The sequence below is a fragment of the Gadus macrocephalus genome, chromosome 12 (genome assembly GCF_031168955.1).
Source record: "Gadus macrocephalus chromosome 12, ASM3116895v1".
Lineage (NCBI taxonomy): Eukaryota > Metazoa > Chordata > Actinopteri > Gadiformes > Gadidae > Gadus > Gadus macrocephalus.
In genome coordinates this window covers 16,951,374-17,023,462 of record NC_082393.1, presented here as the reverse complement: position 1 = coordinate 17,023,462, position 72,089 = coordinate 16,951,374, and the positions used below count along the sequence as shown (strand labels likewise).

Sequence of the window (72,089 nt, the reverse complement as noted above, 5' to 3'; positions counted from 1 at the left end):
CCGACTTGGGTTCCAGAGAGACTGTTGATCTGATCTTAAATACATTGCACTTTCAATTTTACTTACTAAAAAGCCTTAACTTTCAATTTAATTTTCTCTTAAATACATTGCACTTTCTATTTTACTAATTTCTTGCATATGTTTTCTTTTACTTATCTATTATTTTATTTTATTGTATGACAATGTTTATATGTGAAGCACTTTGAGTCTGCCTTGTGTATGAAAAGTGCTATATAAATAAAGTTGCCTTGCCTTGCCTTGCCTATACCCCTTTTCCCCACTTAGCCCACCCCCCATTTCATGCCTCAATTCCTGTCCTCCCAACACAGAGGCACAAAAGGCAATTAGGAACAACACGTGCATTGCAAGGCAGACCTGCATGTTGAAACTGCCGTGATTCTCTAATGCCTTCCTTAAATATGCAAATTATATATGTAAATAAGACACCACTGACTGGGTGATGTGTCTCAAGAAATTGCCCAAGGCAAACCCTTTGTTCTTTCATCATTTTGCCTTTTCTCACAGAGAAATGTCTTTGTATTTGTGAATAAATGACTAAACACTCAAAAGTCTTTGTTATTGTTCAGTTTCATCGTTTATATAAATGCATATTTCAGTGATGTTATTGTTTTTATGTAGAATGACTTTGGGAATACCTTACCAAATGAAAAAGTGTGATTAATAATCGATATTATAGCAGCTGATCGGCTTTGTTTTGAGATTTTAGTTTTTTTATAACTAGATTGTTTCACTCAGAATGCATCATCCTATCCATTCAATTACATCCACATGTATCTCAGTACTAGCTTAATAGTTTGTTTAAAAGAGTATGATATTTAAGTAAGACCTAGATAACCTCGATTTTGCCAAATCAAGGTAGCTAGTTGGGGTGTTTCCTGTGCCCCTCCGTATAGGGACAGTCCCATGCCGCTAAATGACCTATAGGCTACTGCCCAACTATTTAGGAAGCATCCTCGAGGAACAGCCAATGGTTATTAGCGATGCGCCCAGGGAGAGAGAAAGGGGAAGTTTGACATGTTGATAGATACAAATAATAAGATATGTATGGCTCAGCAAAAAACATTTTAAAATATCCAGACTTTTACATACGTTTGTATAAAAAAATGTAGGTATTAACGCAAAGCTAACTGAGCAGCCTGTCAAATAAAGGGTTTGAATATTTATGGTAAAATTTAATTCTCCAATTGTTACACAAGTAAAATGCATGATGGACCTGAAAGGAGACACAATTGGGTGGAATATCCAATCATACTCACACAATGGCTGTGTCTCCTTGCGAGGAGGCACCCTTTAACCTTGATACCTGGTGAGAAAGCTTTCTTGATAGTAGTAACTTGGGGAAAGTGCTTCATGAAGTAATTCAGCCTAACAACGGAGCATAACAAGAGCAAGTCATTGTCATTGGTCACAGTGTTTAGGCCGCTGCCTTACCCTGCAGATGCTCTGCTCTGTCTCCCCCTCTTGGTGCCTTATTGTCTGTGCAATGGGCGAGCAGTGTTGGGGGTAACGAGTTACAAAGTAACGGATTACAGTAACAATATTACTTTTTGGGGTAACAAAGTAAAGTAACGCATTACACTAAAAATATCGGTAACTACACTGCTTTACTAGACTATAGGAGCGCGCCTTCCGGCGTTACTCAAGCCGTGTTTGACTGCGTGTAAAGGTCTGGGGTCTCATTTATAAAACTGTGCGTGGGATCGTTACTAAAAATGTGCGTACGCCCAGAAGCCAAGTTTTGCGTGCGCCAAAAAATATTCGGATTTATAAAACACTGCGTACGCACACCTGTACGCAATCTTTGCTTTATAAATCACATACTGACTACAATTGTGCCCAGCTGAATCAGCTTCACGTTCCGCCCTCTACACGCCCCTTTTTAACCATAAACGGTCAATGCAAATTACCTCATGAATGCGATCTGCATATAAAACAGACTCAGATGCCGGTATTATGTCTTGTTGGAAACATTGGCAGGACAGAGAAAAGCCAAAAAAAGAAACTTCACGGAGGTTGAGGTGGAGACACTTGTGGGTGAGGTGGAGGCCCGAAAATAAATTTTGTTCGGCGGTCACGGGATCGGGATCACCAACATTAAAAAACAGAATGAGTGGCAACATGTTGCTGCGGCAGTGAACGCTGTCAGTGGTACGGAGCGCACAGTACCAGAATTGAAAAAGAAGTGGTCCGACAAAAAGGAACATTTTTATTTCCTCACGCACAGCACATGTTTATAATTAATTGCTCAAATGTTACTGGTCGTATAGTGAAGATCATTATTACAGGTGGGTGCAAAGCAGAGGCTGTCCTCACACCGCCAGAGCGTGACTGCAACTGGAGGGGGACCCAGTACTCCTGACCTAACACAAATTGACACGAAAGTTGCATCCATAATTGGCACCGCAAGCGTGAGTGGCATCGTGTCCGAAAGGGAAGGAGACACTGACAACACAGAAGAACAAGGTAAAGCTGATTTCTGTTTTTTATTGATTTATTATTGATCATGTAGGCCTAGTGCAAGCTATTTTGCTTGTGCGTCCTCCAGAGTCAGCGGTCGGTGGGGAGGAGGACGATGATGCCGGCGAGGGGCCCTTGGCCGCAGGTCATCCGGCTGCCCCTACCCCCAGCACCAAGCGTCAGTCCGCTGGTCGGATCCTCACAGACGCAGTTCTGCAGCTACAGAGGGAAACGATAGATGCAGTCAACAACTTGACTGAGGAGATGAGGCAGATTCGAAATGTTATCACCGAAATTGCCACAATATTAAAAGATACTGTGAAAAAATTAACCTTGAGTCGTCTTCATTTCATAAACGCCGCATGACATCCGCACGTACTCTTGCACCCTGTTGAAATCCGACTTGCCTCGGAGGGGGCTGGGCCTCCGGGTCAAGCTCGGGGGGAGGGAGGTCGGGGGGGAGAGGGATGCCGTTCCTCTGGGACAAATTGTGCAGCACACCACAAGCCCTTATAATGCGGCACACTTTGGCAGGCTGGTATAAAAGCCTCCCCCCGACGCATCCAGAGCGCGCCACCGGCACTTCAGGAGGCCGATGGCGCGCTCCACCACTGAACGAGCACGGCCATGGACCTTGTAGGGGCCAAAATGCATATTTGGTCTGTTCGTTTATTGTTTATTTTGAACACTGTTTTGGATCATGTCACTTCCGTTTGATTGACACATGGGTGTGGCTTAATCTATATACCTGGGCAGTCAGATCAGCGGAGCCAGGGGAGAAAGGGGGTTAGTGGCGCACCTGATTATATTTTCTGTTTACCGTCGTCGTCGTCGTCATCGTCAAACAACCATGTTTTCATTCATCAATTGTCATTCGGTCTGCAGCAATAAAATTCTCAAACTATATTCATCACCGGACTTGGATTCATTGTACGACGCGTAACTGCCTGGAGCCCACTTAAGCCTCAACCAAAAAAAACGGACGCTATAGACCTCATTATATCGTTGTTCCTCGGCGCTTTGCGCGTTCAAAACTGGGGTGAGGAGCCAGCGTCTCAGGGGGTATCCACTGTCCCCTGCAATGCAGAAAATCATTAGTTATGTCAAGAACCACAATGTTACATTCCTCTTTAAAAAAAAACTCACCTAGAAGCCAGCCATCCCGCCCCGCGCCTGCCTGTAGTCTGTTCCCTACACTACTGTGCGTCAGAATAAAGGAATCATGTGTTGCACCAGGCCAACGTGCCACTATGTTTGTCAAGTTCATATGGGCATCACATATAACTTGAACATTAATAGTGTGCACGTGCTTGTGGTTGACGTAAGCGAACTCATGTTCAGATGGAGCCCTTATAGCAATATGAGTGCAGTCAATTGCGCCGATTACATTTGGGAAATCGGACATTGCTGCAAATTGCCTTTTAATCTCGGCCTGTTCTTCCACTGTGTAGGGAAACCTTATGTATCGACTGCCCATATGTATGATGCCATTCAAAACGCTGAGCATTAGGGCACTGAGGGATGGCTGTGATATACCGGATCTACAGGGTGGAAAACAAACAAAATTAGCACAATTATGCTTAAATGTGAAAGCAGGTTGTAAAATGCAGCTATATGAAACACTTACCTGTCTGCCAATTCCCGTTTGAAACAGCCGGTTGCCAGGAACCCCAAAGTGGTGAGGACCTGCGTCTGCACCGGGATTGCGTGGTTCCTACGTGTTGCCCTTTCCAATGCTGGACCCAGTTCAGCACATAGATCCAAGAGCATAGCTCTAGGGAATCTAAAACGGCTCATTAGCCAGTCATCATCATGGGCCAACAAATCGTTATGGTCCCTGAAGACCCTCTCCCTCCGAATCATGCCATTTGCATGGTCCTCCAGCAGTGCCAGCAGTGCCATGGTGCAGCATTACGCACTGGGCTCACCGCTGTATCATGTATAGGGTTACGGTAATAAAACTGACCGAGAACAGCTTGGTTAATCAGTTTGTAATTACCCACGTAAAATGTTCTTGAATATAACCCCTTTTGAATGCCTGATTTGTCATGAAAAGCATCAAGAGGAACGGACTATAATATAACGATTGTGATGAGGGTGTGGCTTGATTTTCCACACTTGGGATTTAATTGACATTTGATTTTGATTATGTGTTTACAGTGTCACATAAAAATATTATGATATTGACACATGTTGGACAGATGCTTTATTCCATGCAGTCGCGCCGTCCTCTCCTCCTCCTGCGATCCGGGAGTGGACAGTATGGAGTGACGGGATTAAATAGGCCTATAGAGAATTTTAATTTTAATTATTCAAAAATTATTCTGATTAGGCCCTACTATGATTTAACACATGATACGGATTGAACTTCAACTTATGAAGGGGGATGATAAAACATAATCGTTCTACTCCCTCTACATTTCTTCAGTCTGACTTCAGTTCACCACCACACCATCTGTGTCGCCAAATCTCCTTCTCCTCCAAACCATGCGTACGCATGGGTCAGAGTTTGCTTAGGGCTGCGCACATTCTCCCGCCAAGTTAGTTTTTCATAGATCACAACCTTGGCGTGAAAAGTCACGTACGCAACTTTCAGCCCCGTTTTGTGCATACGCAACGGTTATAAATGAGACCCCTGATCTGTTGTGGTGCGCGCATGAGTGCTGCCTGTGTGTCTGCAGCGCCTGCTTGCCTTGGGAGTCGGCACGTTGCCATAGCGTTCGATTTGATTAACGTAGCTGCTTGTGCGAAGGAGTGTTGGAGTGCAGAAGCAGGTGACACAGAAATACATTACCAGGCTGGTTGCAGGGTTCATTGTAGAATACTTGCTTCCCCTGTCAACTATTAAATCGGCAGGTTTAGAAAAATACTAGATAAAATACCCGCGACTCGCAAGCCAAAATCCAACAGGAAAAAATTTGACCATCTCCCGAACAGGTGTTATTCCGACATGGATTGAAGCTCAAAATAATTTTCGAGTCCTCCCTGGACTCGAAAATCGCCTCCTATCTGTCCACCACCGCAGACATTTGGTCCTTCAACAACAAAGGGTACTCAGGATTTAGGAATGACGGTGCACTGGATAGACTGCATTACTTTTAAACTTGAGAAGGCTGCTCTTGCATGCAAGAGGGTGAGAGGAAGACACACTCATGATGTCATAGCTTGCGAAATTGATCAGGTTCATTCATTCTTTGGACCATATGAAGTAACAGCAAGCGTCACCGCCGCTTAAGTGCATTTCTGTTTTAATTGTATGGGATAAAGTGACCTTTTTATATTTTTCATTGACCACTTTCCCAAAGCCTGTGTTTGAAACTTGCGTGTTGCTATTGATTAACCTCACCATAGCCTACTTTATCCTGTTGTTTGTGGATTTTTGCAGTGAGGCATTTCTTTGTGCAGACAGGAATATTGTCCTTTCATATGGTTTTATATGCCATTTTGTATACATTTATAAAATAATAATAATAATAATTGATCCTTTATTTATAGCCCTCTTTTAAGTACTCAAAGACGCTTTACAAATAAGAAAGGAATACATACAGACAGTACAGACAATCAAATAAATAAATAAATAAACAACACCACAACAATAGGCAACACATTAAGAGAGCGGGAGAGAGTGGAAGATGGCGGAGGATGATTTGTCAAATGTTGTAGGTGGTCCTGAAGAGATAGGTTTTAAGTTGACTTTTGAAGGAACCGAGTGTATCAGAGTTTCGGATGGCCAGAGGGAGGGAGTTCCAGAGGGTAGGGGCGGCGATGGTGTGATGGAAAATCTACATGTTGTATTGTTTTGGTCTATATGAATTTAAGTTTTGTTGCTATTCTGATAGTGTCTGCCTTCTGCTCTCCTTTTGGGTCATTTAAAGTGTGAACATTCGAGAGTCGTGTGATGCATTTTATTGCCTGCCTGTTCCTATCTTCTTGTGTGTCATCCCCCAAGCAAACCTTTGAAGTATGGGCCTGTTCCGACACTCTGGCTAGCGTAAACAAAGTCAGAGAGTTACATGGCACGGCCGCCGACCCCACCTTAGCCTCGGGGGGGGGAGCTTCAACTGTAAAGATAACAATCTGGTGAACAAAGACTTTTAGTATTGGGGGACCACCCCCTTCAGGACCCAAACGAAGTGAATAAAAACTCATTGATTGGAAGACTCAGTGGACTTGTCTGAGCGTACCTTCAGAGAATGAAGTAACACGCAAAGAGGAGCTCCCATCTGAGGCCTCAGATTATTGTAATGCATGCCTGTTATGTTGTTTGTTGATGCATGTTGTGATGTATCTTTGTTCGTACTTTTATTACAAATATATCTAACCACTAATTGTCAACAGTATTGTGTGATTTTTGCATCTAAATATCTCATCTGCTTAGACGCAATATCTGATACAGAAATTGCCAAACAGTATTGTGTGCTTTTTGCATCTAAATATCTCATCTGCTTAGACGCAATATCTGATACAGAAATTGCCACGACAATGGCGAAGGCTCTTTCTGTCTGTCAAAATAAACACTAATATAGTGATGATAGGGCTATGATGTTTGTCCATGTATCTACAGTAAATTAAGAAACAGGGAGTAAAGTAACAAGTAGTGAAGTTACTTTTTAAATGCAGTAACTAGTGACGTAATCTCATTACGATTTACAGAAGTAACTAGTAATAAGTAACTAATTACTTTTTTTGAGTAACTACCTTTGTGGGCGAGGCATTCCCTCGTTTTCCCCAGCTCTGCACGTGTCGGACATGCACACCTGCCATCCATCTCCGGTCAACATCCTGCCCTACTTAAACCCTGGTTCTTAACCCACTCATCTCCAGATCGTTGTTTCACCCACCAGTCTCGGCATTAGTGAATTTTGTATTTCTAAATACATTTTGTTTTCCACCTTTCCTTGTGTTTATAATCACTGTGTTCTCCTTGGCCAACGGTCACCAACTCCGTAACTGCCTGCCATCCACCCTGTGTGCTCATCTACCTGCCTACCTGCCAGTAGCAGTGCCTTCCTGTCATCCATCCTTGCTTGTCCACCTCCTGTTTAATCCCTACTGCTCACATCCTCCCTATAATAAACTTCTGGTTTAATTCAACCTCTGTTGACTGCGTCTGCGCTTGCCCCCCCCCGTTAAGTTGGTCCCCGGAGCTCCTTGCGCTCCAGTCGTTTATACAAAATGTCCCGTCCAGAGAGAGAGAGCATTGAGTCATGCATCCGGGACTCATACCCTACGCCCCTGTATTGACTACCATGGCCTAAATAACATCACTGTTGAGAACAAGTACCCTTTCCCTTTGATAAAATTCGGATTTCAAACACCTCCAAGGAGCTACCACCTTCTGCAAGCTGAACCTCCGGAATGCCTACATTCTGGTTGGAATAAGGGAGGGAGACGAATGGAAAACAGTTTTCAACACACCACTTGGTAATTTCAAGTACCTGCATGGGCGTCAGTTTGGTTTAAAATGTGCTGGGGACAGAGACGCATTCGGAAGTGCATTTTTAGAAGTGCTGGGTACAATGAGGATGCACTATTTTTTCTCTCTTTAGTACCAGTAATGAAAGGTTCTGAAAGACGGCATAACCATGTAGCTAATTACTAAGGAATAAAATGTATACAAAATCTGTCTGGCACGTTTTATGAAGAAAACGTTTTCAAAAACCATCGGACATATGACCCACTATGTTCTGCTCCATGTATCCAATGTTGACAACGTGACATGATATGGCTAAGCTAACAACATAAACAAGAGGAGCTAGGAAAGGAATTTAACTGCGTGTTTAAGTTCAGAAGGGCCAAAGGTGTGGCTACACACAGCACGACAAAAGTCGTCAAGATTGAAAAAGAAAAAAATATTTGTTGCACAGCTGAACGCTGTATCACATCAGGAGCTGGCTGTTTTCAATTCACAACACGCATTCCATCAAAACTTGCCTACATCAGGCATTCTGACCAAAACTCATGAACTCCCCCCGACAATTATTCCAGAATTCAAGCAAAGCAAGAATGACCAAAAGTCACTTTGTGTCAACAAGAGACTGACTCCACCGACTATCAATTGCAAGTTAAAACAGCCGACCACTTGAGTGCAAAAAACACAAAAGACCTCGCCACAGCACCAGCAAATCTTAAGCAATAAATATCGCGTCTTACCTTTATTTATGTGGCAGTGGTCTGCAGATGCATCCCGTGGTGTAGCCTACCACATCCATTTAGTTCAACAGGTTATCGTTCTGATACTGTCCATGGTCTGCTCTGGTGCTTTTTACCTATGTATTCAGGCTAAAATGACTTGATTGTCTGATGCCTCATCATCCCAGCCAAAGAGTATTGGTATTATTAGTAATGGCTACTTGCCAAATCGAAAAAATAACTTCACACAGTGTCTTTTTCCAATGTATTTGTTATCATTCGTAGCATTGATCAGCAGAAAAATAATTTGCCAAAGTCGTTGACGTCGCTTAGCAACCGAATACGAATGTAGTCTACAGCATTGAGAAGAGCCGTGTAATAAGTGAGGGATGTATAGAATGCCGTCATTATCGGGAAAATAAGCCCCGACAGGGCGAACAGGAAAACGACGCGCAGCGAGGGTAATTAATTTAATTGCTTTTATTTGTTGAGCACTCTTCATTCTAAGCAGAATCTCAGAGTGCTAAAGGACAAAAGGACAGTTTAAGAAAATGTATACATTTTTTAAAAAGTAGGAAATGCCTTTATGAATAAAAAGGTTTTTAGGCCAGTCTTAAAACAGTCTAGTGTCTGTGTTGCCCTTAAGTGGTCCGGGAGGCTGTTCCACAGTCGAGGGGCTGCAGCGGCGAAGGCCCGGTCGCCCATGGTGCGTAGCCTGGTGTTTGGGATCTGCAGGGACAGACTGTTATTTGATCTGAGGGGGCGGGTTGATGTTTGGGGAGTGATGAGTTCTTGCAGGTAAGGGGGGGCATGACCGTTTATGCATTGGTGGGTGAGTAGGAGGACTTTGTAGTCAACGCGGGATGAGACAGGGAGCCAGTGCAGTGAGTGTAAAATGGGGGTTATGTGGTTGTATTTCCTGACTCTCATCAGGATCCTGGCAGCGCTGTTCTGGATGTACTGCAGCTTTTGGATGTTCCTGCCAGTGATCCCAGTGAACAGTGAATTGCAGTAGTCCAGTCTTGAGGAGATGAAGGCGTGGACGAGCTTCTCAGCATCTGGCAGGGTTAAAATGGGGCGGAGCTTGGCGATGTTTTTGAGATGGTAGAAGGAGATTTTGCACAGATGCTTTATATGATCGTTGAAGGTGAGGTGAGGGTCAAACCTAACTCCTAGATTTGTGACTGTGGTGGAGAGGGGTATGACCTGACTGTCGAAGGTGAGATGAGTTATGGAGGATGACTGAACCTGGTGTGGAGTGCCAACAAGAAGGGCCTCGGTTTTGCTGCTGTTTAGCTGGAGAAAGTTGTTTCTCAGCCATGCCAAATAGTCCGCCAAAGACGTTGACGTCGCTTAGTTACCGGACTACTTGAGGATTGATACCAAAGACGTCATTATAGGCAAAAAGTCCTTTGTTTTCCTTGACAGAGACCCGTGTAATAATCCATAATAATTCAATTAGATTATTTTATTTTTTTGGGATTTTTAAAGTGGTGGGTACAAAATGATTCTTGACGAAATCTGGTGGGGACGCGTCCCCGGCGTAATCGACGCCGATGACTTATAACTTTTGGACTTACCAATGCCCCAGCTGTTTTCCATGCTCTCAGGAATGATATTCTCTGCAACTTCTCCTCCTGGACAACAAACTGTACGTCAAGGTGGAGAAATGTGATATGCTCTGTCTCATTCCTGGGATACATCATTGATAGCGGGCAGGTGAAAACTGATCCAGGGAAGCAAGTGCAGAGTGGTCTATACCTACGACTGTTAAACAGCTCAAGTCCTTCCTTGGCTTCTCAAACTTCTACTGTCGGTTCATCAGGGAATACAGCGGAGTAGCAGCGTCCCTTACTAACCTCACCTCTCCTGCAACTCTGTTTGCCTGGACCACTGAGGCAGACGCATCCTTCAGGGAGCTTAAGAGACATTTCACTTCAGCCCTGTCCTCATCAACCCAGAACCTTCAAGTCAGATGTTGGGGAGGTGGACACTTCAGATTCTGGAGTTTGTGTGGTTCTGTCCCAGCACTCCCCGCTCCATCCCTCGCTTAGCGGAAATATGACTTTTGCTTTTCACAATTGAGGCTTAAAATCATGCCTTCATGGTCGTCTGTACTGTGTTCTCATGTAAAGCAGGTTATTCTCTGTAGTTCGAAAGTTACAGGAATTCAGAAGTACTGTAGTTTACAATACCCCCTAAACGCATGGCGGGCGCAAGCACGGCAGACAGCCGATGACACGGCAGCACAGTGAAAGATACGAGACACACACACAACTGCGATAGTTTATTGATAAAGAAAATGATAATAAGATAAGATACCTAAATAATAAAGATAAGATACCTAATAGAAAAAACTGTATTAGAGACACTTGTTAGAGAGAGAAAACTGCTAGTGGTTAGGGAGAAGTGTAACCCTGTCAATATAATGGCTACTAAAGCATTAATTGGAGGGCTATTGAAGGCATATACTTGGTTAAAATGCTGTATTGATTAACTATTTAGTTTGAAGTGTGTGAAAAAGGTTACGTTTGTTTTCGATTGAGGTTCAATATAAGTTACTTTTATTTTGAAGTGTGAACTCTTAGTTGTTTGCAGGAGGAGTTGGTCGTGTGAGAGTTAGTGGTGGATTTAATGATTCGTTTACGTGAACCAGTTTGCGTCAGTCAGTTCGTCAAGAGGAGTCGTTTGCGAATCGTTCGTTTAGTCAGTCCAGTTTCCGTTTCTGGTAGCGGTGAATCGCATAATGGAATGCACCCATTGCATGGTTCTCAGCTGAGTCAGTCAGACTCAGTGCTACTGGAAACTCGACTGAACTGGTTCAGTCGAGTTTCCGGTGAATAGAATCGTGGAATGTGTTTCACACAGTGAGTGAACGAACTGACAGCGAGTCGTGGGTCTGGGAGGAGTCGAGTCTGAGTCACGAACGAGATGAACGAGAGAGAAGAACCAGTTCGGTTCGTTCGTTTTAACGATTCGTTCATTCGAACGAATCAGTTTGCGACTGAACCACCTCTAGTGAGAGTGCCGTGAGTTGCGCACGTAGGGAGATGAGACGGAGAGGAACGCAACGCATGCGTTCATGCTCCGAGCCAGAACAACCCAGGTAAAAAAAAAAAACTATTAAAAATATACTTTTTGAAAGCATACTAAGTACATTTTGTACTTTTTTGGTCAAATCTAAGTGCAGTTAAGTGTATTCAATTATGTATTAAGTTCAACTTAACACCAATTTGACTACACTTCAAGTGTAAATTGTATGCTAAAATGGAACAACTTTTTTCAAACTTCAAATGCACTAAAGTATACTAATGAAAACCAAGAATCATGAGTGATTAAGCACGCTTACAGTACAATTACATTATATTACCATTCTAATGGAAATACACTTAAAAAGGCATTGAAGCTCAACTTCAATTTTTTTTTAAGTACATTTTGTACGTACTGTTATCATACTTATTATTACTATAAACTATGGCAATTTAGTATGCTTCTTCAATATTTCAAGTGATCTACAAATACACTTCCTTACTATTTTTAGTACTATTAAAAGTGTCCCACTATGATAATAATAGTGTATTTATAGTGAAGTTCAATAACAATCTAAACATCATAGACACATACTATAAGTGCAATGTTATTATAAACAATTGTGTTTGAAGTATATTTCATTTGTACTTTTATCCCAATTTTGTTATACTTAAGCATAAATGTTGCTATTATACTACAAGTGTATTATAATTCAATATATTTCAAGTGCATTATATCAACAGATTACAAATTGCATTTCAGAAAAGTAACTTTATTACCCTTCAAAAAAAATAGGACATATAACATGTATGACATATAATGATAATAACAATAACACAAAAACAGGAACATAATAACGCATCAACATTCTGTGCCATAGATCTGAAGATTAACTAGAACTGACACAGAGGGGAAAACAACACAAACACACTTACAAGAAAGATGATACACTCATGCAACATCTAACTCTGATTATGAGATGAGGCCTTGTAGCTCTCATTGTTGCACTTGCTCCGTAGAAGGGCCCGGATCTCGGCCACCTCTGTGTTGGGGAATCGCTCCCTCACTGCATCTGTGAAAACAGGAAAGAGACATGGGCATGAATTAAGTAAGGGATAATGCCCGACGAGGTGTCCATTATCAGGAATTAATGGACGACGTGGAGGCGTGAACCACAAAACATACATTTGTTCCCCAGGTTACGCCTGAGGGTCCGACTAATACCCAGAACCACCATTACACGCCCATTGGGTTCTCATGCAACGGAAACGTTGTTCACTCCTCCAGTAATTAGGACGGACCATAGCTACGACTTTAGAACGGGAGGTAGCGGCAGGGCCGGATTAACCAATGGGTTTTATGGGCACGTGCCCAGGGCCCCGCCCAGCCAGAGGGCCCAAGACTCGCCCGATTTTTTTTTAATTTTTTTTTGGGCGGGCCCCTTTAAGTTGCGAATGAGTCAATATCAGCGCACGCCGGTTGCCTCGGTTTCAATTAGAAACGTTTACCAAGTATCCCCTGTTTGAGTGTAGCGGAATGTACTGTACAGGCTGTGACAGGCCAAGAGCAATATCAGGTAGCAACATTCAATGTCATAATTGACAAACTGGTTAGCTGCCTGGGGCACAGAATGGACGCATATCGGGATGTTTTGGACAAATTTAAGGTGCTCTTTATGGAAACTGACAATTTGACCAGTATCCGTGAACAGGCAGAAGTGCTCTGCATGTCATACCCATCTGATTTAGATGTCGACTTGGCCAATGAAATAATCCAGTTCAGAAGCTTCATACAAAACGAACAGGATAAGTCTCCTCAAAAGCTTTTGAAGATGATCTTAAAACATGGTCTGCAATCAACTTTCCCAAGCGTTTTTATAGCTCTCCGTATTTTTTTTGACCCTGCCTGTGACAAATTGTGAAGGGCAACGATCATTTTCACATCTGGCCAGAATTAAAAATGAGCTTAGAACGACACAGACGCAACAGCGCCTCAGCGCGCTGTCACTCATGGCCATCGAGACGGAGCTACTCAGGAGCCTGGAATTCGATGAAGTTATCACTGACTTTGCTAATAGGAGAGCCCGTAAGAAGTTTTTCTAACAGGTGCGTCTGGGAGGGAGACATAAACATATATATATTATTTCTCATTTAATGTTACATATTTGTATTCAGACTTACTTCTGTTTACCAACTTCTACGTGTAATGTATTGCCATTCATTATATAGACATACCCTGGCGGAGAGGAGTACTAGTTTAAGGATCAAGATGAAAGAGAGGACAGAAGTGGGGAAATCAGAAAGACAGACAACCAGACCGTGATAGGGGATCCTGAGTGAAGAAAGGAGACCAAGGGATGATGCCAGTCACATTAAAAAACTCTATGTTCATATGTTCATTCAGCTATTCATAAGTTGATAGGGCTAGGCTAGTATAAACTGAATAAACAAATCGAATAAACAAATAATTAAACTATTTCATTTTGATGGTGATGGTTTTAGCATATCATTTAGCTTTGTTAAATGTTTCTTTGTCTTGTTTTAGCATATAATGCTTTGTTGATAATATGCAATAGAAACATTTCTGTTCTGTTGTGACATAGGCTACAATAGGCCTAATCATTAATAATAAAAAAACACCTGCCACAGCACTGGGTTTTTTTTCGGGGGGGGGGGGGGGGGGGGGGGTGGGGCATCCAACATTTGTGCCCAGGGTCCTGTGACTGCTTAATCCGGGCCTGGGTAGCGGGAGGTATTATAGTCCGCTGAGCTTTGTTTTGTTTCCCGTTGCTATGGTTACTAATATTTTAGAGACGATACGCCAGCTAGCGCATTAATTGAGAACGGTAAACAGACAATTTGACGGAACTACTTGTCCAGGTGTCCGTATATCAGGAGTTAATGCACACCCTGCATCCAATCAGAATCGAGTATTCCCGCAGACCGTGGTATAAAACAAGATAGACAATGTATAACACTGAAATACAATCATTGATGATAATGGATTTGTCAATTAATCATGACAATGGATGTGTATTCATAATTATGACATTACTGTACCTATAATTGCGCTGATTTTTTCTGGCTCAAGATGCTCCTTCAGCTCGCCTTTTTTTCCCTTTCCCTGTGAGGGTTGCCTTGGCCAAAGTTTCCCTTCCAAAAACCAATGTGGCCAGTTCCTGTGTGAAGAGGGACATCCTCCTCCCACTCAGCCTCTGATAGAGACGTTTTGGGACTACCACTGATGAGTTGCCCAATGACATCTGTGAAAACACACAAACAGATTAAGACAAAAGGTACATTACATACACTCAAGGGCGTAACCATGGTTTAGACATTGGGGGGGTCCAATTTTTTATTATTATTTGTTAAGTGCATTGCCTACAATTCTATATTTATATATGAAAATGTGGACATTTAGAACATAGTTTCGAGGACTACATTGACCATTTGAATTCACATCTAAAGGAATAGTGTAATAATCTAATGTCTGCCCCGCCCCCCCCCCCCCCCACACACACACACACACACACATACACACACACTTTGTTTTGGTTAGTTGCTTACTGACCTTAAACACACCTACCAATTACAATTATGCTCTTCCAGTAGTACTGTAGCAAAAAGGATAGCTTCCAATGGAAAAATACCACATACCCATGACCACATGTCCATGCGCGCAGATGGGGGGGGGGACGGGGGGGACATGTCCCCCTCAGATTCATAGTGACCCCCCCACTCTGTCCCTACATAAGGCGACAAATATCGCCGGTAAAACGGAGGATTGATGTTCCGTTAGTTAGACTACATAAGGGGACAAACACCGCCGGTAAAACAGAGGATTAACGTTCCGTTAGTTCGACTAATTTACATGCAGCGCGCATTGAGAGCCTGGCGTTTGTGTGCTACGACTAATGGTGCGTTCCAGTTGTACACGAATGTCAGAATTTCCGTGCTCCAAGTCAGACTTGTAATCAGAACCCCCCGTGAAGTTGGATCTCCAACTCAGAAAGTCGGATTAATCTCACCAGCCAGACATAGAATTCATGCTATCTGCTACTCACGTAAAAAGTAGTTACATGTTTTGTTTTTACGTTTGTGAGGCTGGGACGCGCTGGGAGCACTCAACTTTGGGGTTACGTTGTTCCGAGCTCCAAGTTCCGACTTTCAGTGTAAATTGAACACACCATAAGGCACGACTCTCACTCCCCAGGGTCCTAAAGAGGAACTGGTTGCTCAGCCGCGCCTGTACCTGTTGCGGTGATCATTATGACAGAGCGGGTGCAATGAAGAAACAAAATGAAGCAGCAAAAAACAATCAGAGCGTTTTAAAAAAAAAAAGTAAGTAGGCTATCCTATCCTACGCCTGTTGCCTGTTGACTTTCCCAGATGTGGCAGCTAATCGTTTTGTATTGTTGAGTAGCTAGTGACATTAATAAACGGCATTTACTCTTACCTGAAGTAGGCTAAATGTAAAATAAAAGTATTTTTATGCCGTGGGTGAATAGCTTTAATGTTTTTTTCATTTTTATGTATAATCTTAGAAAATTCCTAAAGACATTTTGAGTGTGCCTGGCTCTGGCCCATACCTTGTCATTCTCTTTAGCTAGCTACCTACCTACACTCTAGTGATAATGTCACACACTCTAGCTGTGAACATTCTACCAATACACACCCATACATTTTTATGGCCTGATTTTTGGAGATTTATCTGCAAACTGTTTGGCTTAGAAAAGTCATAGCACTAATCTCCCGACCGAGCCGCCGTTTTGGTACCTTTTTGTGTGTGTGCGACCAAAACTGGGAGGAGTAGTCGACCGAATAACGTAGAGAAGAATACAATATTATAATAACTATGGTGGATAGTAGTAGTGTGCTTTTCCAGGCACACTAATAAGCAACTGTTAAGTGAAATTATAAGATTTAAAATGTCAACATTATCCTCCTGGCCTGCAGGCAATTCCTGATGACAGTGAGGCAGGCCCTTGTCAGTCAAGAAAGAGACTGCATGAGGAAGGAGAGAAAGAAGGAATACAGACAGAAGAAGCAGGGACAGAACAAGGAGGGAAAGGAGAAATACAGACAGAAGAAGGGGACAGCAACAGTAGAAAAAGACTGCATGAGGAAGGAGGGAAAGAAGGAATACAGACAGAAGAAGCAAGGACAGAACAAGGAGAGACAGGAGGCGACACAGATGGAAAGGAAGTTGACATGATAATGACATATACAAAGCCAAATCAACCTGACCCTTTTCAGTGCAAACCATTGGCCCATAGGCTATTACGAAAGTAACTACTTGAGCGCTAGTTAAAGCCCAAATTACACAAAAATAACTTATTGAGTTGAAATAATTTGCTGACAGCTTGGTCCCCCCCAGTTCAAAAATCCCATCTGCGCCCCTGCACATGTCATTATGTTATCAGAAGAACAGTGGCTGACCTTCGTGATCATTTTGGTCTATATATTCTGCTTGTATTAGAAGTAGGCTACTTTTATGTATTGCTGACATGTAGGCCCAGGTTATAAACAATGTTGTAAGGCTGTCTAGTCTCATATTCAAAATTCTCACCTTATCACCTCCATGTCCAGAGCATGTCCCTGTCTGGCCACTGCTTTCAGCATGCCTGTCAAGTTACTTACTGTCTGAAAAAAACTGCGTATGCTTGGCTGTTGGTCCAGTTTCTTCTGCTTTTTAGGTAACCTCAAATCCTCCATTACTCAACTTTACTTTCTTGGCTCTCACTGAAGAAAGAGTGTGGGGTAACCATGACAACGCAGAAAGTCGCGAGGTGGTTTCAAACTAAAAGTGTACAATTAGGAGGGGGGATTCACACACTCAACAAACGGAAATAAATTGAAAATAAATAAGACATAACCAGTGATGTTGATAGGTTTTCAATGTAGTGAGTCCCCGGGACCCACAGGTGGCGAGTTGGGTGGGTCCCTGAGAAATTCAATGGGTCCCGACTCCCCAGTTTAAAAAATGTGTTTCTTTTTTATTATTATTCTATTTCTTAAATTAAATTAATAATGTTAAACTCCTTGATGGTGGTATGATATGGTTAGAGCTGGAGTACTCAACCGTTCATGTTTAACACTAGAAACGCCGGGCCATTTTTACTTACTCCTAGCGCCGCAAGAGGGGTCAAATGACCCCTAAGTAATTTTAATGAGAGGCTGTGCATTTGCACATAATGATCACTAGGTGGCGCCAATGAGCTATTACCGCGTAAAAATAGCAGTACCGTAAATTCCGGACTATAGAGCGCACCTGAATATTAGCCGCACCCTCTAATTTTAGAAAGAAACTCTATTTTGTACTTGCATAGGCCGCACCGGACTATAAGGCGCAGGTGGGGGGGCGGTTGCGTGCGATCGTAACACACCCCGGTACCCCGGACCTACGACCCACAGGGGGGGGGAGGGGGGTGTGTTGCGCGCGATTGTAACCCACCCCGGACCTACGACTGACGTATTATGACAGACTGGACCAGCCGTGGCTGCAGCTGAGCTCTGTGGGCCGGTGCATGTCTCTTTCTCTCTCATTGAAACAAAACAAAACAAAACGGCCGCACCGTAGAGGCAGCACCGGCGTATACTACGGTGCTGCCTATACTACAAATATAGGACAAATCCGCCGCGGAGTATCGAGTCCGGGACTCGGACTTGGACAAATCCGCTGCGGAGTATCGAGTCCGGAACTCGGACTCGGACAAATCCGCCGCGGAGTATCGCGGCTTTCGTTGGTCCGCTACGGAGGTGGACCGCGGACCCGCCGTGGCTCATAACCATGTCTTATGAATAGCATAAGCTATTCATAAGACATGGACATAAGACCTATTCGTTAATCTGATTGATCTAATGATACGAGGCAAAATGCTTTAAAACTAAACAAAACGGCCGTAGTATAGGCCGCACCGTAGTATAGGCCGCGGTGCTCAAAGCGTGGGAAAAAAGTAGCGGCTTAGTCCGGAATTTACGGTAGTTTCTGCAGTGTATGATTTCGCATTTATTGAATATTGCAACCCGCAAATGCAGCAAAATCCCTGAATTTGCATGAATTGGTGAACATGCAAGATCGCAAAATCCTGGAGGGCCTGCACAATGCTAATGAGGGATCGTTTTAAGGTCCTTCAGTCATACCATGTCTTCACTGCCAGTGTCACTGCCAGTGTGTGGTAAGTCACTTTGGCTCGAATTCATTGAAGAGAAAGGTGACTCTGCCATTTTGTTAATGACTGTTTTCAGAGAAGACACCAGTCCTGGCAGCTCTAAAACAAGGATACAGTATAAAAGGGGTCAGTATCACATTGTGACAGAAAAAAGCACATATATGAATGTCATTTCACAACAGCTAAATCTGATTTAACTTTCTTTTTTTTTTGATTGGATGAGGATCATTACTCCTACTTTTCACCGCTACCATGCATGTCTGACATGAATGTTCCACTCACTCAAAGCCACAGGGCAGTGATTCCATTATTGGGTGAGAAGATGGAGTAGGGCAAATGTTTAGTATAGCATGTGAAGTACAGAGAAGCACAGGGTTCCCATGTTAAGTCAAATGTAAAATTCCATGACTTTCCCCCTCATGAGTTCCCCAGACAAAAAAAAGAACTTCCATGACCTACTATGAATGGTACAATAAACTGACCAACGATTTCAGAGTAGCCTCGTAGCGTTCAAGCATCTTTTACTTTTTAGAGTGGGAGATGAATAACTGGGCATTGAATTTGAATTGAAGTTGGGTCAACCACAACTACTCAAGCAAGCAGTAAAGCTAATAGCCAGATATACCTTGATTTTGTGTGAAATACAGTACATTTGTATTAATAATTCATTTTAAACGGCAAAAAAAAAAATCCCCAGCATTCCATGACTTTGCCCCCAAAAATTATCATTGCTTTCCTGAAAATCCATGATATTCCAAAAATTCCATGACCTGTGGGAACCCTGCAAGCAACTGCTACACATTCTTGTGTGAATAAGACCATACAGCCTGTCTTACTAGACCCTTCTCTTGATTGATATATTGCGATGCTTGGCAACAGAGATGGAAGATTAGAACTATTTCTTGGAGTAGATTAAATAAATAAATAAATCTCCATAAATTATTGAAAACACAATTTGATATCTTAAACGTGATGGAAGTGGAACTGATGTATAAAAGCAAAATGGCACTTGTGATCATGGTATTGGTACAGATACCCACGGCTGTGGTTACCTGCGCCAGTCTGCCACTGTCACTTGTGCCATATTGCTCAATCAGTGACATTCAAACAAGGAGTATTAGACAATGATGGCAAAAATGGCCGTGGATTATTTTCAAATTTGTAATATATGGGAAGTCGGGTCTGTATTCTAAGACATAACACGTAACATGTATGTTCTTCAAATTAACAGTGGGGTGCATGTCTTGAATTCACTTCATGACCTCATTTACAATGGCTGCAGGTGTATGGGAGGGTTCAGGTGGTGGCAGAGATAACCCTGGCATCACTAGCATACATATGCACCCACCCACCTTCCAGAGCCTTAAATGTGTCCTCGCTCATCCCAACAAAAACGGCAGGCACTGCCCCTGGCCGCTGAGACTCCACCTGAGGGATGGCGTCCTCGTCGTCACTGGTCGCACAAAGGGCAGCTATAGCCTCCTAATCATACACACGCCAAAACACAATTTTCATGGTGTGAGTGTATGCATATAAATCAACAGAGTTCATACAGTCTTGAATAGTAACTAACTTTCACAAAAATGCAGTTTTGCTATATCACGTAAAGCTTTACCCTGAGCACCATGGGCATAGGTTTGTAGGTTGGGTTTGGACTTTGATATTGGGACATAATTGAATGCAAGCGCAAAGTGCGCTATTACATGCATGTCAGCACCAATAGGCTATCATCCACCATTGTAAACTCTGACAACTCTCTGGGGAACACTACACATTATTTGATGAAGGTGGTTACATTTTTAAACGTACCGGTTTAAGTTTTTTGGGTTCATCAAACAGGTCGCAACATGTGTCGTCGGAATCAGACTCCAATTGTGCTGTACGTTGCCGTTTGAGGTCCCTCTTCAGCACCTCACCAATCTTGGCCATCTGTGAACCAGACTGACAACGTACATCTTGTTTAAGAGAATGATTTTGAACATTTCCACACAAACCACAAGACTTTAAAGGGGAAATTCAACGCGAGTTTTCAGAGAACTCCGTTTCTCGAGGTCACCGAGTACTGTCGGTACAAAACAAAATGAAAACAATCGGTTTTACCTAGCTCGAGTTGCTACAACCAGCAGGTAACGCAGCCAGGCAGAGATGCATGTGAAAACTCGCAGGATTTCTCCTTTAAGTAACTGTAGAGACTCATTTTTTAATAGTGCATTTCTTCATATAGCAAATACACCACACTTTCCAAGAATCCACCTCCATCCATCCATCACTCTGATAGTATTTGTAACAGGAGACTTAATCTTGACTTAACCTGCATGGCATTACAAAAAAGCTAACTTGATTTGTTTCATGGTCTTTTAAGTAATATTTATCATTTCAAATGTATATTTGCTGGCTAAATCTGCTAAATGCTTGTGCACCCAGCTTGGATAAGACTTACAAATTCACAATGTAACTCCCATGGCAAACACATTCTACGATGCCACAGCATTATTATTTGTAAAGTGGAATCACAATGCTCCATTACTGTTAAGTCATAAATCACTTACGGTCATTCCTTGCTTCATCATCCCCTTCTCCTGGCCAGTCGTTTTGCCAGACTGACCAAAGGAAGACCATATATCCTCCCCCTGGTGGAAAGCAACACGCTTCTCGACTACTTCTTTGTAGTTTTCTGTGAAGACACAATATTTGCTGAGTTCATTCTAAATGCAACAACTTTCAGTTACTTTTTTCAAACATTACTGTTCACAATTAACTTAACAAATAAAATACAAATTCAATGTGACCTTTTATTAATTTCAAGACAGGAATGTCACTGTCATTTAATTTATTTGTACTACTTTCATCAGTATTACTCCTTAACCAAACTAACAACTGGCTTAGAATTTACATTAGCACTCCTTCAGGTGCATAATACAATCAAACACATTAATTTAGCTAGCGCTTATCTAGCGATTAGCACGTAGCTAGCGATTAGCGTTAGTGCTCCTTTCAGTATTAATACAATGAAAGTTGACGTTGTTCTGGATTAACGTTAGCACTTTGCTAGCGATTAGCGTTAACGCTCCTTTCAGTATTAATGCAATGAAAGTTGAAGTTGTTGAATATTTCTATTGTTTTAGAACTTACCTGTGTGGGGAAAAACGGTCTGTCTAGTTACTGGACCAGATGAAATGAGACGGAGAGGTAATAAAGTATCAGCACGAGGACCTTGGATTTATTGGCAACGGTTATACAGAGTCATAAAGCGTGAGAGATCGAATATGTCTAAGTCCCTAATCAGCGCTGATGGTTCGTCCAGAGCTTCACCTCCGTGGAAGGTCTGCTTCAGAAGAAGGTGATGAGTCCCTGTGTGATACACTCTTAAGCTGTATCCTCCTCTCGATGAGGTGTGTGCGTTTGAGACAGGGGCGGACTGGCCATCGGGAATACCGGGGACATCCCCGGTGGGCCGATGGCCGAAAATACTATTATGTACCGGCCCACGCCCATCATCGCATCGGCCCTACAATGGTTATCACAGCGGCACAAGCGTAATTTTCTCCAAGAGCTATACCTATCTAATCAGAATCGCACTGACTGAGTTTTATACTGCTACTCGCAATCGGTCTTCACACTCATGGTCACTATTTTTCGATTTTTTTTTAAGTGTCTTCTAATATGTGTTTTACAGACTTCGGAAGTCCAAAGTAAGAAAAGATCTCCACCTTATTAATAAACACCTCTAAATTGGTTCTTACACAGCCGAAGTGTTCTCAGCTGTGCGGATTGAGGTAGAGAATTTGGATTTGCATACATACACGCAACGCGGCACCCAGTTCTACGCATGTGCTCAACCCATGAGGAGAAAGGGATTGTTAGCGGCGAATGTCTCCAGCTTGAGACCCGCTGAGGGACCACCGCCGGAGGCGGAGGTGCCTAAGCGCTGCCCGGCAACGATCCCTTTCTCCTCCTTGTCGTGGTTCAGTCTACTTCACATTGATGAGGACGTTGAAGAACCAGGAACGTCGGAGAACCCAACGCGGTCGTTTGAGATTCATAATATCGGCTCACACATCTTTTGGCCGTTATAATATTATATGATATAGATATCTATGTAGGCTATATGATAATATTTTGATATAGAGCTCCAGGACTCCCGTGTGTTCTAGAATATTTACAGAACACGGCTAAAGGCTGTGTGAGTGAGCCTCGCCATTGCGATACATCCACTGTAAACAGAGCGAATGGTACCGTGGCTGCAAGCTGCTCAGGGCCACACCCCCACCCTCCTCCTTGACCCGCCTCGCTCCTCCTCATTTGCATTATAGCTACAGCCACCAAAACAGCGCATTTGGGGGAAGCTCAATGTGCGACTGGCTCGGAGTGGCTGTAACTCTGCACCACGGCTGAATTTCGGGAACGTCGTTATGTAACTTACTGTTTTGTTATGCACCTTCGGCACCCCTACACACACAAACAATCACACACCCAGCATGCAACACTACTGATACCACTGATGTTCACACCCCATCGTATGTTCTGTTCTGTTCATTTCTAATATATTGTTCATGCTAATTCTACCCTCTGATTCCAGTTTCTTTATTGTGTGGTCTTTCTCTGCTGACATTCATTCCTTAAGGCTTTGTAGTTATACTTGTATAACCATCTGATACTAGCCAAGAGTTAAGCATATTCATCTAGCAAACTATACCTACCTTGGAGTGTTACAATAGCCAATAATCATTTTATTCCATGTGTCCATCCAGGCAAATTGGTGGATCCAAATGTTATTAAAAAACAAACATACATATATGATGTAATTTCTTTGTAATCATCCAAAATAATGTTAAGTGTATGGGTATTTTTCCCAGAAGGCCACTGACTGTTCGATACGCGCGATCCATTGAGTGGGCAACGCGGCGTGTACTTAGTGGGCCGCGCGCCGTGTATTGAGTGGGCCGGTCTGACAGAAACTCCCGGGCCACTTTTTTCCCCCAGTCCGCCCCTGGTTTGAGATGTGTATGGTTCTGTGTGTTTTCGCTTGACCTTGGCTCCCAGGCCCCTAGTATATGCCTGTGTGTCTTCTTGTGTTCTTCCTAACGGGGGAGAGCTTCACAGAGGCTGCATCCGAATACTCGTACTTGCATACTATATAGTATGCATTTTGTAGTATGCGAAAAATCTAGCGCGTCCGAATACTCTAGTATGCATTCTGTAGTACGGAAGTCGTTTCCGAATGCATACTACCGCCAAAGTGAACCACGGACCACACTACGCTATCCCACAATGCAACCGGAGTCTGGTAACAAACGAAGAAGAGATGGCTGACCCGACACCACCAACAGCGGCTTTTTATGTGTGTGTGTGTGTGTGTGTGTGTGTGTGTGTGTGTGTGTGTGTGTGTGTGTGTTCAATAAAAAAGGAAAAATTAACTTCAATCGTCTTTTTCACGGAGTAACAAATAACTGTAAATGTATTATTATTATTCCAAAAAAATGACTTACCAAATGTCCACATATATACAACATAACCTGCCGGTAAGTCGCTCTACGAGATGACCGACGACGACGCCTTCTAGCAGAGATATCCATTTCAAGAGCCATTCGCGTAGAAAGAGACATTTTTTTATTTAATAGCAACGATAACAAGACGGAAAACAGGTAAATTTTGCCGCCATCTGGGGGGAGATACGTCATCTCCAAACATCCGGTGGAGTTTCGGCGGCGTTCGAAGGCGTTCTACGCATGTCTGTAGACCGTACTACACAGTCAAGTGTAGTATGGTCAAGTAGTAGACACTAGACAGAAATAGTATGTACTAGGTATTCGGATGCAGCCAGAGTCTCCTGTTTGTGACTCTCCCGTTCTTGAGGATGACTGGTGCATTGTCTAAGTGTCTACCATCTGCCTGGCTGAGAAATGGGGCCTTCGGCTCCGGCCTTGACCTGACTATATATTATGTGTGTGTTATGTGTTAAAAGTTGACTATATTGTAATGTGACTGCCATGTGGTGTGCTCATCAGGCTAGGGTAGGAGTTAGCTATATTTATAATGTACATGTGATGTACTCAGCAGGTTATTTTGCCCAACACCTGCCAAGAACAGGAGTTTGGCTGCAACCGGCTTCGCGTTTTGCCTGCGTTTAGCAGGCAAAACCACCTCTATCCAGCCATGCTCGGACTGGAGGTCTTCCTTGCATGTGACTGTAACACCTGCATTTCTATATGTATACTGTATAATAGATGTACTATCTACAGTAACGGACCCGTCTACGAAATAAAACAACCCATACATTGTGCTAAAGTTAAGTTAACCTGTTACCGCCTGAGTATCAGTGATGAATTTCAAATATTAACGGTCAATGTATTTGGATACGTTGTGGCCGTGTAAGTAATTGCCGCCCAAACTTCTACATAGTGATTGGATGTCGATGATGCTGCCGCACACTGATTGGATGTGGGAACCGACTAGTGGGTAGGTCCAATTCCTGGGTCCATCTACTGCATAGTCTTGAATTTTGAAAATGTGGCACATCTTTGGGGACTGGTAGCACATTGGCTGATGTGGCGCTAATTTTTCAAATATGCAACCTGTACAATCAAAGTACAAGTCCTACTTATTGGTTGATAACAAGAAAATACCAAGGACAACAGCATACAGACACAGTAAGGTAATTAAAAGTGGTATCATTGAATTATTGATATATTTTTGTTATTATTACTATTCTTCTTCTGATTATTATTATTAGGCCTATTATTATTATTATTATTATTATGGTAGCCTAGTAGTTGTCCTACTACTTCTACCATAATAAGAAGAAGTATAGTACTAGTACAGTAGCAATGTTATTAATAATAAATATTAGGCATGATATAGGTAATGGCAAGTAGCAGGCTGAGAAATGGAGAAAGCTACCAGATATTCATGATAACTAGTAGGCAAGTATAGGCTAGCTGCACCATCTTATAGGCTATCTATACTGTATTGACATTGTCTTTTGTTTCAGGGAAAAGGCAGAAGACGGTACAAGCAGTACCTTTACAGTACTGGCGTTGAAGTCCCTGACAGAATATTAGAATGTCATGACAGAGAAGTAAGCTAGCCTATGATGATGATAAGTATTTTTTTTATGCTTATGACATTGTGTATTGCATGCATCACAACTTAGGTGTGATGGACATTTCAGCCCAATTGCTTTGACACACTGCAAAAACTGCTTATCAAAAAAAAAGTGTTCAAGATCAAAAAAGTAGTTGTTTTCAGTATAAAGAGACTTACCTAACCCTTTCTCGTAAAATCATTTGACTTAATCTACAGTTTGACTTAAGACGTCTCATCCTGAAAAAAAGTAATTTTGTCTCGTAGTCCTTCACTCCTTCAAATAAGTCAAAGTCCTCTTAAATTTAGTCAAAATGATCTTTCAAGAGAGCCAGGTAAGTCTCTTCATACTAAAATCAATACCAAATAGATGTTTTTATCTTAATAACACTTGGTTAGATTTTATTTTCTGCAGTACACTGATATGGAGGGTGATAATTGTTTTGCTTACAGCCTCCAGCTCACCATGATGCACCACTGCAGCCAACAGCAGGAAAACGTGCTGACAGTAAGGTCAGGACACTGACAATGCAAAATGTATGTATGTGTGTGTGTAATCCAATATAGGGTAGAGTGTAGTACAACAACATATCTAGTAGTAGTAACCTATAGGTTAGTGACAATAGTGTGCAGAATTGAAAAACATGCAGGTCAGGACACAGGTAATACACATTTGTTCACTATGTTAGTTTATTGGTATTTCATATTTAGAGGAACTGACTCCTACAACGTAACAAACTAGCTACACACATTGTTCAAATTTCAGTGTAGCAGTTGGAGCAAGTTGCTTTACTTCTAGTGCTTTAAGATCACACTCAATATCAAAATAACACTAGATTCAGTGACTAACTTCCCACACACTTTGTACCAACTTAAGAATGGATCAGCTGCTGAGGACGATGTGGTTGATATGGACTGGCACCAGACCATGCAAGGACCATGGGCTGAGAGACCCAACCCAAATCCATCACAGGTAAGATAACAATTACTCACAGGCCAGCATTTGCATTACAGGTTGCTTTACTTCTAGTGCTTTAAAGGTACAGTGTGTAATTTTTACTCCCATCTAGTGGTCAAATTTGATTTTGCATTCAAACAAATTTATGCTCTCTAGCACCTCGCGTTTTCAAACTACGGCATGCGTATTAGTCAAGATTCAAGAAGCTATGACAACATGTCTTCAAACACCACTTCATCAAGTTTTGTTTCGGATGATGATTTACGTTATTTCAAACAAACTAAAGTGCAGTGCGGTTTTTCAAAGCTCTGTCCGGCGTCCGGCGCAGCATCAAGCCGGACGCGTATTTGTCCTCCTTTTTGAGACACCCCCGCCGGTCACAGGTCCGTGGTGTATTACAACAACCCGTTCTCATCCCAACTATTAATATACCGACGATTTGTCACGCCCCTAGACGTCTGATACTGACGTAAAAGGTAGGCTACCCTCCCGCGTCTGTGTGAAACGATCTGGGTTCTCATAAACCAGTTCGCGGTGGTTAGAGACGAGCAGAGTCTCCACCGTTCGCATTGGTAGTTATGGTTAGGGTTATGGTTAGAGTTAGCGTAATCTATCACCGTGACCGGGTTATTACTGGAGCGAATGGACGCTGTAGACTCTGGTCGTCTCTTACCAACGCGAACGGGTTTATGAGAACCCAGATCGGCGCGCACCTCCCCACTCCCCCCCCTCCCGTCGGCCGTAGGTCCGAGGCGCGCATCCCCCCCCCCCCCCGGGGTGAGGTGTCCTCCTTTTCAACAACTCATAGAGGGTCACCCTAGAAGTGACAAGCGCGTCTCGCTAAGCTCCACAGTCCCGCTGGCTCGGAGTGAAAACGCGTTTCACCTCACCTGTACCACGCAGTGCTTTTTGTCCCTCTCGGCAGTTCATAGACCGGAAGCCTCCAGAGCTTACCCGTCCAAGGTACATTCAGGGAAGTGATTCTTCGCTCAGGAGGATCAGTGAGATTGTTGACATCGATCATTTTACACCAATAGGGACTTATTTATGAATGACGATGTTGATTTGAGGTAATAAATTACTTAAAAAACTACATACTGTACCTTTAAGATCACACTCAATATCAAAATAACACTAGATTCAGTGACTAACTTCCCACACACTTTGTACCAACTTCAGAATGGATCAGCTGCTGAGGATGATGTGGTTGATATAGATCAGCACCAGACCATGCAAGGACCATGGGCTGAGAGACCCAACCCAAATCCGTCACAGGTAAGATGTTACGAAAATAACAGTACATATAGCAATTGGCAGTAATATCCTCACATAGCCACAAGGGAACACGACCAAACATATATATATTGCACTATTTTTACCTGACCACAAGATGGCTGCAATAGGAGGCAGGGGCTCAACACTAGCCAATCACAGTTATATCACGTGTCATGGAGGCCACGCCTCCATGACAAGCTGGGTATTGGTTAGATAGGCTACAAGAAAGCTGAATTGAGATCTCTGGGTGACATAAAACCATGCCCAAAGAGGGCATCAAGGCATAAGATTCTAGCAAATCTTGATCATAGTGATAACTAGACGTAGCATTTTACTACATGGTCTGTTGTTTGAACCCAAAAAACATTGAAATACTGTGTTGGACGCCCCAAAACTAACTATACACACAAGGAATCCCTAAAATATCTGTAAATTGAAGTTCAATGTTTCAGTGATGACAACTTATCGAAACCCATCAGAGCACAGAGACTAATACTCAACCCAGGAAAGATCAAAAAAATGGTGCTCGATTCAAAGGGTTCCCAAACTAATGCATACAAGGACATTTCTTGTTTTATCATATTCAGCAAATAACATATTACAAATAATTATAATATTGAATCATGTCTTAGATTTTGCTCAGGTAGTAGAGCAAAGTTAATGTGTACTGTGTCATTCATATAGGGTATTTTTAAATGATAAGAAACTGGACAAGATATGACAAACTTGAATATGTACTGTTGAGAATGTTTTGTCCATTGCAATGAATGTTTAATTAATCTCAATTGTGTCATTTTGTAGGATGGAAATTGTGGAGATGACCTTTTGTACCCTGGAGCACCAATTACCAAAGGTCAAAGTTTGCTCCTTCTAATGGCCTATGTCCTGAGGCATAACCTGACCGGGATTGCTCTGGACCATATTTTACGGATTTTCCATGAACTTTTCCCTGCACTGATACCAGCAACCTCTTATCTCTTCCATAAATCCTATGGCCAATATGGCGAGTATGTGCCCCATTTCTACTGCCATCAGTGTTCTAATTATATTGGAACAAAAGATTGTGGTTTGACACAGTGTGTTCTGTGTGAGGCAGAATTTGATGTGGATGCTAGTCTAGAAAAGGGTTCATATTTTTTGGTGATCAGTTTATCTTTGCAAATTAAAGAGATTCTGGAAAATCCCAACATCAAAATCCAAACACATACATCAACTCCAGGTTTAATTTGTGATGTGCAATGTGGAGGGGAGTATAGGAGGCTAAAAGACAGTGGAGAAATAGGTGATGATGATATCAGTCTGATCTGGAACACTGATGGGATCCCTGTTTTTAAAAGCTCTAGATGCCAAATATGGCCTATTCAGTGCCAAATCATAGAACTACACTCTACAGACAGGAAGAACAACATATGTGTTCCTTGTCTTTGGTTTGGAGAGAGCAAGCCTAACATTCAGACTCTCTTAGTTCCATTTGTAAAACAGCTGCAGGAACTTGAAAGTCATGGGATCACCTGGGGAGATGGTTGCACTTCAAAGGTGCATGCACTTGTTTGTAGTGCAGATTCAGTTGCAAGGCCACTTCTGCAAAATAAAAAGCAGTTCAATGGTATTTATGGATGTGACTTCTGTTACCATAGAGGTGGAGGCTCATATCCGTATGTAAGTCCTGAACCCCGTCTGCGTACAGAAGTTGAGCATTTTGACAATGCTATGAATGCAACACCACAGCAGCCTATCATGGGAGTGAAAGGCCCAAGTCAACTAATGAAATTAGACAAATTTCAAATGGTGCGAGGCTTTGTTCCAGAATATCAGCATAGTGTATGCCTTGGAGTTACAAGACAGCTGACTTCTCTGTGGTTAGATTCCACAAACCATCAGCATGGTTGGTACATAGGCACCAAAACTGAGCAGATCGACGAAGTGCTTAAAAAAATTTCACCACCAACCGAGATCACAAGAGTACCACGATCTAAGCGAGAGAGAAAGTTCTGGAAGGCGTCTGAGTGGAGGTCGTTTCTTTTGTTTTATGCTTTGCCCGTTTTAAATGGCATCCTCCCCAGAAAATACTGGAATCATCTTTTCCTTTTGGTTTTTGCAGTCTATCATCTCCTGCAAGAAAGGATCAGAGACGCCGAGGTGGTGATAGCCGAGCAGGCATTGAAAAAATTTCAGGGGTTATATGGCACAGCTAATGTGTCATTTAATGTGCACCTTATGACACACTTGGCTGCGAGTGTGAGGAACTGGGGACCACTGTGGGCCACATCCACATTTTCCTTTGAATCTTTTAACGGCACCCTGTTGACATATTTCAATGGCACAACTCATGTCCCTGTCCAAATAATGAAAAGGTACCTTAGGGAGAAGAGTCTCACAAAGAAAGGTGCAACAGTGATGCAAAATGCGAATGAGGATGTCAAAGATCTTTTCTCTGAACTACAGGGCAGAAAGTGTTCTACTGACAAATCAGTTCAAATCAGTGCCCATGTAAGAGTTTTCGGAAAATCAGTACAGACAGATGTTTCGGTTTTACACATGCTTGCAATAGATGACCTACTAGGTGTTAGAGTGAAACAAGCCTCCTACTACAACCGTTTCATTGTGAATGGAATACTGTATCACTCTGACACAAACAGCCGCCTTCAGAAAAGAATCAACTCTGTTGTAGAGTTGCAGAATGGGACATTAGTCACAATTGTGAGTTTGGTCGTTTCTGGTGCAACACACTGTGTTTTGGTCAAGGAGCTTGTTAAGTCTGGAAGGAAGCTGTGCAGAGACACAACACTTAATATTGCATCAAGCTTTGTGTATGAAGTGTCTGAGTGCAATATAGTGTATGCCATCCATCCAGAGTCATTGCCACGCAAATGTGTCATGGTTGAATCCAGGGAGAAGGTATATGTTATTCCTCTACCAAACAACATTGAACGAGACTAATGTGGCTGGGCATCAAGGAAATTGCTGTAAGCTGAGTACTGCCAATAAGTCCTGAAATTCTGATACCTATTTAATTGACATGTAAATACAATGTCTGTACAAATAATTACTGTTCTTTACCTGTTACATAAAGTGACCCTTCTGTCAATCAAGTGTTTGTGCATTAATACATGATGGTAACAATGTAGACTTGTATGTACTACCTCAACAAGACGTGGAGCCTAATGAAAAAATATTATTTGAATAAAATATACTTACTTAGTCCACACTGCAGCATTTTATCATATTACCCTTTCAGAAATCAGCCTAACAATGTAAATACACGTTCCATTAGTAGGCTACAGTAAATTAATACATTTCCACTAAGAGCATTTGCATTTCAGCATATTTTCTGAAAGTACTTTGAAATGCTAATAAAAGTACAAAAATACACTTATATTTTAGTGCACTTTGTTTACAGTGTACTAAAATCACACTATTGATCAAGTGAAATCAGTGTACACTTTCAAAAATTATACTAACTGTATTACAAATAAGTGTACTTCCTAAAAATACACTAAATTACCACTATAAACTTTTCTATTTTAACATATTTTATGAAAGTACTCTGATATGCCACTCAAAATACACTTATTTTAGAGTGTACTGTATGAAGTGTACAGAAGTAACACTTCTAATAAAGTGAGATCATAGTACACTTTCAAAAAGTATACTAACCATTAACTTCCAAAAATGATACAACCCATAAGTACACTGAATTACTACTCTAAGTATGTTGAATTTAATACACTTAAAAAAAAAAAAACTTCTATAACATTTAAAATACACTAACAACAAAGTACACTTTCAAGAAGTACAATTAAAAAACACTTTGATTATTACAAAAGTAGTATACTTACTTTTTGGACTCTGAAGTTGAACTTAATTACATCTATTTTGAAGTATACTTTTTAAAGTACAGATTAAATACACTTCAAATAAAGCACAAAAACAGAGAAGCATACTTATTTTAGACTTCATGTACTTTAATTATATTACTAATACACTAAAGTGTACTACATTTTTACCTGGGAAGCCACTGTGCTATTCATTTAGTCAGATAACCGAACCAAGATACAAACGAATGAACCATCAGAGCGACGCAGTTCTCTTGTGAAAATACTTTTGTTGTCTCGCGCCGCCATGCGCCGTTTTGATGTTATTTAACCTTTGGTCAGGTTTTTCTTTTGACGCTTGATTCCACACTGACCGATCCCGTCCAAAGATGGCGAGCTACCACTGGGATGAACATTTGAAATTCTTTGGACCGGTTGTGAGTTATCGACTGAGTGGTAGGATCCGCACGCCCACTACTATTCCGCATTTGGTGTGAGAACCAGGGCTTGAAAACAAAATTATTTTTCAATCGTTCCGCTCCGAACGGAACCAGTATATTTAACGTTTTGGTTCTTGCGTTCCGCCACCAACATATCGTTCCTGAACCGGTTCGGAACGTAAAATAACATTTGTTCTTAACGTTCCGGCAGTGGTATTGGGCCTAGTCTATTTTTGTGGTCGATAAAAGGGTGACCAGATGTGTCGCTTTGTGCGGGACAGTCCCGCATTTCCATTACTTTGTAGACGTCCCGCATATTGAGACGTTGTCCCGCATTGTTATTAGGGCTGGCCCGAATTATTCAAATGTTTAAATACTTGTTGGGAAAATTAGTATTCAAAGCTTAAATCAGTATTCAGAGCTTCGTTGTTTCACGTAGGGCCTACGTGACGTTACCAGAGCGAGGGAGGCAAACAATAAGCGACACCAAGCAGAGAAGCGAAAGAGGTGGAGGAAGAATAGATATCTTGTTTCCCTTTACTCTATAACAACATTAGCGAGATCTCGGGAGGAAAATAAATGCTTAGTGAAATGCTAACCTTAGCTTAGTTGTTTGTTTACGTTCGCTGTACAGCGCCGCGCAAATCAACTGTGACTGGCTTGCTGCAGAGCGTGAGCGTCTTGCAAATACCCGGTCAATATAATATGGACACATAAGACAATCAATATTCGGTATTTGTTATGGATTTATTGTACAAATTACCTGAAAAGATGCACGTTCCAGAATGAATTGAAAAGCTCCCGCAAGGGCTGAGATGGCAGAGGACAGCTGATTTGGTACGGAACAACAGCTGTTCGCTTCCACGGGGAAAAACTAAGTAACTCCAACTTACTTAGGCCTACTAATTAACGTTCAAAAGCTATTAAATCTTCAACCAAATATGCAGATACTGTCAAAATTGGTTCCAGAGATTATATAGGGATAATTAATGTTGTTTTTGATCGTGTGTTTTTCTGGAATGAGTATTCGAATATTCGCTCGGAAAAACCAACGAGTATTCGAAGCCTGAAAAATGGCATTCGTGCCAGCCCTAATTGTCATTGACAGTAAGACTCGATTTTTGAAATAAGTGTTTTATAATCTGGCATTTATCAAATAGCTGTGTGTAGGGCTGTCATCAGGGAGCGGGCGGGCTGTCTTATCATGTCAATGAAACTTGGACGCGGATGCAGGTTAAGTGCACGCCCACCAACAAGAAACAATGCAAAGGCGTGTTACGTATTTTAAGAATCTAAGCTATCCACACATAGACCCAATGAAGCAAGACCAAACATATAAGCCGTAAATACCATACATAGCCACAAGGAGAGCAAGACCTTACTGAAGGCTGTAATAAATACTTTAGCCACAGAAGGCAGCATCACAGACCAGGCGAGAAAATACCGAAGGTTATCTCACATCGGCTCCCCCCACTACTTCCGGACCGCGCTGATCAGACCATAACAGCCTACAGACCCACATTGTCCTCAGAAACTTCTCGGCAGCGATTAGACATAGATGGGGTTAGGTCTATTGATCAGCTAGGAGTCGCTCAGCACGTGTTTAGAATACATCTTCAATCTCTCTTTGCTTCAGAGTATCAGTTTACCATACCGAAAATACTTTATACTAAATAAAGTCTCTTTAAAGCTATTCCTTTGGATTCGATTACTTTCCTTGAAGAACTCTGCAGGCGATATAGTGGACTCGGTTAATTTAGCTCACGTTACCTTTGTCGAAGATAGAGCTCAGTGCAACTGTTACTTCCAAATCGCCTCTCACCAGGGTGGTGGTGGGAATTTGTGACAACTGAGCTTAGCGGGCGGCGAAGTGAACGCGGCAACCGGAAATATTTTTATTTTTTCATGAAATAGGCTATGCTTTTGTGAAATTATATAGGCTATATAGAGAACGAAAAAAAACATTATTAACCGGTTTTGGGGATTTCAGAATAACGTTTCTGTTCCGGAACAGTTGAAGACCATTTGGTTTTCGTTTCCGTTTCCGTTCCTCGTAAAATTCCGTTCGTTTTCGGTTTTCGTTTTCGTTCCTTGAACCGGTTCGGAGCCCTGGCGAGAACCCAACACGGAACAATCACAACACACAAGAGACACTTACAATCCCGGGTTACACTTTCTTTTATTCTTTTATTTCCTACTTGGGCCCAAGGTTATGTCGTTTATGTGATTTATGTGATTAATAAAGTTAAAAGGTTAAGTTTGTTTTGTACTGTTTAAAGAAACAACTTTTGAATAATAAGTCATCAAACTAAACTGTCTGCTATCTTGCTCCAATAGTCAAACCTAGTAATCTGGCTCAGAATATTGTTGTATAAAGAATTCTTAATCTGCTAATCCGATAAAGTGTTACAGAAGTCTTCTGGGGAGAGCTCCAGACAGGTGCTTTCCGAGTTAATAGACGGATTAACCTGGTGAGTTAACTTCTCTGGTTAGGGGAGCGTACCTATGTTCCCCGGGTCCTATGTTCCCCGCTTTGTATGTGACCGGGGAACATAGGACCCTGTGAGCAAATCTTTTTTTCGTAGGATGGTAGGGACAAGTACCGCCTTTTTTGCCTCTGAATCGGCTTTGATTGGTTAGAATGGCTCTCCTCCGATTGGTTAGGGTTAGGTTTAAGGTTAACCCTGACCCTATTCCTTTGCACCCAGGGAACATAGGATGACCCCCTAGTTAGCTAATTAGCACTTGGTTAGCCGCTTAGCTGTTTCAACTGGACTGATTCAACTGCTTCCACCTCCATCGCTGTTCCTGGAGTACAAAGGTTTTCCTTCAAGTTTTTCTTTTGGTTGTTGGGCCCAAGACTAGTCCCATGCAGGATACATTTTTGGTTCATTTGAATTAATTCAAATAAATAAATACATAACTTTTATTCTGTCCCTTCGTGGTCACGTGTTTGTTGTGTGGTTGGAGGTCTCATTAATCTAACGGTGTATTAAGCTACAATCAATCTCCTTACCAATCAAAATTGAACCTAGAATCTTAAGTAACCTGATATAGACTTTAGGCATAGATACCCCACCTCTAGGAGTCACCAGAAGGTTACACTCACATGAAATAATCAACAACCGCCTGCTGGTCTGCTCTGGCCCCTGCCAAACCTTGGTTGCCCCTGGTCCCATATCGCCCTCGGCTTTGTTAAGGGTCTTCCGACTTCTCAGGGCTACACCTATAGTAGAACATTTTTCTAAAGCAGTTCATTTTGTGCTGTGGGAGCCACTGTGAGCTTGTCTTCTAGTTATCATCAACAGACCAATGGGTAGGCGAACCCTCCCGGGGGAGGGTTTGGCTTTCCTCATTGGTTCTACCCGTTTCCAAGTGTCTCACCCACGTTATATGGGTTATTTTTTGATTGACTGTCATAAACCCCAAAGTGGTCAGATTGAAGTTGCCTTCCCATATGAAGGTTCATCCCACCTTCCATGTTTCTCAGCTAAACCCTCTTTCCACTAGCCCTCTGTCCTCCCCGGTTGCAGCTCCTCCACCAGCCCGCATTATCGATGACCCGGCCTACAATGCTCGGCAGCTGCTGGACGTGCACCGACAGGGTTGGGGTTACCAATGCTTGCTGGATTGGGAGGGTTATGGCCCTGAGGAGCGTAGCTGGGTGCCCCACAGCAACATCTTGGATGCGTCCTTGGTCCAACATTTCCATGAGGAGCACCCGGAAAGACCTGGTGAGTCACCTGGAAGTGCTTTTAGAGGGGAGGGTACTTTTATGGAGGACTGAAACGGACAGTGTTGAAAACCTTGATCTTAGATTGATAAATCTTTGCAATACATAGTTTTCACGTGACGTCACACCCTTGTGGGAACGCCCACTTGGAGGGCAAAAGACACTATTTCAACTGCCGGTCCGCTGCCCGCCAGCTACTTTTCTTTGCTAGCTTTGGCTTAACTTTTACCAAAATGCCAGATAGTTGTTGTGCAATTGGCTGCACAAATCGACGAGGAGACAAGCCTGGGTTGTGCTTTTACAGAATCCCGTCTGAGAAAGAAAACCCAGAGAGGAGGAAGTTGTGGATATGTGCCTTGAGACGTGCCTCCGTCCCTGGGGAAAACAAACAATGGCAACCATCCAAGTACACACGTCTTTGTAGCGAACATTTCATCAAAGGTAAGGTTAAGCTCGTTAGTCAACACAGTATTTTAATTATTGTACTGTCAGTCATTATATATTTACGTATTCGTTCTGACATGGTTCGCACCCAACTCCAGCGGCCTTGCTGATCATTTTCAGTCTGAAAAGATAACAGTCAGATGTAGGAAGGGGAGAGGGTTTTACCAATTTGCATGCAGTGTAAATTTTCCGAAAATTCAGATTATATTATTCGTTTACGTCATTTTATTTCATGAATAAATTATTATGGTAACGTTAGTTATATGAATGAAGTACTGTAACAAACACGTAGCTTAGATGTCTAAAGTCTAAACAGCTAGCTCAGGATAACGTTACTTATTTCTCTTTTTTTCTCTTACAGCCAGGAGAAATATAATTTAGCAAAATCCATTACAGTATCATGAAACTGTTTGAGAACATAATGACTAAAACATGGAATACAATTTGACTTAAATTAAAACTGTTCCACTACCTACTTTAAACATTTACAAAAACAAAATTGGACTAACTAAATACAATTTTCAGTAAGTGACCCAGACTAAAACGTCTGAAGGAATGATATGACAATGTTCTTGATGTTACTAATAACTTGTTGGCATATGTGGGACATAAACCCTCTTGTGTCATTATAGGTGCCAAATATGACGACCCTTTGTCCCCTGACTGGGTTCCATCCATCTTCTCACACATTCCAGCCACCAAGAAGAGGAAAAGGGAGAAAGACATGGAACGGTATGAGCAGCACAGCAGAATGAAGAACAAGAGGGTGGAGGAGAAAAAGAAGAAAGATGCAGTGGATGTCCTCCTTGACCTGTCATCAGTACCAGATGCTGGACCTGCGCCACCTGCTGTGGATGAACAACAGTGTGACAACAAGCCATGCAAGGAAAAGATTGCAAGATTACAAAGGGAGTGTAATGACCTCAGAGAGGAAAACCGTAAACTGAAAGAAATTATTAAATCAGGAACATTTGATGAACTGGCTTTTGAAAAAGATGATGAAAAAGTGAAGGCAATGACTGGAATCCCCTCATATTCAAAGTTACAAGTAGTTTTAACATTTGTGTTTTCATTTCTGCAGACTGGTACAAACCTCTCTCCCTTCCAACAAATTCTGTTAACTCTTATGAGGCTGAAAATGAACCTTCCCCTGTCATTGCTTGGTTGTATGTTTAAGATCTCAATTCCCACTGCCAGCAGAACATTTAGAAGCACCATTGAAGTGCTGAATGCAAGACTTGCTCCAGCACTTTTGTTTTGGCCAAATCGAGAGGAGCTTCAGTTGTCAATGCCTATGATATTTAGACAGGTTTTTCGTAAATGTGCTTATATTATTGACTGCTTTGAAATTTTTATTGAAAGGCCTAGAAACCTAAGAGCACGAGCACAGACATACTCAAAATACAAACATCACCATACCATGAAATATCTAATTGGCATTACACCACAAGGAACAGTTTCTTTTATATCAAAAGGATGGGGTGGGAGAACATCAGACAAACACTTGACTGAAAGAAGTGGATTTTTGGATCACCTCAACCCAGGTGATGTCATACTAGCTGATAGAGGGTTTGATGTGGCAGACTCAGTTGGTCTGTACAATGCTGAGCTTAAGATCCCAGCTTTCACTAGAGGCAAAAAGCAGTTGGGTCCAGTGGAATTAGAGTCCACACGAGGACTTGCATCAGTTAGGATACATGTGGAAAGAGTTATCGGTGAGGCAAGGAATCGGTACACCATACTTCAAAGTACAATTGGGATTCAAATGTGTGAAGCTGAGCATCCTGAAGGTCTTACACCTCTAGATAAAATAGTCCATGTGTGCTGTGCACTGACAAATTTGGCTCCTTCAATTATTCCTTTGGGTTGAACATGAGAAGAAACTTTAATAACAGTGAAGTCACTGTTATTTCCATCAATGAAATAAGGACAGTGACAAAAATGAATTCATACTTTTAATATTTTAGTTTTATTACCTTTTTACAAAAAAAATCTATAAATTATTGGTCCCAATGTAATAAATTATTTGTTTTTGTAAAGTGATTGAAAAATCCTTGAAATGTAACATTACAAAAGAGTGGCAACCCTGTAAATAACTATACATCTATATACAAAACTACTGTGTGTGTGTGTATGTATATATGTAACTAACTATATACATCTATATACAAAACTACTGTGTGTATGTATATATGTAACTATACATCTATATACAAAACTTTACTGTGTGTATGTAAATATGTAACTACACATCTATATACAAAACTACTGTGCGTATGTATATATGTAACTATATACATCTATATACAAAACTGTACTGTGTGTATGTATATATGTAATTATATACATCTATATACAAAACTGTACTATATATCTGTCTATATACATCTATCTAAATATTTTCTATACACACCCGTGTTGAATAAAACACTTACACTTTGTTCAGATTGTTCTGTTTTTTGTTATCCCTCTTCTCTTTAGCTATTTCACGTATACAGTCACTGCATTTCCAACTTGATATTTTTAAATGTGTGGTGTCAAACTTTAAGCAACTTCTATGAATGAGTTGTCTTTTACAGATTCCTGACTTACACTCAAGTCTGTCTTCATTGTGCAGTACAGGGACCCCACAGTAACAGCCCTTGCCTTCAGATGTTTTTTTGTCATGTGATGTTAGAATAGGAGCTGTGAACACCTTTGCTACAAGCTCTGGGATGACACATTTCTTCACAAATTTGCTAACCTTTTCACACATGGACTCAAAAAAGTCAGTATCGGGCAGAATCCTCTCAATGTGCATTTCCCCATTCCCTCCTTTCCCCGGTCCCCAGACAGCAAAGTCACAGTAGCTTGCTTGTGTCAGATGAATTTGTGTCTGCACCTGATAGAAGTACTGATGGTCCCTCTTTAAGAAAAGTTTACCGCCAACCTCTTTGAGACAGAACGTGCTGTCCTGTTTACTTTTCTCCCCCAATGTGCTATTATCAAGACTGCTGGGTGCCTTTACTTCCAACACACCCATTTCATGGCAGTCACATGTTAATATGCCGTCTGGGGATGCCCCTAACCATGGATATTGAGGGTTGATGACCAGGCCTCCCTTCCTGACAGTGAGGTTGGTGTGGTGGCTCTCCATTGTTTTGGTGTACTCCTCAACTGCCGTTCCCTCGTGTTCAGTGCCCCATCTAAAAACAGAAAAATGTACACAATGTCATTCTAAATGATGTGTTATTTATCTTGATCATTTGTGTTTTACCAGCAAGGTGATAAGGTAAGTAAATGTTAAGGTAAGTAAATGTTAATCACAAAAGTGCTGGTGAGGGAAAGCACGACAATTGGCAGAAAAGTTTTTAATACAGCCGTAGTCTTTCACAACATTGTGGGCTTATAAAAAAACATTTTAAATCTACATGCAGACCACACAAGTTGCATGAAGATTTAATGTGTTGTGTTTTTTTATAAGCCTACAATGTTGTGAAAGATGACTATGGCTGTATTAAAAACTTTACTGCCACTTGTCGTGCTTTCCCTCACCAGCTCTTTTGGGGTTGCTTTTGCCCTATTTGAAAATCCTGATTTCCACTTTTTTTGTGTGTTGCTTTTATCCAGTGTTAAGGGGATATGAATACCTGAGAGAGTGTGGTGTGTTGTTGTTTGGGTCCTTGTAGGCCACTGGATAGCACAGTTTCTTCAGCAGGGAAACAGCTGGTTTGTCTGGGTCCGTGTGGCAGGCTGCTCGGATGTTTGACGCAGTCACCCTTCCTGCCTTCTGGTCAAACCACATGGCACATTTTGCCTGTGGTCTTGTCTCATTTTCTATGACACGGCACTTGAAAAAGGTAGCACGGTAGAGTAGCAAGTTAGTGATATGTGACATCTAAACAGTGATGTATTAACTTTTATTGACAAAAAATATTTAAAAAAAAAGTGACATATTTACTGCCTGAGACATTCCTGACATCCATATCTTCAATCACATTTACTGACTGATGTAAAATTGTACCTGTTCTTCTGTTATGCTTAACCCTGTGAACACTTCCTCACTCTTTGCCTGCAGTTCTTGGTGTGACAGTGACCTGTGCTGGGGCTTGTACATCTGGCTTAAGGGTGCTGGGATGTTCAGTTGCACTGCTCGAGGTATATACCTCTTTGCATGGCCAGGGATAACAGACAAAATTGAACTTTTGACCGGTTGCTTTTCAGTGCTTTCTGATGAATGTAGCATACTGTAGAGTGCTGTGCATTCATCTTGGGTTGGAGGTGGAATCTTGACCGGGGGGAGGTCATCACAACCATCAGCAGATCTCTTTCTCTGGGCCTTTGTGAAACCTATCTGGCTCCCTTCTGCATACCCTACTGTCTTTATGGCTGCCATACTAGGCTCGTTCCAGCTACAGGCCTTATCAGTGCATGCAGTGCCACTCAGTTTGTTCACAGCTGCTAACAAAGCGTAGAGTATGGCACCTACATGTGAACACACTTCCCCTAAACCGGCCATATATGGCGACACATTAGTGCCATAATTCACTAATGTGATAAAAGATGCATTCGGGCGTATTATATTATTCCACACGCGTAGATATTAACTGCGAGCGCGCAAATGATCTCTGCGCGCGCAAAACAGCCTCGCGCGCGCGCAAAACCTCTCGCGAAAGATGTTTTTACGCTCTCGCTCGAATTAAATGTTGGCACTATGGGGGAGGGAACCAAGGCAGGGCGGGCTTTCCTATGATTGGCCGTTTCTGAAGCGCGATATTTGATTGACAGCCCTCCTCAGCCCTCCTCTCATTCAATTCTGAATTGTACAGTAAATGGCTGAAACGATACGTATTGTAACTCTAGATTCTATGAGTATAGGCGCAGACTTTTAAGTGTCGGCCTCATGTCCTTTAAATAGCTGAAGAAAAGCTGTTTATTGGGAGCAGAACGTCCGCCGGCGCCCGACTATATCTGCGAAATGCGGACGTCGTTGAGGCACGCCGCACGCGGACGTAATTGAGGCCCACGCTGTTGGTGGTCGGGGATAACAAATTGTTCAGTGCTACGGCTCACGCCTAGGGATAACCCAATAGCGATAGACTTAAAAGGCTGCGCCTATACTCATAGAATCTAGAGTTACAATAAGTAACAATCGTTTCAGCCATTTACTGTACAATTCAGAATTGAATGAGAGGAGGGCTGAGGAGGGCTGTCAATCAAATATCGCGCTTCAGAAACGGTCAATCATAGGAAAGCCCGCCCTGCCTTGGTTCCCTCCCCCATAGTGCCAAAATTAAATTCGAGCGAGAGCGTAAAAACATCTTTCGCGAGAGGTTTTGCGCGCGCTGAGGTAATTTGCGCGCGCGACTGTTTTGCGCGCGCTGAGGTAATTTGCGCGCGCGAGAGGCTGTTTTGCACGCGCAGAGATCATTTGCGCGCTCGCAGTTAATATCTACACGTGTGGAATAATATAATACGCCCGAATGCATCTTTTATCACATTAGTGAATTATGGCACTAATGTGTCGCCATAGCCATACATGTGCAGTGGCCAAATCGCACCAATCCCTCTTTCTCCACAGCAACCCAAGCTGTCAACTGGGAGTCATTTAACCTGTTGGAATGGTTTACCTGACATTTGGGAGGGAGAACGTTTTGATTATATTTATGTTATAAGGGACTGTGTCAACCTAACCAAAATATTCATGCATTGTCACTACTGCCCTAGAATGCTGACTGAAAAAGTGAACTGATACTAACAACCCAGATCAAAGTTAGATAACGCTAATTAACACTCACCTTCGCTTTGACAATGAAACATTTCTTGTCCTTCACATCCCAAACGGCAGCATTATTGACCCATCCAGATTGAAAATACATATAACTGTCCGTACTTTTGTATGCTCTCATCCTGGCGGCTGTGTAAGGGGAGGGATTCTCCACAAGATAAATGTAAACATCTCCGAATTGGAGGTCTGGCAGGGACTTGGCTGTTTTTAACGGCTGAAATACGGCGGCGGGTGCAGTGTATGGGTCGCAAGTGCCCAAAACTTGCAGTTTAAACATATACCTGTTATTTTGTTCTTTGGATAGATGATTTAAATATTCGTGGCTTGAAACCGTTTGGAAATTGACAGGTTTGCGTTGTTGTTCTCCAGCGTTTCCAGTGTTAGCCGTCATCTTGGAACCGTTTTTTTGCCCTCCAGGGGGCAGCGTCAGTCACGTGACTGAAAACTATGAATTATAAGCGTGAATCAATTCAGTTGTTCTCCTTGGGGTTGGAAGACAACTTGGGGTCCCCTTATATGCACAGTGTGTTTAGGAGATTACAGAAATAAGCTATGGATATTTGATGATCCATTAAAGCTATAAACAATGATAATTCTAAAGGTCTCATAGACTTTACTGTATAGGGTATACGAACTGATTGATTTATGATTCAAAGTGTTGTTGTGATCACTTTCACCGGGACATTGATGTTATCACAAGATGTTAAATGGGTATAAACGGTATAAAAAGTTAGAGAGGGCCCACAAAACATTTGCAGCACTAGACATGGTTTTATAGCCAATAAAAGGTTGGAAAACACTTTTCCCCTCCGTCTTCCTTGGCTGTGTTTCAGGAATATCTCCGTAAAGAGGGACTCATTGTGAAAACGCATTGAGCTGTAGAAACGCTGTAGAACATATTCAAGGCCTCTGTGTGGCGCTGGTTCTCAACCAAAAAAAGAAGACAAGATGGAGCATGCGCATCAAGCCTGCGCACTGTATACAAACATACAGTTGAGGAGGAGAATTCAAATAAACAAAAAAAAAACACAATTTGACGGAACTCTAATTCTGCGTTCAAGGGACACTTTTCAGCTAATAATTTACCACTCAAGACTCTTAGTTAAGAGTTAAGACTCACAACTTGTTAGCGTTCCAGGCAAGTCACGACAACAACCCTTTTTGCGGCTCTGTGGGCTATACTACGAAACTCAATTAACGGGTTAGCAAGGTATGTTGCGCTCAAAGCCAGGGTATGCTGTGACACGAAAGTGGCTCTGTTTGAGCATCGCTGCATCACCATGGTGACTTATGCTGCCAACCTAACCTGGCCCACGTGCAGCAGTGGCATTAAAGCACTGCCTACTGACCAATAAATTATTTTTAAGTACGATCTGTTGCACGTGCAAAAATGCCAATAATATGGACGTTCATACCATCAAACATGTGGTATGAACCAACCAATTTATTAGATTTGATAGATTTTTGTGTGAGTGACGTCAAAAGCTGTCACTGGGAGTACATCGATTTGCTACGAGTCACGGGTAGTGAGTTACGGGTTTGACTGCCCTTCCAGGGCACATTCATGGGTAGAAGTTTACGGGTTGCCTGGAACGCACCAAAACGTTGCCCAGCAGGTAGGGGGGAGATGACGTCATCGTTTGCGTATCAGGCGTCCACACGAATCCTAATGCGAAAACGCATAGGGACGTTTTTATCTTACCACCCTGGGACCTGGTTGTTTGGACGGTCGTCCCAACAAAAAAAAATAAAAAATGTGTGGACGGTCCCTTAATTAATGTATTATGCATAACATGAGTTTGATAAAAGATGAAGGGAACAACTTACATCATCAAATGTTGGCAATTACAGGCACGTAGTTAGGATGTTTCCCATGCCTCCTTCTGCATTAGAGTCCCATGCCACCATGTTACCTGTATTGCCCGCCTGTTTAGGAAGCATCCCGAGACACTGCTATTGTTTCTGGGGACACATGTGTTTACAAGAGATGGGACCAGGGAGAGAGAGAGGGAGGGTTGACAGGTTGATAGATACATACACTATAATAACATATGTATGGTGCTATGAATGCTTCAGCAAAAATGGCCATCGCTATCGGCAAGTAATCTGTCAAATTCTCTTTCTGGAATGCCTGATATTGTCTGATATTCCAATCAAACTACCAGGACATATTGTCACATTGATATTGACACACAATCCGTTAAACGTTTTAATGTTGCAATAATTGTTTTATAATTACAGTACAAAATATACCCACCTTGGCAGGCGCGTTTACATTTGTTTGTATCAAAAGGTTTGGTTTGATATTGTCATGTGGTTGGCCAAACATTTTATTAAGAAACAAAAATGTGAAGAATTGAGGAATGAAACTGAGAGCTGAGATTACAAAAATGTTGTGTAGCTTTAGCAGGCAAAATGGATATGAACTAATAACAGCTAATCTGTATTTTCTGCAATGTGTCTTGGTGCAGAAGCACTATATGCCTTTCTGCAAAGAGAGCAAACCTAGCAATTTCATGGACAGTGGTGGTGAGAGAGATAGGATGAAACCAAAGCTCTTATCCCCAAGAGCTAACAGCAGATTAAAGAGGCAAATAGCTTGAACTCTGCATAATTGAATTCCACGCTGAAATGGACTAACGAATTTATGCTTGAATCCCCAAGTATTGGCAATGAGGTTGCCAATCTGATCTGCCTGCCATTTATTTGTTTTTTTTGCGTGGATCGCAAACTACAAATTATCAACACAACAAGATGATAAAAACTTGCAGACGATCCGAAGAATCATAGTAGGCTACAAACAATCGAAAACTTGCAATCTATGTGCACTTTCTATCTCAAGTACACACACACATGCACGCATTAATGCACGCCCAAATAAATTAACATAACCCATGCAGCAGGCCTCTGGTCTCCATTCTATCTCATAAGATGAAATGAAAGAGTACTTCTAGAGGTGGTTTCAAAAGAGGCACAGATAAATGGGTTATGGAAAGAGCATGGAAGTCAGAAAGAGAGAGAGGCGAGGAGAGAGAAAAACACCAATACACAACGAAGGATTACACTAACAAGCTCCAAGTACTCCATCAAAACCACAAGGTCTACTGACACAAATAAACAAATGTGCACAAGCAGAAACACACTCACACACACACACACACACACACACACACACACACATTTAAATACAGACTAAATGATTGCACTCAGCATCAATATAGATTCAAAAAAGGAGCCACCAAAGACTGCATGCCATCCGCAAACTCAAAGGACTCTATGTTGCCCCCCATCTCCTCCTTCTGTTATATCAAAGTATTGTCCAACCCATTCTGCTCTACTGTTCCACCTGCTTCTTTAACATGCTTACTGTCAAAAACCGGGCCAAACTTATACGTGTCACAAATATAGCTGCCAAATTAATTGGTCTCCCCACACCCACACTCTCAGAACTCAATATAAAGGCCATCTCACGCATTGCATCCGTAATAGCACAGGACAACACACACCCTCTCAACTGGCACTTCACTGTCATGCCCTCTGCACGCAGGTATAGGTCCCTGTTGTGCAGGAGGGCCCGCTACGGCAAAAGCCTGGTGCCTGCAGCCATAACAGCACTTAATAAAAGGCCAAGATAAATCACCCCCAGTCCTACTCTGTGTAGATGTTTTATGCAGATCTGTGTAGATGTTTATTTGTCTCTGTTTATTGTCTGTCGGTGTGCGGCCCACATATGCAATGTACTGTGAAGTGAAGAAAAATTTCCCCTTGGGGACAATAAAATCTAAAGTCTAAAGTCTAAAGTCTGACATGGAATGGGGCAAAAGGTTAACCTGGTCACCGTGGCAACTTGAGCAATATGCTCTTTGCCTTCTTACCCCCTTACTTAAGATTCTACCCCCCCCCCCCCCCCCCCCCCCCCCCCAACCCTTAATTAGAAAACTATTGTAAACTGCATCTACAAATAGCAAAATCCATTCCATTCAACTAAGTGGCTAAGCTTTAACAGCATGTTAACCGTTATTAATTTCTATTCCGTTTGACATCATAATTCAGTATGAAGTTTCTTTCATCTGAGGCCTTTTCAGAGACTAGGGGGGTTTGCATCCACATAAACCAATCAAAAAGCAGAAACGGAATATGCAAGTGATGATTCTCATCGTAGTATTATTATTATTATTTTTCAAACCAATTTTCCAAAAGAAATAGAGCTTCAAGACAGAATCCAAATGTTCCGATGTTCCGGACTCACCGTAAGTACCTCACAGGAATTCCATCATTATATTTTGGCTTATTGGCTCGGGGAAAATTCAGAACAAGCTGAGTAAGTCTCGAGCAACCAACACCCGAATCTTAATCACAGAACATGTTTTAAAAGTGGCCAGGTAATCTGGGGATGGAAGCTAGCAAGCGAACCAAGCTTGGCAAGCAAAATAAATGGCAAATCAAAAGTGAAACAATTGTCAGTGTTGGTGTATAGCTTGTACCCTCTGAAGAGAGGCTCCCTGGTTCAGGCAAAGTAAATGCACTACTCAAAAGTTGTTGGATGGATTTTTAAAATAGGGTTTATGCTAGAAATACTTAGGTTCTTCTTCTCCTGAGCGGGTGTGTTACAGATGTCAGTGAATATTATTCAATATAAATTCAATAGTTCAGTGTAGATATTCTTGATTCCTAAGTAATCGATTTAATCAATATGCCTGGATTTGAATCGAAATATGAAAGGCCAGAAAGTCTGCACTTGAATTGCTAGCTGGGAATATAACAGAGACGGGTCCAGACATATGGAGAGCGCCATCTGTTAGAACTAAAATATTAAGGATGTGCACAAATTGCATGTGCATGATGGAAAACAAGCAGGTCACATGCTGGCGGGACACAGATCAGAATAAATGTTAGGAAGGGAACAAACCAGCTCCAGAGGAAAAAGAAGTGTTATCTGTTGCTGTCAAATTTCATCATCCATCCAGCAGTGACCATGATCATGTGTCGTTATCATGATTCAGATTCAGATTAGTTCATTGATCCCGATGGGAGATGTTGTTCAGGCATAGGGGAGTTAAAGATGAACAGATTAAGTGCCTTCTTGCTGCTTCACTATCGCTTGAGACACATTTCTCCATACGGTAATTGCATAGATGCTTGGTGCGGATATCATCTAAGTGCAAAGCAGCAAAATGCAAACCCATTGGCACGTTTTAGATGCAAGCATTGTACGACATCCGACAGACATAATGAAATGAAGTGGTACATATTTAGAGGAGTTTACAAGCACATTACGTGAAATACCATCTATGGAATAACAACACAGCTGTGCAAACACACTCACACACACACACGAATACACATACAAAAACAAAGTTGCATTCAGAACAGATTTATTTTCTCTCAGACTCTTTGAGTCAGAAGAAGCAAAATCCAAGTGGGCTGTATCCATGGTTATTGGACAGGATGGTAAAATCCCTCTTGGTAAATCCCCAGGTTAGAATAGAGCACTCAGCTGAATTCCATGTGAGCCCTATGAACTGGTCTTCTGAGGTAACACCCAAGAGACGCTGAAAAGGACACCCTTCAACTGGAGACCAGTGAGGAAAAACAAAGACAGGCTTTTCTACCTTCTTCCCTATTGGTGTCTGCTGCTCTCTTCCCCATGCTCTTTCTCTCACTCCCCTTCACACCACATGCGTTGCATGTCAAAGCTGTCTTTTCATCTCTCTTAGTTTCCAACAAGCTGGGCAATTCTGCCTCTGTGCTCCTCTAGTCTCCTCCCATCTCCATCCCTCTCTCTGTCTCTCTATGCTGAGCCCAGTATAGGCTGCAGCGAGGGCTTACGTCTAATCCTAGCCTTAAGACACTTCCTGTGGAAGTGCCCCTCTGAACCTCACTCGGACTCTTACACTTTGATGGCTGCACTTTCATTTGAATTTTTTACAAAGATATACACTTTCAAAACCATGTTTTAATATATTCTGACAGCGAGAAAAATCATCGGTACCTTTGAATTCTTCAATCAATATCTATGTGTTAGAAAGATCCAGTGTAACAACCGACTATCCAGGTACATGTAGGGGTGGAACCAAAAGTCACAAAGCTTTTCCTTGCTGGAGCAGTCGGCACAAAGACATGACAGACAAGAGTACACATCGCAATCTTCTTTATCTACCGCAAAACATGTTTGATTGTACAGCTCCTCAAATAAAATAGCTAGTTCAATCCACAGAACCAGCAGGGATCAGGAAAACCAGGAGGTTATGTGAATGTTTCAGCTTTAAGCTGTTGTTTTAAGAACAGAATTATAATACCCCATTCGTTGGTATGTAAATCTCAGTCAGACTGCGAAGTATGTAATACGGGCATATGGGCATTACCTACCCCAGTACATGCAATCCGCTTTTGGATAATTGCATCCCAGGTGTCCTTATCTCTGCATCAGAGCTTAATCTATGCATGCACAGAACCACACAAACAATTGTTAACACAAATACACATCCTCTAAGAATGCATATATATATATATATATATATATATATATATATATATACTGTATGTATGTGTGTGTATAGATATATATACACCTTGCACACACTGTAAAAAAAAACAACATATTTTTTACAGGGAATCGCTGGCAGCTGTGGTTACCAGAGAATTCCTGTAAAAAATACAGCAGCACAGTAGATATCTTAACCAACGAAATATGTAAATTGATTTACAGTGAAATAAATCACGGCTGAATCACATTAATTTTGCATTACAGTGTTGTATATAAAAAGACTATTTCCTGTATTTTTTACATGCAATAATTGCTTATGCATTAATAAATGGTCAATTTAACAGGGAAATATCATACAAAAAACAAATTTAAACTGGTAGAACAGCAGTAAAACTTTGTATTTTAAATGGTGCTGTTCTGTATATTATACATAAATTCTATTTATAATATGCTGTATTTTTATGTTTTAATAATCAAGTTATAATGTAAAATTTACTTATACACCTGTACAATTATTACTAATACTCCTACTGCAAAACATGCAAAATTACATTTTGAGAAAAGACAAGAGAGGAAAATATCCCTTTTGGGAAATTTATTTACCAGCCATCGGCAATAAACAATTGGATGATTTTTTTTTCCAACATATACAAAATGGAAACAAGCAGGTGTCAGATAAAAATTACATAGTGCACCTGTACATATTGCAAGACTTTAAAACAGAAATGACATATTTTGCCTTAATAACAATAATAAAAATTGTGGATTTAACAAAGCGAAACCTAACAGTACCTCTTCTCAAACAAACAGAGTCCACATTTAGGCTTAAATCCCTCTAAAACGTGGCCTAATGTGCCGAAAATTATCAGTGCTTTATGGCACTGGAAGTGTCCCGACTAACACACTGGGACTGGGACTGTGTGTGTGTGTGTGTGTGTGTGTGTGTGTGTGTGTGTGTGTGTGTGTGTGTGTGTGTGTGTGTGTGTGTGTGTGTGTGTGTGTGTGTGTGTGTGTGTGTGTGTGTATATTAACTTGAGATAGCTACATAATATATTTATGTTTCGGAATCGTCCCCATACAATATGCACCCTGCTGTATAGGATGTCACCACGTCCGTGCCCGTGGGACATAGAACACATCGGGGGAAAACCACCTGTAAGGAAACAAACCTAAACAAGCCATCTAGAAACACAGCAGTAAGACAGTTCTTCCCCGTAAAAAACAACAACCTGGAACATAACTACAAAGCAATAACATAATGAAAAAAGCATGTGGCGGACCCTCTACCAGGAAAAGTTACATTGTGCCTTAATTACCATAATACACATTTTGGATTAACAAAGCGAAAACTAAAAGTACCTCTTCTCAAACAAACAGTCAGAGTCCACATAGAGTCCATATTTAGGCTTGACGCCACTCGTGATCGGAGAGATCCTGTATCAGGGTGAGGACTCGAGGGTTCAGGTTGAGACGACGCTTGCTGTTTTTACTCTCTACTTTGGTTCCTTTTTCTGGGTTTATCGAGAAGAAACACCTGTAAAAAAAAAAGCATATTAAGCATTTTAATTGATCATTTAAAAAAAGAAGTACAAGAAGAACCAAGACCAAGACTCAGGCCACACCTATAGAGTAGGAAAAAATATCGAGAACATTTGGCACAATATTGACAGAGTATCAGAACGGCAGCTAAAGCAAACCTATGGGGGGGTCAAAGACGAGACGCTCATTTTTTTGTGAACATGAGGATGAAATACATTTAAAAGTGTTACAATTTGAGAAAAATCTATCAAATCATTTTCAAACATCATTTTCTTCAAGACCAAGTTCTGGTTTCATCCAATTTTGTGAGAATATTAAGACAATAATGGTAAAATTGTCAACATGGTGTAACCATAAAAACTTAGTACCAAGTTATAAAACTTGCTGATAAAATGTGAAATTCCCTTCAAAATGACCTTGAATATACTTTGGCATAATCTTACACAAGTACTTTCTAATACTAAATAATAGTAGTGAAACATCATTGTTTAGAATATTTTAATTAATAAGGGGAATCATGTCTGCAAGGTCAACCTCTTGAAATGTCAAGTGGTGTAACCGCATTTTAGGGGCCATTTTGTAAATATTGTGCCAGAAGATCATGTGACAGGATATGATGTCACAGAGAAGGACCCCTGAAGACACTGACTGCTACAAGTCAAGGTTAGTAACTCTCTCTGAAATTTTACATAATTAAGCTTTTTTAAGCCATGGCCAGGCTTGTTAAGGTTACATGTCAAATGGTATGACCTCGGTAAAAAAAATATTAAACGATTTTTATCAAAGTTATTATATTTAATGTAAAACATGTGTTTAAATGTTCACACCAAGGTTAAGTGTTGACCTAGGTGTCCTTAACAATGCCTGCAAATTTTGGTTTTAAACTGAAATGTCAAATGGTGTAACCGGTTACACCATTTGACATCCTCCTAAAAAGGAAGATGTCAAATGGTGTAACCGGTTACACCATTTGACATTTCAATTAAAAAACAAAATTAGAGGGCCAATTTGATAAATTTAGGGCCAAAAGCTGTATATGTGATGCTGATTATACATTTTTTTTATAGTTTAAATAGTGACTCCTACTGTTCAATATAAACAGCAGGTTAAAATGTGTTTTTTTTTCTCCATGAATTTATCGATAGATTAATTTGTTTGTTTATTTGTATTTGTTTAATTATTCATTTGGTTAATTATTTATGTATATATCTAAATATGTATTTATTAATCCATTCATTCATTTGAATTCACATTTCTATAATACTGTACATTGTAGCCTATGTAAGCCTATGTAATGCAAACAATAAGCTTTCTATCCTCTTGTCCCTTAACAGATGGCTCTTTCAAGTAAAGAAAAGGTGGCTCGCCACAGAGCACGACTCAATGCAGACCCTGCTGCAAGGGCCACTTTCCTGGCCAAAAGAAAGGAAAGGTAGTACACACATGCGTAAATACACACACACACGTTTCATGTGAAGGACTGCCAGTGTAAAGTCAGTGATGTAGATGTTCTGAAGGCTAGTGGAAATGAGAAGTGTGAGGTGGTAATGAAGGATACGTTTTAGTTCTCGACATAAAAGGCTAATTGGTTTTTTTTCTGCTGTACTCTTAGCTATCAAAGGAGGAAAAGAGAGGGAAAAATTACGAACACCCCAGTAGCGGCACTGCCAAAGCAAAAACAGAGGAAGTTGAGGGAAAAGTGGAGGCAGTCGCAGGGACAGTACAGGAACGCACACAGGGTACTTGCCGATGTGCTGAACCTGACTCCTCCATCACTAAATTCGTCAGCGGATGATGGCCCTCCTCAGCCCATAGGAAACCTTGACCATGACTATGTACAGCCAGAGAGACCACAGGCCTCATCGACTCCGTTAAGGCCAGCACAGACAAGTGTCAGCAAACAACACAGCGCAGCAATGAAGGAGAAGCAGAGGCTGAGTTCTGAGCTCCGTAGAGTAAAGAAGGAGCTTACGGTAGCGAAAACAAAGGCAGAAAAGCTGCAAAGAAAACTGGAAAGACAAAAGAAAGAAAGAAAAGAGCAGAAAGTCAGTGAGAAGAACAAACAGAGGGACAAAAAGAAAGTCTCTGAGAAGAGAAAGGAGCACGAGGTCAGATATCTGTGTAGGGATGAGAGTAGCCGCATGTTGCCTGGCAAAAAAGATACTGTCACAAAGAACAAAACCAAAAAGCAAAGGAGAGTGCTGCTTCACTCCTTGAAAGATTTACATAGCAGCTACTCTGAAACCGCATTGAGGCACCACAAAGTATCATATAGACAGTTCCTTAGATACTGCCCATTTTACGTGACTCCTCCCAAAGAGTCAGACCGAAACACGTGCGCATGCTATGACCACCAAAATTTTAAACTAATAGTGGACAAATTACTGCAGAAAGGAATCATACTGACAAACAGTGTATCTGAACTGCTGGCGCTCATTGCCTGTGATACTTCCAGGATGCAATGTATGTATCGCATGTGTGCGAAATGTTGCTATGATGAAGTGGAGTTTGAGGGTCCACTGGATGACCAAGTTCTGACATGGGAGCAGTGGGAACGCGTAGTGACGAGAGAGGAGGGGAAAACTTTTACCAAGTTTAAGTTAGCCATGAAGAGTGGTAAGACCGAAGACCTTCTTGCTCTTTTGAACAAGCAGCTGAGCACCATGACGAGGCATCAGTTCAACTGGCTCCATCAAGCTAGATCAATGAGGGAGTTGAAAGAAACTCTGCGCCCAGATGAACTGTGTGTTCACATAGATTTCTCAGAGAATTACAGCTGCAAGTTAAATACCGAAGTCCAGGCTTTTCACTTTGCTGGCAGCCGCAAGCAGGCTACCCTGCACACCTGCGTAGTATACACAGCCAATGGAACCCACACCTATGCCACCATCTCTGACTGTCTCCGCCATGATGAGCGTGCGGTGTGGGCCCATTTGGAGCCAGTGTTGAGGGATGCCATTGCTAGGAGTGAAATACCACCTTCCTCCCTCCATGTCTTCAGCGATGGACCTGTTACCCAATATAGGAACAGGAAGAATTTTTACCTCCTCAGCACTGTGCCCTTTCTGAGCGGATTCCAGAAGATCAGCTGGAATTTTAGTGAAAAGGCACATGGGAAAGGCGCCCCTGATGGAGTTGGTGGGGCTGTAAAGCGCCTTGCAGATACAGCGGTGCAGAGAGGGAAAAGCTTAGTCTCCTGAGGACTTTTACCAATTTCTAAAAGACCAGACATCAAGTGTCACATACTTTTGGATTTCTGAGGATGCCATTGAAAGGTATGATGACAAAGTCCCAGCAGATGTCCCTGCTGTGAAGGGTACGATGAAACTACACCAGGTGACCTGCGAGAAGCCAGCCTCAATCCGCTACAGGGACATTTCCTGTTTCTGTGCGAGGCCTGCTATTTGCAGGTGCTATAATCCATCAGCGGTAGATTTCAGTGATCTCCCCTCAACATCAGTTGGCCTTGAAGATCAAAGAGGGAAGTTTGCTCTGGTCAAATATGAGGGTAAACCGTTTGTAGGACAGATTCTTCAGGTGGTGGGTGATGAGGTTCAGGTTTCATGCATGAAACAGCTAAATGGCAAAAATGTTTTCACCTGGCCTGACCCACCTGATGACCTCTTCTACTACCAGTCTGATGTGCTCCACATGTGTGCTGAACCAGAGCCTGTGAACTGCCGCCATTCAAAGCTCACAGTAGATGACTGGAAACAATTCCAGTCTCACAGCCATAAGCTATGATATTTTTCCCACAATAATTTTCTTGTCAGGATAGGGATGTTTGTGTTCACAACCTATTTGTGACACTGTTAATGTATATGAATTGTTGTAAAATGAAATGTTTACACTCACATTCTCACACACACACAAAAACGTGCAGAAATCTCTTCATTGCTTGTGGTCTACACACACACACACACACACACACACACACACAGTTTGTTCATTGCCCGCTGTTCATTCATCACTGTTCACTGTTCATTCATCACTGTTTGTTCATTGTTTTGGTAAATTAATATAATATGAAAAATAATATGAGAACATATTAAAACATTAATTAATTTTACCTTGATGACTATTTGTTTTTTTCTGTGTCTGTTACTTATTCTTTGGCTGTATAAGCAATATGGTCATTTGGGGTAACCGATTTATGTCAAGTGGGGTAACCACTATTTTTCACAAAAATCTCATATTGTACAAAAAAGTTAATATGGATGAGACTTCAGCATTCTACTACACTATAACAATGTGTTTTTAAACCATTTTTACCCAACTGGTCAAGGAATAGGCAGAAAACATTAATGTTTACAACATACTGTCCTGCTCAGTACAACAAAAAGTCCATATAATCTAAATCTAAAAATAATTATAATAAAAACTATTTCATGTGATATTTAAAAATGTATTACTTGTTTTCATGAGTACACTTACATAGAATTTAGGAGGGTGAAATATTGAATATTTGTCATTTATTTATGGTTACACCATTTGACAATATAAAGGGCCATTAGTTCTGTATTTGGTTAAAAATTTTAAAAATGTCATGTCAAATACTATGAAACCAACAGAAATGCAAAATATACATTCTAACGGTCCTTGGGCATGTTGTTTTAATAGGTTTGAAACATATTTTTGAAATGGTCATCATGCCAAACCTTATTTGTCACTGACCCGGGGGCAAGCAAACCAAAAGTAAAACTTAATGGAGCTTGGCCCAATAGGTTTGCTTTAGCTGTCGTTCTGATACTCGGTAAATATTGAGCCAAATGTTCACGTTATTTTTCCTACTGCAGCACTTGTAGCCTCAAATCAACAGGGCTATTGATTACAAATGGCCAGCATTCTCCTTTAAGACGGGAACCTCTGAGCCAGACTCCAGGTCCCACAGTCTCAGGTCTGAGAAATTAGTAAGCCATGATTACTCACCTTTGAAGGAACTCCAGAGTTGAAGCCAGCTCAGATGGATAATGGATGTTGAAAATGTAGTAGCTCCCGAACATGAGGCACAATGCAGAAATGAAGGAGGAGATGTTTGTGTTGACAAGGTTCCGATCCAGACTCAGCATGTACCTTGTTGAGGAATAGCAGGACTGTCCTATGAACAAATTATTTAACAGGTTTTATTAACAAGCACTGCACTCACATGACAACATTTATAATTTATAAACAGTGTAATTAAAAAAAAGAGATGAAACAGACTTACCACAGACAATGACAGTGGGTGTCAGAGGCACTTGTTCCAGTTGGACCTCTTCTGCCAGACATGTATCTTCTACATGGAAGAACATGGACTCCTCCTTCTCATCAAAGTAGCTGAGCAGAAGCAGGAGCATCTCTTTCACGTCATCTGAACAGCCACTCTGCTGTCCCCGCATTCTCTGAAGCCTTGCATAAGTCTGAAGAAACTTGCTCTTGCTGACACAAACTGTGGCCATGTAGTCGAGAAGCCTTTTTCCCTTCAAATCCAAATTTTTTGTGAATGACTCTTTGAGGTTAATCCCAGTCAGTTCCTTGAAGTGGACTGACATGCCGAGTTCATCAAAGCAAAACGGCCACTCCTCTCTAAAGGTACGGCCACACCAAACGCGTTACCCGCGTACCGCGCGTATAAAATCGGCAATTTTTCCATAGGGAAGCATTGGTTTACGAGTGTATGAGGTGCGTACACGCGTATCATGCGTACCAAGCAACATTTTACTCGCGTTAGGGGCGTATGAGGCGCGTACATATACGCGCGTACATATACGCGCGTACATATACGCGCGTACATATACGCGCGTACGCGAGGAGTTCAAAAAATTTAACTTTTTACGTTCATATGCGTGATACTTAGCCGCAATAGCCAATCAGCGTGGAGCTTGACCCGACGTCACTGGCAGAGAGTAGTGACCCTTGCACAGAAGCATACGGCCGACATCTTTCTTTATTCTGGGTGGAAATAGTAACATAGTTACGCCATTAAATGCGTTTATGGAAACATTTTTAGCGAGAAATGTGCATTTTACTTTCATAATGTTCACTCGGTGAATGTGAAGGATGTTTGGTTTGATAGTTATGACGAAGAGTGAACGCTCCGTTCACTTGCATGGACAGAGTCTCTGGTTGCTAAGCAACCTCAACGTCTTGGCGGACTATTTCTCTGCCGATCAACACTACGAATGCTGGAAACACACCATGTGAAGTTATTTAACCCGATTGTTATTTATATCCGAGATTATTTAATCTAACCCGATTCAAGCTCTATCATGCACCCAGACACGGCGGCGTTTGGGTTTCCTTCCTCGGACTCCTAAATCCAGCGCAGCCACAGGCGCGTAGCTGCGTATGTAGGACCATTTTTGACACAAAATGGTCAAGCAACATTTTAGCTACGTTACGCGCGTACATGGTACGCGGGATACGCTTTGTGTGTCCGCACCTTAAGGCTTTTGATACTTTTTCCCAGGTTGACATGTTGTCGCTGTGTGTAAAAAGTGGACTTCATTCAACATTTGACCTCCTCTGGATTGGCATCAGAGTGTTGGAACATCACCTTTTGAAAAGATGGTCACAAATTTTAGTGACTGCTTCATCTGATAGACTCATATCATTTTTTAATAAAGAACTTACTTTATTTATTGTGTAGGCTTGACCTAAGTCATGCACATTTTGCATTTCCTCTACAATAGTCTGCAGGGGTTTTTCTAGAAAAAAAAAGTAGCAGGGAGCAGACCCCTGCGCAAAGCCGAGGGAGCAACACGACCGAGGCGGGGGATGGTGTGGAAGGGGGGTCTCCCCCTTCCACGGCGCGAAGCCTTTGAAAAAATAATGATTAAATCTTAGAGAGAAATTCTAGCTCTTGTGGTCATCCTGAAAAACTAAAATACTATCAACTTTTGGTAGACTTGTACAACTTTACCCTGTAAATAAACACGACAAATTTCAAAAATATTGGCTAAACTTTTATTAAGTAGGACAAATCACAACAGCAGCCGTCTGTTCCTGAGACTGCCCCAACGGCTCACTGCCTTGTCAAAATCAAATTGATCAATTGCAGGCCCCTCAATACTGATCCTGAGGAGGTGGTTCAGGGTAGCGTTAGTCATGGTAGACCTTAGCCTTGTCTTCACCCTTTTGAGGGTGGAGAAGGCCCTTTCACAGTCAGCCGTGTGAACCGGAATGACCACCATTCTGGCGTAGAGGGAGGCTATGTTAGGGTACTGGCATGCAAGTGTTGGATTGGCAGACAGCACCTGGCACATGTCTTTTGGTGTCTTCTGACGGTAACTGCCCAGGTGCTGTCTGAAGGAGATCCACTCATCCCGCAGTTCTTCCCGGTCAATGGGGGAGTGGCCATCAGAATAGAAGGTGGACAGCTGGTTCATCTCCTCCCATCCATAGTCTCCAGTCATGGAGTTTGGTAGGCAGCCAGGGTCAAGCACCCCAAATGCTGCCAGGAGTTCAGTTTGGGGGAACCGCTCCTCCATGTTCTCCACAAGGTTATCTATGAATTGTCTCTGAACACTTGCAAACTCCTGCCGCTGCTGGTCAAACACTTGGATCTCTAGACCATCCAACCGTCCCCCTGGGCTCAGGTCCACATCCAGGTTAGCCAGCCGTCCACCTTCAATTGGCTGATCCCTGGCCAGCCGTATCACTTGCTTCTTGGTCTCTACTGCCCTGTGGATTTCTGTCAGATCAAGCTGTTTTTGCTGAAAACACTTGCTGAGGGCTGACAAGTGAGGAAGGACGTCACACAGCAGGTAGAGGGTTGCTATGGCCTTGTAGGTGCGTAGCCAGCTCCAGAGAGCTCTGGCCATTACAACACCCTTACCCATCTCCTGATTGAGATGTACCAAAACGCTACGCAGTGACCTATAAAGGGCTTTTGTTGCAGCATCATGGGACAGCCACCTCACATCCTTTGGTTGCTTCAGCTTCAACTCCATCTCCTGTAGGATGTTCTGTAGGAATATATACAATAAACATTGTAATGATGAACAACTGCTTTGAAAAAAAAAAATATTTAATTGCATTTTCTGGGACATATGGCTTTTGTAAAAAAGAATCGAATGAAGGTGAAACAAGGTTTGATGTCACTTTGCTTTGAAAGACACCTATATAAATAAGGTTTACCTGTATCTCTTTCAGGCCTTCTGATCGAACTGCACTGCCGTTGTAGTAGAGAAACAGGGTCATTAGGTTTGGCTTGAAGACTTCGCCAACATACTTCACCTTGTTACCAGCTTGTCCGACAGCAAGGGCGAGTCTGTGAGCAATGCAGTGGATACTAAGTATCTTTGCATTGTCCCCCTTGAGCTGAGTGGCAACACCAGTTCGATTTCCTGCAGAGGAAATAAAATCAATTGTTCCCTTTCATTAGCTGATAGCGCTGCCCCTACTGGCACTTATGTTTTGTTTTTGTGTCTTTGCAGATATACTTAATTTCGATTACAATATTGTCGGTAACTCACCTATCATACATGCTGCTCCATCTGAGCCGAAACCAGCCACCTTCTGGATCGACAGATCATTTTCCTCCATGTAATGAATGAGGGCACCTTTGACAGTGTCGGCCTTTCCATCTTTTAAGGCCACAACCTTCAGAAAGTTGGCCTGACATTTGCCATCGCCATCGATGCACCTGGAACAGTCAGTAGATAATATTGTTACATGTGAGCAGCTAGAACAAATATTGAATGTTGCCCTATGACATATTATGTAGCACATATTATATAAGTAATTTACATTAAACGTTTATATACCTGCAGTATAGAACCAGCTCATTGGTTGTAGAGATATCCACGGTCTCGTCGCACATCAGTCCTAGGAATGGGCTGGCCCTGATGGTGATCAGCTGGTCCTCTTCCAACTGTGTGCCAAGGACACTCAGAAACTCATCCACAACTGTGCTACTTGTGTATGTGGCATTCCTACCAACATTAAGTGTGTTGAAAACCTCACAACCTGTCACGAAAGTCATGAAAAAGGCCATCATTAGCAGTGTTGAAATAATAACAAAGTGTTTTAGACACAACAGATGGAATAATTAATTTACTTAAAGTAAGGGTACTCCTTACCTAACTCAGTCGCCGCAAACATGACCAAGTCCTTGAAGTTGGTGTGATGAGGTATTTCCTTTTTTGCAAGGTGGTAGACCACCTTCAATGCCGCCTTCACCGCTTCTCGGTTCAAGGAGACCTGGACAGGAAGATCAGCAGGGGAAAACATGTCAAGATTAACTCAAATTAAACCAAGCAAACATGTGCAAGACGAGAAGTGTATGTTGAGATTGTTGCACACTGAAATGAAGACTTTTTACTTACAGTGTTTGCCATGGCTTGGCGGATGCCTCCATTCACCTCCGCTGCAATGCGGTTGTTTTCCTTGGCCTGCGCCCTGACATGTTGTTGTGACTTGGCGTGGTCACCTACTTTATCAACTCGCAGGCTGGTGCAGGGTATCTTGCTCCAGATGAATTCGCCATTTTGTTGTTGCTGGTTGTGCCGCTTACAAATGCTGCACATCATCCCTGTTTTGTTGTTGACGCAATAAAGCCAGGGGTATTGCTTCTCCCACGCCTCCTGGTATCCAACCAGGTGTCCTGAATTATTTTTCTTCTTCTGGGGCCTTCATTTCATATTATTAAAATAATTAACATCTGATGTTTTCTTATAGTTATACTACACGGTAAAGTTAGTTGTTCAAGGATGTTTTGTAAAGTTGGAATCAACTAAATTAAATTTAAACAAACACATACATGAACTTTTCCAGAAACTCTGCCCTTTTCTGATTCTGCCTCTCCACTGAACACTCATCCGAGCCAGACAGGTGTTCGTCGATGGTCACGGATTCCCCCCCCCTCTATTGAAGCAATCTCGCTGTTGGCATTATCTTCCTCCACATTGTGACAGAAAAAAGATGACATCTTCCTCTGCCCCGGACACTCTTTGGCCTTTCGTTTCGTTCCGTGGGATGACATGTTTTCACGTTATAAACTAATCGTCTAACGGTACTTTATTCTATCTAGTCTATGCGTCTAACGGTTGACTTGTAGTTCGCGCCAGTGTCACGTCATTACATTTTATCATATTATTTATTTATTGTTGTTTTTTGGTTGATGTTATGAGCACTTGTCAGTATGTTTGTGTATATTGTATTGCAATTATTATAATAAAAAGATTTTAAAAAAAAGACACGTCACTTGGTCGCTCGCTGTTACACGCTCCTCATGCGTCAAACAGGTTGAGCCTACAGCTAGTAATGTTTGCTAGAGTTAGCTTACCATTCAACAACTAGTCGTGAAGCACTGGAACCGAGGTATTGTGGTACAGTAGTATATACACCAGAATCGTAGAATTGTGTAACAATGTGTGCCTCATGTTATTCAACGTTAACAGAAACATTACTAGTCGCTACTGTAGTGACTAGGCCTGGGTAAAAAAATCGATTTAATCGATTTTGGATCGATTTCGTTTAAATTTCACGGTATCGATTCACAGGGCACGAGATCGATTTTTTTCCCCCTCTTTCCGCCTCCACCCTGTGTTGTGTGCTTCCACAGAAAAAATCTGTGGTGCGTCTCTCGCTTTTCTCAGCCTTCTGATGATGACGCAGCTGCACACTCTACGTCGTTGCGTTCTCGCGCGCGCGCACACGGCGAACGCATTGCTGGCGGGAGTTTTAGTTTGGGAGACAAGTTATGGCTGAGGCACGAAAAACGCAGCTCGGCAAGCCAGCACCGGCTCAGATGAAGTCGGACGTTTGGAAAAATTTTAATTTCAAAATTACTGAGGACGGAGCGGAGGACAAATCTAAGGTTGTTTGCCTAATATGTGAATCCGAACTCAGCTATTGTCGGAATACTACAAACCTGAGGAATCACCTTACACGGTACCATGCTACAATGCTAGCTTGCAACAAGCCGCCTGGGGCAGCACAGAGGAAATTGAAGGACATGCTGGCGATACCGTCACACTCTCCGCGGGCTTTAAAGATCACAGAGGCAATCGCAAAATTCATCTGCATGGATTTACGCCCGTACAGTGTTGTCGAGAACGACGGATTCAGGAACCTCGTCAAGGTAATGGAACCCCACTACGTAATGCCCCAGCGAAAACACCTTGCTGAAAAATTAATACCTACGATGTACGAGGCTCTGAAGGAGGCCATTCGAATCAAAATCCAGGCAGCTAACAGGGTTGCCATTACATGCGACACCTGGACATCACTGTCAACGCAGTCTTACCTGACAGTGACGTGCCACTACATTGACACGGAGTGGTGTCTGGTCTCACATGTGTTACAAACAACCGAGGTGCTCACCAGCCACACCGCTACAAACCTCGCTGGCATGCTGTCAGGGGCAATAGAGGAGTGGGGATTGACCAGCAAGACCCCAGCAGTAGTAACCGACAACGCTGCCAACATGGTGCGGGCAGTGGAACTGATGCAGCTGACGCACGTCGGGTGCTTCGCCCACACTCTAAATTTGGCATCTCAAGCGGGCCTGAAAATCCCGGCAGTGTCACGTCTCCTCAGTCGAGTGAGGCGTATAGCAACTTTCTTCCACCGGAGCACAACGGCCACACATATCCTCAAAGAAAAACAGAAGATGCTCCAACTTCCAGCACATAAGCTCACTTTGGACGTTGTGACCCGATGGAACAGCGCACTGGACATGGTCGAGCGTTTTCTGGAACAGCAGCCAGCTATCTCTGCCACTCTACTGTCACCAGACGTCCGTCGCAATGAGAGGGATTTGTGCAGCTTGACCGAGGAAGACGTGACAACTGCCGAAGATTTGGTGCGGACCTTGCAGCCCCTGAAGGCAGCCACACAAGCCATATCTGAAGACAAGCGTCCAACGCTATCCATAATCACACCACTGCTCGCCTTGCTGCAGGATGCCATGACCCCCAGCGAACAGGATTCCCCTGTGGTGAGGGACCTGAAGGCTGCTGTGAAGAGCAACTTAAGGACAAGGTATGCTAAGCTCTCTCTCTCTCTCTCTCTCTCGTAGTAGAAGATGGTGATTTATTTCATTACATTACATAATACACTTAGCTGAGGCTTTTATCCAAAGCCACTTATTCTTTTTGTTTGTATGCGAGATTAAGTGTATAAATGCCATAATGCCGATGGTTTATCCTCACACTGTGCTGAAAATGTCTTTGAAATGTCTTAAAGATATGGTGCCCAGAAGGGGATGCTGTATGGAGCGACAGCGCTGGACCCGCGTTTTAAGGCCCTCCCCTCCCTGACTGCTGAAGAGCAAGATGAGGTATTTTCCAGGCTGCAGGCTGAGGCTGCTACTGCTGCACCTGATGTAAGTATTTAAACTGTAAATACTAAATAAATAAATAAATAGTAAACACTGTTCCACCAGTGGAACATTTAACGCCATGATACACAGGGCAACTTTTTTTGGCAGGCAACACCATGATTGGCTATTCATTTTCTGATGGAATGGTTAAAAAGGTTGTCTGCTGCTAATGCACGTCTCTTGATAATGTGTGATATAAACAGTCTAAAAAACATGTTGTACTACTCTGTGTATCATCACATTTATAGTCATTGAAAACACTTTACTACGATAGTACTTCTATGACATTACACACAGCTTTAAGTCATTGTCATTCTGGTGACAATACATTTATTACGGGTCATGTTTTAACTGGTTAAAACATTCTCTATTGAATTACGTGAATAATATTATTTCCTGTTATTTAACAGGCAAATACTGATGGTGAGACTGAGGAGGAGGAAGGAGCTGAAGAGAGGGTGACCTCGCCCAGGAAATGCAGTGCGTTTGAGTCCCTCTTTGGACAGGCCTACAGAGCACCATCGGTACATGCAGATGAAAGAAAAACTCCATCTAAACGGGCGGAGGAAGAGATAACTAAATACAGGGCAGAACCACCTGCTTCCCTGAATGAAAGCCCTTTGACCTGGTGGAGGTCACGTGAAGGGGAGCTCCCACTCTTAGCGCGCCTGGCAGGGCACTACCTCTGCGTCCCAGGGACCAGCGTTGCATCGGAGAGGGTATTTTCCACTGCGGGCGATATCATCACAGCAAAAAGGAGCTGCATCACCCCAGAGCATGTCAATGAGCTCCTTTTCCTAAACAAGAATCTCTAAGTGAGACTGTTACTGTTTTGAAAGTTTACTGATGAATTGAAAGAGTTAAATAATATACTTTGGTGAATATTTTGTGCATCGTTCATTTGCACTTTTACATTTGCACTTTTTTTACTTACTGGAAGATGGAGGCTTATGGTTGAAGTTTCGGATTAATTTAATGAGTTAAATAATATACTTTCTTTTTTTTTTGCAACGTTCATCATTTGCACTTTCGCACTTTTGCCTTTGTTGAAATTTTACTTACTGGAAGATGCAGGAATTTTTAATGTTAATATTTTAGTAAATATGTTGAAAAAATATGAATTGAAAAAAAAGCCTACAAAATAAAAACATGTCTTTTGCAGTGTTTTGCATGGAGATAATTTCATTAATATATTGAATTAGGCAGGCCATCACGTTGTATAGAATGTAAAATCTTGCTAAGGATGTTAATTAACAGTCACAACTACAAGATTTTAGTCACAATTAATGATTTTAGTGATGAATTAATGATGATAGCCTATAAAGAATATTTCCTTACAACGTAAGAAAATTATCATTCAATCTAGGAGCAGATGGAACCGAATCGGATTGAATCGAATCGAATCGTGATTAATCGATTTAAAGCCTTCAGAATCGAAATCGAATCGATTCAGGAACTTGGCCGTGATACCCAGCCCTAGTAGTGACTGTATATTGCATGAATAAAATAGACTTCACACGCTTAAATGGACTGGTTTGATTATTTGCCGTTTCATGCCAAGTAAAGGAAATGGGTTCAATGTAGGTTCTATACTGTAAAACTTCAATATTTGTTTCAATCACTGAATGAAGCCTGCCATATTTGGGACAAGCATTGCAACCTTAAATTGCTCTCGCAAAACTCTTGATCAACACTCAGCATTTGTTTATTTCTGTCGTTCATTGAAACCGCTTTGTGCAGAGAGAACTGGAATGGTCTTGTATACTTGCTTAGCATCTTAGCGCCTAGACCAAAAACCCATTCAAATACATAGTAGCTAGCTAGCTGCTAATAACTTTAACGTTAGCATGTCGACTCGGTCTGGGAAACTCCAATTCGGATCAGAATATTTTTGGAGTAAGTTATTTGAGGATCAGACACATTGTCAGGTGGTGGTGTTGGGATATTTTCGCAGAGAAAAGATCGTTTTGAGAAATAGTGTATGTTGTACAGCAGCATGTAAGTACAGATCCAAGTCTGACAGGTTCAGTCGGCATTTCGGTAGGATGGCGCACGCCGGGAGTATCGGGGCGCAGCGCCCCTGTTCCCTTGTTTAGAAAAAACCCTGGTCTGTATAGTAGAGGCAGGTACAAGCAGCTGTCCTTGCAGTTTAAGGTAAAATAGACACATGTTTCTGAGATAAGAATGACTATCAATCTCTGGCATATCACTGGCTGTTGGCATAGCATCATGTGTGTTTTCTGAATCATCTGTACTGGCAATGAAATTTGGGGGCTGAGGGCGAGTTTCCCTGTACATGTCATCAATACCATCAGGGGAGCATGCTTTATGCTTCCTACACATGTGAGAAGGAAATTATGACTTTTTTGTAAACATGTGCTTACAACCACTTACTGGACATGACACAGACCTGCCCTCTCCAATATGATCATTTAAGTGAGACACTAGCTCTTTCACTGTGTGAAAATGGCTGGCACATAATGAAACTGCGCATTTTAAATCTGCAACAACAGCTCTAGGAGTGGCTTGCGGTTCAGGTGCATTGTGCACACGATAAAAATGCCCCTTGAAAGCTGCATAAGTGGTAAATGTTTGACTACAGTTGGCGCCAACACATTTGAAAAGACAACAAGGCTCATTCCTATGCACTCTGCAATGTAGTACATAGCCTCTTAATGTAACCGATATCTTTCTACAAAAGACGCAGGTGATCATTTTTATAGAGTTATCAATCTATTGGTCTTTAGCCTGCTACATATCAACTGTTGCTAGCGCCTGCTAAATATCAACTGGTGCTAGCTTACACCATGTGCTTTCAGCAAAAAGTTGGAAAAGTAGCCGACATTTTAAGCTTACCTTGCAAACTTTTTTGCAATAGCCACAGATCGATTGAATAGCCACGGATCTTCCAATCGTAGATTTGTCCAAAATAAGTTTTATGAAAGTAGTACAAAGCAGACATGGGGGACTCGAGTCACATGACTTGACTCGAGTCAGACTCGAGTCGCAAATTTGAGGACTTGAGACTTGCTTGACTAACACTGATAAAAGACTCGACTTGACTTTGACTTGGTCTTCATGACTTGAGACTTGACTTAGACTTGAGACAGATGACTCGAAATGACAGTACGACCGTTTGATTGACGTACTTACTGTCCAATGCCACTCGGTGTTTCTGAAAATCATTGGCTGGAGTTTTTCGAGCCCTGCCCGTTCCACAGATGATTAACTTGTTTAATCTTCATGTCAGTAGGCTACTTCTAACTCAGTGGTTTTAAGTGTCTTTTTGTTCAAGGTGGAGGTACGAGTTATAGCAGTCCCTGTGTGGCATTCGGCGGTCGAGGAACCAATAAGATAAAGTTTAGTTAAAGAACTAGTGAAAAGTTGCCAACAACGCCACCCCAGGAATTTCACCTGGAGTTAGATTAACCTAAGTTAAAGCACACAAGTTTGTTTACTAATGAAAGCTTGAGACTGGGTCCAGCATACAAATTAAATTCCTTTTAATCAATATAATCTTTAAACATGACTTCTCAATAAAATATGTTCACACAAACACACTAAAGCGAACACACACACACACACACACACAAAATACACGAAAAGGGAAGAGCAAATAACCAAATGGGGTTTAAATCAGGGTTAAATCGCTTCAACCCACAACTTAAACAACCCCAATAAATGCAAACCAAAAGAAAACTAACAAAGAAATTAAATCAAAAGTAATGGAGATTTATCCAAACTGATAAATCCAAATGAATAAGTAAAGCAATTAAGCCAAACCAAAATAACTAAGAAAACGAATTAAACCAAAACAAACATGCAAAGCAACCCACAAAACACAAATAATATCAATACGATCAGTTAGAAGTCGGTTAAATGAATAGATTAAGATAATGAGACTGAGGATGAGGCAGCAATCACCATACTCGGTGGCAGGTACAGCACAGTAGGAGATGCAGGGTAGGATGGATGTGTTGGCTATATAAACCAGTGGACAAAACAGCAGCCGGCCAACTGCAGCGTGAAGTGGGGGGGGGGAACGTGCTGGCAGAAACCGCCCACACACACACACACGTCAACCCTGCCATAGAAAAATACATTTGTTCTAGAGGCTGAACTGTAGTAACTTGAGTTAGCGTCATCTTATCCACATACCGTCAGGAGTTGAATGAACATCAAAGGGGAGGAAGGGGATCACTTGTACCGAGCAGCACAATTAGAAGTGCAACTCGATCAATCAGCTGATCGCTCCCCGCTGCAACAGGTAGAGGAGGAAAACACTCGCACGCCCTACAACTAGGGTCGATACGGGAGAGGGAAGACCCGGCCAATGAACTGCCTGAGGGATGGAAGCCGATGTTGAGGACTTGTGCAAAGTTTAGAAGGTACACAGATGCACACAACTACTACATACCAAACAACGGCGAGCTGCACGATCCAGCTAAAAGGCGATCAGGTGCGGTGATAACAGGAGGCGGGGCAGCCAGGAGCTCCCAGGCAAGAGGGCTCCCAGTGCACAACCACTCACCTTTATAGGCAGCGCACCCAACAGTGATAGGCCGGTACTGCAGCACTAATTAAAGGCCCATCCTGCTACACCTGCATCAAGTGCACCTCTTGAACGTGTGTTCAGCCATGGTGGGGTGATAATGTGACCGCATCATTCAGAACTCAGTGACAAAGTACTGTCAAATTATTTTTTTTGCAAATGCAATGCATTGTAAGTCGATGTATGTTGCGAGGCAGCAAGTTTGCTACCAGCTTTCAGGCTTGTGTATTACTATTTCCCCTTCCTACAGTATGTGTATGTGATATTACTTTTGAAATATTCTTTTTTTTCATGTCTGATGGTTGCAAATAATATTCTACAACATGTAGGGAGATTGAGTGATTGACTTGAACTGTTGTCGTATACAGCTACCTAGAGGTTAGGGTTAGGGTTTTTCAAACAACTTACATTGAGTGTGGATACATGTTGTTGCATACGAACACACCCACTCACACAACGACTATTTTTAATGCAATGATCTACTACTAATTGCAAGGGGGGCTTGAATCAATGATTATAGACATCTGACAGCATCAAGACAGCACAATGTAGTATTCAGAGATGAGGCTTTGTCGTCAGCATTGTTGCCTTTTTAACACTGTATATAGAGCTCAAAATATAAGTTACGCGTTTATTTCATAATGTAGGCCTTCTCTCTTATATTCTTCCTACAATTTGCAAAGGTAGAATATTAATTCCACAAAATAAACTAATCAAAGAGGACATCTTGGAATTGAACTATTCAAAAGGAGTGATGGATATCAGTCAGTTTCGATGACAAAGTAAAAATAGGAAACAAAGTTAACAAAAAGTCCAGCAGGCACAGCGTATTTCAGGAAACTCAATCAGGGAAAAAAAGGAAATTCGGAAATTCAGGACGTAATAATGACAGCAATAGCAACAATACTTATTGTTTGACGTAGTCACAGCTAGAGTATCTATGGATGCCTATTTTTATCCTAGGGTTTATGTAATATTATTATATTGGATTGGTAACGCTTGTTCAGGACATTGGTATTCCCGGAAAGCAGGTGTAAGCTGTGGTAACCCGGTTCCGTCGTGCCCCGCCTCCCCCCAATCAGTGCGGGTCTCTCTTGTGAAAAAACAGGCGCAGTTATTAAATCCAAAGCATAGCATGGGGTATCTACCGCCACATAAAACTATACATCAAAGTCTGGCCTCCGTGAGCCACTGTGGACGCTGCGGTCCTTTCTCACACGCTGTCCTGGTCTCTGGATGCGGACATCCGTCCGTATCGTCCTCCGGTCTCCTTTGGAACGAGTCTCTGGGCAATGGTCCGTCCGGGGAATGAATCTCGGTCCGGTCCGAGATCCTGTATTGGACCCACACGTTCCTCTCGGTAGCATTTCAGCTCCACTTTTATCCCTCACCTGCATCTGATCCCCTTCCTCTTCGCAGGTGTTCCCCCTTGGCGTTGAGTGGGGCCGCGCTAATGCGGTACCTGGCGCCCTCTGGGGGAAATGTGTGGTATACCGCCTGCACCACCTGCCCCCTGGGCTTCCAGGGCCTCTGTGTCGGGGCCGGGTTGCCACACTCCTCCACCCTTTGATGAAACCCCGGGGCACCTCTGACTGCCCAGAGTCATGCGTCCCAACGGGACAGGCAGAAGCGGATCTTCCATTAGGCAAACCTAGGCAAGTGCCTAGGGCCCCAACCAAATCTGTCTTTATTAGGGGCCCCCAAATCTGACCCCCCCAGCCATTACTTATGCAAAGTAAAAAAATAAAACACATTTCTAGTAGAAAAAAATAACAAAAATATCAACATAACGCCGAACTAATGCCTAAATAATAATTTTCCAGCACACATGCCCCCCTCCATTGTGCATTGGACTAGTCCAGAATATGATTACGTAGTAACGAGCGCAGCGCGAAATAACGTATGCCTACTTCAAACCAAAGCAGAGGGATGCGACTCGGTGAAAATGAAGCGGCGGAATTATGATAGTGGTTGTGCTAAACGAAAACAAAAAGCTGAGAAGAAAAGAATTGCAGATACACTGCCGAAATTGACTTCATTTTTTACCCCTGCTGCTGCCACAGCAGCCGCTGCTGAACTTGCGACAGGCTCTGCTGTTGGGGTTCTATACTGCTGCTCACCACTTTTCTCTGATATGAAGACTTTTGAGAAGACGACAACAGTAGGACTTTGTGTTTACAAATGCTTTCTGTCTCACACACACACACACACACACACACACACACACACACACACACACACACACACACACACACACACACACACACACACACACACACACACACACACACACACAGAGCTTTGCCACTCACTCAGTCACTCACTCACATACTCTCTCTCTCACTCACACACACTGTTTTACTCACATGAAATGGTGAAGGCAACAGAGAAAATGGACATTTGAAGATGGAGAACTTAACCACTTGCACACCTAAACACCCCCCTCTCTCTCTCTCTCTCTCTCTCTCTCTCTCTCTCTCTCTCTCTCTCTCTCTCTCTCTCTCTCTCTCTCTCTCTCGAGTAATAAACATGTAATTTTGGCAAAGGCTGGAGAAATCTGAAACTGATTTTACTGTGGAGAGTTGAGTGGCAGTGCACTATGGGTTTATTGCGATTCTAAGAGTATTGGGATGGTTATTTGTTTTGTGTACGTGTTTCAAAAATGAGGGCCCCATGTCTATATTTTGCCTAGGGCCCCAAAATGGCTAGATCCGCCCCTGGGGACAGGGCATCGTGTCGGCGTGCTCCCGTCCTGGTCGGTGGTCCACCTTGAACCTGTAGTCCTGTAGACAGTAGGGCTTTGACTTTTGCCCAAAAATCATATTCGAAGTTCGTTTGTTTATTAATATTAATATTCAAATATTTATTCATAATATTTTGACCATTAAATGCCTTCAGTAAGACCTGGATTGGGCTTCGCGAGGTTTGTTTACCGCGTTGCTATGGTTACCGGTCTTGCGTGTTCCAACAGTTTATTAGGTTTCTAATAAATCGCTGTCTAATCAATACTTCATTCACTGCCTCCTCCGTGGTCATTACAATATTATGAATAGACTGCGTCGGGTTCTCCGACGTCTCTCCCTCTTGGCCTGCCCATAACAGGTTCGAATATTAAGGGCTGCCTATAATATTCGTTCGAATTTTGATTTATTTTTTTGATATTCGAATTATATTCAAATAACGAAGTTCGGAGTCAAAGCCCTATCCTATAGGCCCAGAAACCAACTTGTTACCCTAGCGTTGGTATCCTTGGCGGTGGCCATCCACTTGAGTGGGGCGTGGTCCGTCACCAGGGTGAATTCCCGGCCCAGGAGGTAGTACCACAGCTTGTCCAAAGCCCACTTGATAGCCAGGGCCTCCTTCTCCACGGTGGAGTAGTTCCTTTCATTGGGGCGGAGTTTCCGGCTGATGTACGTCACCGGATGTTCCTCCGTGTTCCGGACCTGTGAGAGGACCGCTCCAAGGCCCACCTCTGAGGCGTCGGAGTGGACTATTAGAGGCAGAGTAAAGTCAGGAGTTAGTAGGACGGGCTCGGAGCAGAGGGCTTGTCTAAGGAGACTGAATGCCCCCTCTGCTGCCTCCGACCAAGTAACGTGGTCTGGCAGAGCCTTCCGGGTTAGGTCATGGAGGGGCAGAGGCGGATTGGCCGTCGGGACGATGGGGAGATTTCCCGGTCGGCCGGCCGGCCAGCGAGGTCAGAAGGACCGGCCCGCAATTGTGTAGCGGGCTGCGAAGTCAGTTGGACCGGCCCACAGCTGTGAGCGGCCACGAGGCGTCTGCAAGCCGGCCCTAAGCATAATTTATTCCCCGTCAAGACGCCGTGAAAATCCCCGAAATAAACAATATATGTCTCAAGAACATCCAACCAATATTTATTACCACTTGCTTACTCTCTATGTCTCATTCATGTTTGTTTTTTTAGATAATATTATTTTACTTACTTTCTTCATTATTCAGGCGTTACAGAACTTTCATGGCCATGAATAAATAATACGAACTACAGTTTACTTTAATTTGTTTGTTCTTGAATTGACTTAGAATGGAGCAAAGACTCCTGGAATTGGGAAATGCGTTTATCCAATAAACAGCTTGCAGGTCAAGTCCATTTTCGGAAATGTAGGGGGATGTATGATCGGGCCCCACGTCTAATGGCATGACCCTGAAGACACGTCCGACAGAGAAGGCGAGCAAGTTCGTGGTTGCTTGCTTTTGCTTATTGTGGCACTCATGGAGGCAATAAGAGAAAAGAGAAAGGAGGGGCTGAAAAGGCCAGAATAAAGAAGCGGATGCTGGAGGGGGATGCATCTAAGTGCTAAAAAATAACAGATTTATTCCGAAGTCAGGCATTAACGAGTTGTGCAGGTGAATTGACAGAAAATCAGTTGGCCAGAGCTCCACCATTGACATTATTGCTAGGCGGGAGCTAGAACAAGCTGCTAGGCCTTGTCAAATGTGTAGGTGCTGGCTGGTATATTTCAGACGAATTAATGACTTAACTGATCTTTCTCTTTTAATGGATGGAGAATATGTTAACAGATTTGGAACATGTAGTAGTAGTCGTGTCAACACGTGTCAACACCGGTATTACCGAGTTTAAACGGTATAAACTTTGAAACTAGGTCAACCGCCATCTTCTCGTCAACTCTCCTCTCACACTCGGTGACAGCGTCTTATAACGTTCTATATATAATAGTATAATATATTTTTATAGATAATATCACGGCCAAAAGCTCTGTGCGCCTCCGGATGGCCGTAGTGCTCCCCGCACTACGGCCATCCGGAGTGCTTTTGTTTACCAGCGTTGCTATGGTTACCGGTCTTGTAAGGAAGTGCGCCAATTCTCGGAGCGCCAATTCTCTTCCGCACAGAGCAGAACTG

The 72,089-nt window shown here is 42.3% G+C and overlaps 3 protein-coding genes and 2 long non-coding RNA genes across 5 annotated transcripts; 3 read left to right on the top strand and 2 right to left on the bottom strand.

Annotated features, from left to right (window-relative positions):
- Positions 1-2,792: 2,792 nt before the first annotated feature.
- LOC132469950 (uncharacterized) lies at positions 2,793-5,116 on the bottom strand. Its single transcript, XR_009528527.1, has 4 exons — positions 4,100-5,116; positions 3,625-4,019; positions 3,472-3,554; positions 2,793-3,111 (listed from the first exon to the last, which is right to left on the bottom strand). It is a non-coding gene; the product is annotated as an uncharacterized LOC132469950 (long non-coding RNA).
- Positions 5,117-12,831: 7,715 nt separating this feature from the next.
- On the top strand, positions 12,832-14,602 carry LOC132469603 (uncharacterized). Its single transcript, XR_009528443.1, has 2 exons — positions 12,832-12,966; positions 14,392-14,602. It is a non-coding gene; the product is annotated as an uncharacterized LOC132469603 (long non-coding RNA).
- Positions 14,603-35,694: 21,092 nt separating this feature from the next.
- LOC132468541 (uncharacterized) lies at positions 35,695-57,166 on the top strand. Its single transcript, XM_060066272.1, has 4 exons — positions 35,695-35,698; positions 35,916-36,116; positions 37,192-38,258; positions 57,031-57,166. Exons 1-4 carry the CDS (start codon positions 35,695-35,697, stop codon positions 57,040-57,042), a joined length of 1,284 nt encoding a protein of 427 aa, XP_059922255.1. The 3' UTR covers positions 57,043-57,166.
- Positions 38,572-40,442, bottom strand: LOC132468483 (uncharacterized). The gene is made up of 2 exons (XM_060066206.1): positions 40,189-40,442; positions 38,572-39,744 (listed from the first exon to the last, which is right to left on the bottom strand). Exons 1-2 carry the CDS (start codon positions 40,434-40,436, stop codon positions 38,991-38,993), a joined length of 1,002 nt encoding a protein of 333 aa, XP_059922189.1. The 5' UTR covers positions 40,437-40,442; the 3' UTR covers positions 38,572-38,990.
- A 4,074-nt stretch (positions 57,167-61,240) lies between the features above and the next one.
- LOC132468540 (E3 SUMO-protein ligase ZBED1-like) lies at positions 61,241-63,474 on the top strand. The gene is made up of 3 exons (XM_060066271.1): positions 61,241-62,319; positions 62,524-62,662; positions 63,070-63,474. Exons 1-3 carry the CDS (start codon positions 61,241-61,243, stop codon positions 63,472-63,474), a joined length of 1,623 nt encoding a protein of 540 aa, XP_059922254.1.
- The last annotated feature ends 8,615 nt before the right edge of the window (positions 63,475-72,089 follow it).

Excerpts from the sequence above, each read along its gene's own strand:
- LOC132468541 (XM_060066272.1), top strand. Across the intron at positions 36,117-37,191 it reads GGAGCACCCGGAAAGACCTG|GTGCCAAATATGACGACCCT; the intron begins GTGAGTCACCTG and ends GTGTCATTATAG.
- LOC132468540 (XM_060066271.1), top strand. The coding sequence starts at position 61,241 with ATGCTAGCTTGCAACAAGCCGCCTGGGGCAGCACAGAGGAAATTGAAG. Across the intron at positions 62,320-62,523 it reads AAGAGCAACTTAAGGACAAG|ATATGGTGCCCAGAAGGGGA; the intron begins GTATGCTAAGCT and ends AATGTCTTAAAG. Across the intron at positions 62,663-63,069 it reads CTGCTACTGCTGCACCTGAT|GCAAATACTGATGGTGAGAC; the intron begins GTAAGTATTTAA and ends GTTATTTAACAG.
- LOC132468483 (XM_060066206.1), bottom strand. The coding sequence starts at position 40,436 with ATGTCACATATCACTAACTTGCTACTCTACCGTGCTACCTTTTTCAAG. Across the intron at positions 39,745-40,188 it reads AACACACCACACTCTCTCAG|ATGGGGCACTGAACACGAGG; the intron begins GTATTCATATCC and ends TTCTGTTTTTAG.